Here is a 72,089-nt window from a genome sequence, read left to right on the forward strand (position 1 = left end):
GATTCCATATGTGTTATTTCGTAGTTTTGATGTCTTCACTATTATTCTACAATGTAGAAGATAGTAAAAATAAAGAAAAACCATTGAATGAGTTTTTGTGTCTGAACTTTTGACTGGCACTGTACATGGGACAATATTTTGACATTTCAACAGCTACAAATTTCCATGGCTTAAAAACCTGAAACCAATTGTAAAAATGTATATATAAAAAATACTGAAAGCATTTAATGAGAAAACTAATAGGTTGTTAACATGAAAATATTGTTTAATATTAATATTGTTTACATTGTTTAATTTATTGACGGTGCCTAAATCCCCATAGAGATATCCAACATCGAACTAACTTTACCACGGTCGCACACTCGCTGAAGCTAATTCGCAAAGGTTTTCTAGCTTGCTAATTATTTCCAGCCACAAAGTTATCTCAACCTGGTCTCAGAGAATATCTAATTATTCTGTACGTCAATCCGGGACACTCCATTTAGTATGATATGTTAGGTTTAGTATGGTATGTATTAATTTGTGGATGTCCATCACCCATTTTGTATGATATGGTACGAATTAAAATTCGTATTATATGTTACAAATTTGCAAAACATAGAGGTCTTGTGTTTGTGGTTGCTCGGCCAGGCACATATCCCTTTGTAGAAACACTAATGTGATGGCTGGTCAATCTTCTTCTCTGTGTGACAACAATACATCAATCTACAGGAGAAATGGAATAACTCAACTCCTTCCCACCTCCACCAAAGTTGGTGACATTACACAAAAAGATGTAAGTGTGTCTGTATGTGTGTGTGTGTGTGTTTCTGTCTGTCTGTGTTTAGTGTATGGATGTGTTCAGAAGATGTTTAATTATTTTTTGTGATTCTTGTGATTAAAGTACATACAGTGCCTAGTGAAAGTCTACACATCCCTTTGACATTCTTCCCATTTTGCTGCCTTAAAATGTTGTGTAAGGTTGGTAGAATCTTATTCAACATTATTCACAGCTGTAATGCCTGCCAAAGGTGCTTCCACCAAGTATTAACTCTGGGGTGTGAAGATATTCGCATCCAATACATCATAATTTTATATTTCTTAGTAAATTGAAACATTTTCTAGAATTTTTATTTCACTGAAAATGTGGAGTAGGTTGTGTAAATCAGTAGGAAATAAATAAAATGTAATCTCTTTTTAGATTACATTTTAAGGCAGCAAAATGTGAAGACTGTTCAAGGGGTGTGTAGACTTTCACTAACAACTGTATTCTCTCCATTATCAAAGCCAAGGACTGAAGCTGTGGGAGGAAGACAGTGATATTGACAGTGAGCCAGACAAACAGACTCGGGGGCAGAACAGAACAGACAATCTAAAGGGAGACTGTTCTTTAATCTCACTGTGCTGTACTTCACCATGCCAACTAAGCGTCCCAAATGGCACCCTATTCCCTATGGGTCCTGGTCAAAAGTAGTGTACTAAATAGGGAATAGGGTGCCATTTGGTACGCAAACCAATTATTCATGCTCCTGGTATTTTTACCCAGTGGAGATGTTATTTCTGAGACAGATCTTTACCTAAATAACCTCTGACACTCCTGAATAAGACATCAAAATATGGAGCAGGAAATGATGGAGCACAGGAAAGGTCTTCAATATCCTTATTTTTAGCATGTAGCGAGTTCCCGACAGACCTTTAAATCGGTATTTTGAGAACTGATAAGAATGAGTAATGTCCATAGGTCCAGAGTATCTTCTAGCCTGATTTCCAGTCTGCTCACGCTATCACTGCCAACTCCATGTCACTCATTGTCATGCCAACCATGTATCTTCAGTCAGAGCATTTACATCAGTCTCTAATAGTGACATTGACTAAGTGGTGTACAGATGAAGGGTCTTAATTTGAGCCAGTTTGCTACAGCAGGATAATAATCCTGCATCAACAGGAAATGTGAATCACAGTATTATGTGGATTATAATTAATCAACATTTTTGTAGGGGTTGATCATTTTTTCATAATGGAAAAATTAAGTCTGAAACTTAAAGTGAGAATTATTTCAGAAACCTTTTTAAATCTCAAATACACTACAAGTTAAATGTTTTCTTCATTGCAGGAAAGTTCTCTGTATATGAGAGTAATACGCTCTTGTGTGGTGCATCGATTCGTTCACACAGTATGACATCTTTGTTAAGAGCATACGATCTGTGACCATGATATTAGAATGTATTGTAATCATCTTCTGAAGAGGTGTAGATTGAGCTCCGTCCCGGTCACTCGTCCCTTTCCTCTTACTGTAATGAGGCTATTTATATTCATTGTTGTAGTGTGATTGGGCGACTTATCCTCTGTTGAGCCAGTGGAAGGAGTGTAGTGTTTAATACACACACACACACACACACACACACACACACACACACACACACACACACACACACACACACACACACACACACACACACACACACACACACACACACACACACACACACACACACACACACACACACACTTACGGACTCTTTATGCTGCTAAATGAAAAGGTTGGAGCGTTTGGATCAGGTTAGGATCTGAGTGGGCGAACGCAGTGAGGAATTCATTACCAGAGGATAGAGATCGCTCCACGCAGGTCGGTTCAGGCGTGCACCTCAAGTAGGGAATATCCAATTCCCCTGATCGATTCTCCTCCTTTTGTGGCATTGGTGGAGAAATTAGAGCTTGGTGGGTGGGTGGGTGGGTGTAACTATCATACATCCGTTGGTCTGAACCCTCTACTCATAGGAGTGCTAAATCCCACTGAGGCCTGTATTGTCTGCGTGCCAAATAGCACCCCATTCCACTTTATAGTGCAATATTTTTAAACAGAGCCCTATGGGCCATTTGGGATGCAACCATGGACTAATCATCCCAAAGCCTACGCTGCTCTCTGTCCCTGAGCTCTGGTGACCCTCTCCACTCTTTCTTTTCTCTCAGTCCTCCATTGCTCTCTCCCTCTCGACTTCTTCCTCTCCATTTGTTCGGATGAGTAAAAGGTTGTGTCCATTTCAAAGCTTCTGTCCTTAAAGTCTGCCGTTGGACTTTATCATGGAGACTTCATTGTGAGGGAAGTCTTGTGACTAATGTATGTCCTATTCTATATAATAATCATAATTCCTTTCAGCTACAATGGGCTACAAGTCAATTGAAAGAGTGTGTGTCTGTATGTCTGTTTAGCCATGCTGCTTGTCTCTGCCCGTCTGAAGGGGGTGGACACTTCCTCCACTGTTTCACTCCCCATCCTCCACTCCTAAACACCAGCCAATCACCACCAAGGACAAGCCTCTGTCGGCATCTCAAATGAGACCCTGTTCCTTATGGGCCCTGGTAAAAAGTAGTGCACTCCACTATCTAGGGAATAGAGTGCCATTTGGGACGAAGATTGTGTTTTCTCTCTGGTATCAGAAAAGTCCATTATCCACTCACTCTGTTCAAAGGAGTTAAAGGAACTGTTATGGAAAGTGTTTTCTCGCCAGCAGCTAAGATTAGGCCATCAACAGCCTGTTGAATGTAAAAACAAAGGTATTATGTAAACTAATGAGTAACAGATTACTATAACATACTGCCCCAATTATGAATAATAACAAAATAGTGTGATTGCATTTTAACTGTATTCTTAGCTAAGTAGATGTTCCCTTTGATGGAAACTAGAATATAGACAAAGGAAGTTGCAGGTACACCACATATTATCATCTTAAATATATTTTATTTGTTTAAAACTAAGAGAGGGGGTATGTAGTGTATTCAGATGGATTGATTGTATACATGCACAATTCTTTAGAGTGTGTGTGTGATGATGGAAAGATGAACGTGTGTGTGTGTGTGTGTGTGTGTGTGTGTGTGTGTGTGTGTGTGTGTGTGTGTGTGTGTGTGTGTGTGTGTGTGTGTGTGTGTGTGTTTGTGTGTGTGTTTGACCAGTTTGAACACTGTTGCTATAAAACACACTAAAATCACAGTAATTCCAGTAAAGATTGTGTTTGAAAAAACAGAAATAGTGACACACCATCCATCATAGTTTTTTCCCCTTCCATATCATTGTCTTTCAGTATATTCAGTCACATTTCATTTTCTGTCTCCATAGTTTGATGTGTGGTCAAAGAGAAGTTAGACTCTGGGAATGCGTCCCAAATGACACCCTATTCCCTACATAGTGCATTACTTTTGACCAGAGCCCCCTATGGGCCCTGGTCTATTGTAGTGCACTATATAGGGAATAGGGTTCCATTGGGATGCATGCAAAGTCTGGTCATGATGACCTCAGCGGTCAGCATTCATCCTGCGTAATTTGGCCGGCAGGTTGTCCTCTGGTCGGCCCCCTCCTGAGGGCAGAGGGGTGTGGATGCGTGCGGGGACAGGGACTGGGGTGGGGGGCAGCTGCAGGTCTCCAGTGGACTGGGTCATGGGTTCAAAGCCCACCTTCAAGGCCTTGAGTTGCAGCCGATCTGCAACCTCTGGGCCGGGGGAGGAGCTGAGACGCTGCAGCTTGAGAGGCAGGTCTCCAGTACTGCAGGCCTTCTCAGAGTGCTGGGAGCTCAGCATCAGAACCTTCCTCTGTAGGTCCTCCTTCCCAGACGAGCTCATCCTCTGAAGCTTACTGGGCAGCCTGGACTGCCCCGCCCGCTCTTCCCGGTCCGTAGTGTTAATGCAGTCCACAGAGAATACCCGGGCACGTCGGGCGGCACCGTGGCTCTCGCCCAGTGTGGGGGTGGAGAGGGGTGAAGGCAGGGAGGACTTCTCGTCGTGCTCCTTGACACTGTACGGTGGGGTGTTGACCTCGAAAGTGCTGTGGAACTGGGAGTAGTCCACCCTGAAGAATCCCTCCTCCAGAGACATGACGGGCAGGAAGCGGTGGCCCCACAACACCTCATCCTCCGTGTACGACGTCCGCGCCTGACACGTCATACCTGAGAGAGAGGTAGAAAGAGAGAGAGAATTAAAAAGTGAAACTCAGCCTCTAGCATTGACTAGGCAGCACAAACACAGGTGTTAAATAGCCCTGTAATAACTGTCATTTTTGATAAATATGATGAAAATACTGTGGAGTTCAGTTACCATCAAACAATAAGACGTAAAAGAAAGGAGAAAATGAAGCAGCAAACAACCCCCTCCTGCTTATCTAATCCTCTGTTCCATCCCCCTTGTTCTTTCTCTTCCACTCTCATCATGTGTGGAAACAATTCAGGCTTTGAATTGTTGCCTGACAGCATGAGAAAAGAGCAATTTTCCTGACACAGACCTGCTTTGGCACAGACCTCCCTCACTCTAGCCATAAAGGGGAGATTTAAATACTGATGTGTCCGTAAAATCAAGCCGGAAGACGTTTGCCGTTTCTCTGACGGCTTGTAGAAATGGCCACGGCACTGTTACTCATCGAACCATTTCCACTAATAGGTTTGGCTGAGGCTGTCCCTGAGACAAAACAGCAGAGATATTTCACTCACTGTTTACCTCCCTCTGCCTCTGCAGAGTGTGGGGCCATTGGCTCAAATAAGCTTGATGGAAACAGCTGACTAAAGGACATATTGGCTGCAATACTTTTCTTTTCTATTTTTATATCTAGCTCTGTCTCAATGAAACCTCATCCTACCAGATTCTACAGCTGTTCTTTTGTATCCATGGCAATCACTAGAGGCCAAAGGTGACTCATCCCTTTGATCAGTGTTGTAATGCATTTAATGATAATTACCTGTTGTTTATTTCTGCTCGGGCTAATAAGGAATCTCCTAACATCACCTTTACCAGATCCATACCTTGATGCTGCAGGAGACATGGGTCCTCGCCTAACTTCACTCCTATCAATGGTACTAATAGCCTTATTCATATAAATTACTTGAATCTAGACTACCATAAACAAAACATGAGCAGTAACATTGGAACAGAAATTGCAGCATCCATGCAGCAATAAAAAGAAAACATGTAGCACCTGTAGCCGAGGAAAGCTTAGTCTGGTATTTCTGTCTGCATGATGTCCTATAGTCCTATATGAAAAGGTCCCTATACCAGTGGTTGGTTACATTACATCCTGGTCCTATTTAAAAATGTCTCTAGGAGTCAGTCAGATAATGACCGGAGCATCATCCTGAGCACAGCCTTCTCTGGGTGCCTCATTAATAAATGCATTGGCGACATCGTCCCAAAAGTGACTGTACATACATATCATGGATTACAGACAACATCCGCCTAGAGCTTCCGCTTTCAAGGAGCAGGACATTAACCCAGACTCTAATAAAAAATCCCATTACGCCCTACGACAAACCATTCACCAGGCGAATTGTCAATACAAGACTAAAATCGCATCCTATTACATCGGCTCTGATGCTTGACGGATGTGACAGGGCTTGCAAACTATCACATATTATGAAGGGAAACTCAGCCACGAGCTGCCCAGTGACACGAGCATACCAGACGAGCTAAATGTCTTCTATGCTCGCTTCGAGGCAAGCAACACTGAACCATGCGTGAGAGAACCAGCTGTTCTGGAGGACTGTGTGATCAAACTCTCCTTAGCCGATGTGAGAAAGACCTTTAAAGAGGTTAACATTCACAGGGCCAGATGGATTACCAGGACGCATACTCCGTGCATGCGCTGACCAGCTGGCAAGTGTCTTCACTGACATTTTCAACCTCTCCCTGACTCAGTCTGGAATACCTACATGTTTCAAGTAGATAACCATAGTCCCTGTGCCCAAGAACACCCAGGTAAACTTTAGAAATGACTATCGCCCCGTAGCACTCACATCTGTAGCCATGAAATGCTTTGAAAGGCTGGTCAGGGCTCACATCAACATTATCATCCCAGACCCACTCCAATTCACATACTGTCCCAACAGATCCACAGATGATGCAATCTCTATTAAACTCCACACCGCCCTTTCCCACTTGGACAAAAGGAACACCTACAGTTGAAGTCCAAAGTTTATATACATTAAGGTTGGAGTCATTAAAACTCATTTTTCAACCACTCCACAAATTTCTTGTAAACAAACTATAGTTTTGGAAAGTCGGTTAGGACATCTACTGTGTGCATGACACAAGTCATTTTTCCAACAATTGTTTACAGACAGATTATTTCACTTATAATTCACTGTATCGCAATTCCAGTGGGTCAGAAGTTGACATACACTAAGTTGACTGTGCCTTTAAACAGCTTGGCAAATTCCAGAAAATTATGTCATGGCTTTAGAAGTTTCTGATAGGCCAATTGACATTATTTGAGTCAATTGGAGGTGTACCTGTGGATGTATTTTAAGGCCTACCTTCAAGCTCAGTGCCTCTTTGCCTGACATCATGGGAAAATCTAAAGAAATCGGCCAAGACCTCAGAAATTTAATTGTAAACCTCCACAAGTCATTCTTGGGAGCAATTCCCAAACACATGAAGGTACCACATTCATCTGTACAAACAATAGTATGCAAGTTTAAACACCCTGGGACCACGCAGCCGTCATACCGCTCAGGAATGAGACGAGTTCTGTCTCCTAGAGATGAACATACTTTGGTGCGAAAAGTGCAAATCAATCACAGAACAACAGCAAAGGACCTTGTGAAGATGCTGGAGGAAACATGTACAAAAGTATCTATATCCACAGTAAAATGAGTCCTATATCAACATAACCTGAAAGGCCGCTCAGCAAGGAAGAAGCCACTGCTCCAAAACCTCCATAAAAAAGCCAGACTACGATTTGCAACTGCACATGGGGACAAAGATCGTTATTTTTAGAGAAATGTCCTCTGGTCTGATGAAACAAAAATAGAACTGTTTGGCCATAATGACAATCGTTATGTTTGGAGGAAAAAGGGGGAGGCCTGCAAGCCAAAGAACACCATCCCAACTGTGAAGCATGGGGGTGGCAGAATCATGTTGTGGGGGTGCTTTGCTGCAGGAGGGACTGGTGCAGTTCACAAAATAGATGGCATCATGAGGCAGGAAAATTATGTGGATATATTGAAGCAACATCTCAAGACATCAGTCAGGAAGTTAAAGCTTGGTCGCAAATAGGTCTTCCAAATGGACAATGACCCAAGCATACTTCCAAAGTTGTGGCAAAATGGCTTAAGGACTACAAAGTCAAGGTCTTGGAGTGGCCATCACAAAGCCCTGACCTCAATCCTATAGAAAATGTATGTGCAGAACTGAAAAAGTGTGTGCGAGCAAGGAGGCCTACAAACCTTATTCAAATACTAATTGAGTGTATGTAAACTTCTGACCCAATGGGAATGCGATGAAAAAAATAATCAGGTGTGCTAAGCTTGTAGCGTCATACCCAAGAAGACTGCCAAAGATGCTTCAACAAAGTGCTGACTAAAGTGTCTGAATACTTATGTAAATGTGATTTTAATAAATTAGAAAACATTTCTAAAAACGTGCTTTTTGTTTTGTCATTATGTGGTATTCTGTGTAGAACAATTTAATCAATTTTAGAATAAGGCTGTAACCAAGCAAAATGTGGAAAAAGTCAAGCGGTCTGAATACTTTCCCAAGGCACTGTACGTGTATAGGACATAGCTATTACCTTGTACCCTTGCACATCGACTCGGTACTGGTACTCCCTGATCTTATCTTTAACTCTGCATTGTTGGAAAAGGACCCGTCAGTAAGCATTTCACTGTTAGTCTACACCTGTTATCTACGAAGCATGTGACAAATACAATTGTATTCAATTTTTTTATTTGATTTGACAGGCCAGGTTTTTATTTGACCTCAGCTCTTGTAAAATTATTTCCTTGACAATTATATCTGTATCGAGGGCCCTCACTTATCAAAAAGCACCTATGAGCCCTGTATTACTCTATTAAACAGAGCTGGCTGACTGCAGAAAGAGAAACTGATCCTCTCCCTGACATTTGACTGACACAGTAATATCACTACCAAGGGGTTATCACAACCTAAGCCTAAGGTTATACCCAAACCCTTGACTATCCTCAACCCAAAGCTGAAATTAATTAAAGTTATTTTATAACCCTGCATATAGAATTTGGTGATAATAAGCTCTAATTTGCCCATTGATGGTGGTGCAGCAGGAAATTATGTGGCGTCAGGGCCCAGCGTTCCTGCCGGTTCGCCCCATCATCATCCAAGTGTCCTGAGTTACACTAACAGTCTGTTTTGTGGGTCTTGAATGAAAATCAAAGCGGCTGAGCAAGTGAGCAAACAGCTGGTGGACAGAGAGAGGGACGCGTCCCTGGAGAGAGCTTTATGTAAAGCCTCCTCTGGCACTACTCAAGTGGTGCATTTCCATAATACAATGCCTTCTTCTCCTAGCCTCTTTTTAATCCTACTACTGGCTCTCTTCATCTAACACACACACACCTGTCAGAAAGCTGTGACAACTAGGCCGACATAACATACATCTCTATTGGAACAGGAGCTGATGCACAATCATAGTGGTAGTAGAGAGACCTCATAACCATCCAATCAAACACCAGAAAGATGCAAAGGCTGTCAGTTGGTGACAGAAGGTTTCTCAAATGGCAGGACAATGCTCTGTCTGTCTCTCAGTGGATGATATGGATTTATTTCTCTGGGGAGTAAGGGATGTCTGTACACTGTGCACGGAACCACAGGTGACTCCAAGGCCAACTCATTCATACAGAGCAGACCCCCTCATCTGCCCCCTGCTTTGCTCCTCAGCTCAGAGAACCACAGTCCTGCTGAGAGAGAGAGAGAGAGAGAGAGAGAGAGAGAGAGAGAGAGAGAGAGAGAGAGAGAGAGAGAGAGAGAGAGAGAGAGAGAGAGAGAGAAGGGGCTAAAAGGGGCTAAACGGTTGGCTGCAGCCTGCCTTAATGACATTATCAACAGAGCACAGACTGTGCTGCCTGCCTGCTCATCCCTCCCTCCTCCTCTAAACCTATTCAGCTTCATGCTTCTGCCCAGGACAATGAGAAGGGAGGAGAGGAGAAGAACAGAGGAGAGATGAAAGGAAAAAGAAAAGGGAGCAGAGAAATAAATAAATAAATGATGCCAGAGAAGACAAAGACTTTGTTATTTATGTATGAGTATTAGGATGAGGAATCATATTGTTCAATGTAGAAGACAGAAAATCACTTTTGTTGCCGTAGGCAACCCAGCACACCTGCAGCCTGCCTGTAGCTGTTGTGTTCAGCGTCTCTTACTGTTTCAGAATTATCCCAGAAATAACCCTGCATTCTGCCCAGTGAGAAATATAGAAAAACTTCAGCTGAACCCCCAGCTTATTTATCTAAGTGACATTCGCATCTATGACCCTATCTATTATACAAGGGTTAGGGATAAAAACCATCCCGCAGTAATAAAATGTGGTTCATAATTCAATCAGGAAGCCATTCCCTGGTGCTGTCCTCAGTACCCAACGTCCACCTCTCCACTGTTTACCACTGAATGCTTACTAAGATCTGCTACATTCTTACAGGGCTTTGGAGATTCAGAGATATGTGTTAGTCTGACTCTATCTCCAGAATCTGGATGGAAATATTGCATGGGGATATGTGACAGGTTGAAATTAAGAAGTAAGACTGATTAGCATATAAGAATACAGTTTAATTTCAGTTCAGATAATGGAGGAGAGAGAGAGGAATAACAGAATTGCAAGCTAAAGGGTGGAGATAGGGAAAGAGCAACCCACCGAATGGAAAGAGATAACAGTTGGGGTGGAGAAGAAAAGGACTAATTAAAGGCCTAGTGTAGTCAAAATTCAGTTTTTTTCCTGTGTTTTATATCATATTGTACAACAGCTGATGAAACTACCACTGTAAATACATGACATTTTTTTATCAGTGTTATTTCCTGATAGTTGCTGGTTAACCCTCCTGTTGTGTTTGTTTCATGTTAATTAATTCTGTGTTCCCGGTCCAAAATTACTGCCATTATAGCTGATTATAAATCCATAATAATACATATATTATCACCTAATGTTGTGTTAGATATTTTTATCAACTTAAGTTCTATTGAACATTACAAGTTTTGAACTTCTATTTGCTATTTATGGCCTGTAGGCCTCATTGACCTGAGCTCATACAACTCGTTTTTGAGTAAGAAAATCATAATGTTATCACAGACTACTTTGTGTCAAAGTTTAACAAAGACTCTCTCCTACTCACCAGTGTCATGATCAAAGATGTGATCAAGAGCCTCACATACATATATCGTTTGTTCATTGTGCTGCCACAGAATGAATTGTGAGCAAGGCCTCAAAAAAGCTTTATATACCAGAGCTGCGAGAAAAGTTCTATATATTATTGAAACAATGTTGCGATTGTTTGTGAGAAGGCCAACAGGTGTGGTTCCCGTGGGGGAAAGATTCTATTGGAGAAAGGTTCCCGTGGGGGTTGCCATGGAAGCCAAGAAAGGGAGTGAGGTGTGCGTGTGTGTGCGCAAACCCACACGCATGTGGGGGTCTGGGAGAGGAAGTGTGTCCATGTGATGAATGAGCATGTGCCTGAACTCAATATTATACACTAATTGTAGTCTCACCCATTAATTTCTAATGACCGGTCATTTTTGACCGGGAACACCACAGGTGTACATAAGTTAAATAACATTTTATGGAAATCATCCAAAAGTATTTTGTGTGTTCAGATGCCCTGTGTGGACAAAGTCATGGAACCTTATGACAATCAGATTAAATGAACTACATTTTTCAGAGAGAAAACTTGTAAATCGGTCCAATTCGACCGGAACACAGCAGGAGGGTTAAAATACAATCTACACAGGACCTTCTAATCAGCAGGTTTGAATGGGCGGGAGTTTTGGCTTTCCATCGTGAAACTTGCTTGAGAAACAGTTTTTTGCCCCCAATTTTTTTTTGCCAATTTGAATGGAAATCTATTACAGGAAGGTACTTAATTGTTACCCAGAAATAAAATGGCAGCATTGGGCCTTCGAAAAGGAGCAGCCTCTTTAGGAAGAAGAGAGTAAGGGGTTAAAAGGAGGAGAAAGGGTAGTGAAAGAATAATCAATTAATAACGAGGAGAGAAGGGTAGGAAGAAGAGAGTAAAGGGTTAACAGGAGGAGAGTGGGTAGTGGTTCTTCACCTGTGGTCTCCACAATGCCCTCCAGGATGACAACAATCTCAAACTGCTCATTCATGAGGGAGCGCTGGGACAGGTCAAAGAAAGGGCTCTTAGGATTGATCTCGTGGCAGATGGTGAGAGGTGACACTAGGAAGAGCTGGTCCGCACCCGTCCCAAAACCCACATCCAGCTCACACTGGTCCAAGGGTAGGAACTCTCCCTCCGGGGTCTGACGAGACTGGGGCAGAGGGAGGGAGAGAGAGGGAGGGGGAGGAGAGAAAGGAGAAATAGGGGGGAGAGAGAGAGAGAGTTTTTTTTTACTTTAAACTATAGACTTGCATTTTTCCACTCTACCATGGCCTCTGTTGGAGTCACTCTGCAGTGCTACCAAGATGATTGTAGATAACAGTGTGACTGGAGCAGAGTAGCCTGGAGCCTATCAATTTTCTCTACACCACCACATGCTGTTTGTCTTGTTGTTCATTTCCTATTTTCTTCCCTTCAGGAGGTGGGTGAGTGGACTGCACATAAACCAAAGCAAAGTAGGCAGGCAAAAGTAATATAGGAACATTTCAGGACATGGGGGTCCATATATCGATATATATGATAGAACATTCATGTTTCAGGTGCCATGGCCTTCAGCACAATGTACCTATTTTCTCTTATCGCCCAGCATACCATCCCATCCCCCTTACCTTATCTACAACCCAGGGAACCACTACACATCTGTGCAAGATGGCAACCGGCAAGTTCGGCATGGTGGCAGCACTTTTACTTTATGTGTTTGTTTTAAATGTTACTGGAAATAATTGCATCTGCTATTTAGATGAAAGAATAGTAAATTCTCAGCAACTTCTCAGTCATGCAAACACTTTTGATGGCATCCAGCACTTTGGATTTGGAAGGAAAGTTATATACCAAACTTTCATAGCACCTTGGCACAAACCAAAACGATCATCAAAATCCAGTCTGAAATCGCAAATTAATGGTGGAGATCTTATAAAAACTCTATGCCTTCTCTTATCGGGTGATATCCATCAATACCCTGGACATCACTTTATCACGAACCCCATCAAACGGCCTATGCACCCAAGCTCCTCTTGCGAACGGTGGATAAAGAGTAACAGCAAAGCTTTGGTATGTTTGGAATGTGCGCAGTGGATTCATTTAAAATGCAGCGATTCTAGCTTTGGGCAAGGGGTCAATGAAGCTTACCGTTGCTGTCGGTGTGCTGTACCCGCGGGGTGTGTGAGCATTGAAGGTGGAGTGGGACCAGAGGACTTACCGAGGGTGGAGAGTGCACCGGAGGAGGGGAGGTCCACAGCGGAGCGGAGGCAACCAGAGGCGAGTGACGGGGGACACAGTGGTGAGGACGATGGAGTAGCACCTGGGGAGGGGTGCTCCATGGCGACAGAGAGGCCACCGGAGGCAGGGCAGTGGGAAGATGGCAGCGCAGTGGGAGGTGAGTTACAAGTGGATCAGGAATTCAATGAGGCCTTTGGGAAGAAGGGCTTACATTTTGTGCACTTAAATGTCCGAAGCCTACTACCGAAGATCGATGAGATACACCTGTTGGTTTGCAAATCAGAGGTGGGTGTCTTATGTTTTACTGAGACATGGTTGGATTCATCTGTTTGTGACTCAGAAATTGAGATAGGTAATTACTCTGTTGTCAGGAAGGATCGGAATCGGAACGGTGGGGGAATATGTGCGTTTGTAAGATCAGACATTGCTTTTAACGTCAGATCGGATTTATAAGCTGATCTGGAGATTGTCTGGCTGGATATCTGCCTTCCCAAAACCAATCTGAATTTGTTGGGGGTGTGTTATAGGCCACCCAAGCAGAATGCATTCTATGAAGGTCTTGAAATTGTGTTGTCAAACTGTAATGTTTCCCCGTTGAAGGAAATAATTTTGTTAGGGGATTTCAATACTGATGTCTGCAAAAAGAATAGACCAACCCACAATGTATTTATGCACTTTTGTAGATCACTTGCTCTGACCCAAATTATAAAAGATCCCACCAGGATATGTGAAACAGTGCAAAGTACAATTGACTTAATATTGGTGTCTGATAAATCTAAAATATCGCAGAGTGGAGAAATAGCCTATGGAATCACTGATCATTTTATTACATTTTGCACAAGGAGGATTTTTAAAGATATATTTAAGTGTCACAAAACCGTTAGAATCAGAGGACTCAAAAAATACTGTGTAGAAAGGTTTAGGGAGGAAGTGGGTAAAATTGACTGGTCACCTGTGCTAGATAGTGTAGGGGTAGGCAGTGCCTGGGAAGTCTTTAAATGTAGATTCCTTGATGTGGTCAATGTGATGGCTCCCATTAGACGGGTCAGGGTAAAGCAGAGATCTGGCCCTTGGTTTAATAATGAGATTCTAGAATCTATCCAAGCAAGGAATAAGGCCTTTAATAAAAAATGTAAGAACTCTCAAGAGCAGCATGATTTTGTCCTATATAAACATCACAGAAAGGAAGCACAGAGCAGGATGGATGAAGCTAAGAGGGGTCACTTCGCTGAAAAAATCATTGAAAACAAAAATGACCCTAAAAAGCTTTGGAAATCATTTAAGGAACTAGGCTGTAGTAGTACTACCAAAAACTAATTAAACAGTATTGGACTGAACATCAAAGGGGAGATGGTATATGAAAAAGCAGAGGTTGCCAATGAATTCTACTCTTTTTTACTTCTGTTGCCAGCAAGCTGGTTAGCAAGCTGCCCACCAGTTCTGGTTTGTGTGGAAGCAACCAAGTCAAGAAGTATTATGTAGAGTTAGGGGTTCAGTCAAACTCTTTTTCTTTTGCAAAGGTAGCAACAGCCAAAATAGTCAGTATGCTGGCGGAGCTTAAATGCTCCAAAGCCACAGGCCTGGATAATATTCCTGCAAGGTTTCTAATAGATTCTGCTGAGCAAATTGGCCCTTGTATTACACATATCGTTAATCTCTCTCTTGAACAAGAAACCCACAGACATGAAACAAGCTAAAGTTATACCTCTGTATAAGGGGATAAAGTCTGACCCTGGGAATTATGGGCCTGTATCTATCCTCTGTGTAACTTCAAAGAATTGTACATGAGCAAATGTATGAATATGTTAACTTCTTTGGGATAGGGGGAGGTATTTTGACGTCCGGAAAAGTAAACTGCCTGCTACTCAGGCCCAGAAGCTAGGATATTTATATAATTGGTAGATTTGGATTGAAAACACTCTAAGGTTTCTAACACTGTTAAAATAATGTCTGTGAGTATAACAGAACTGAAATGGCAGGCAAAACCCCGAGGACAAACCATCCCAAAAATAAATAAATTCATCCTACCACTGATTTCAATGGCTGGCACATTTATAATAGGGTGAAATCGTGCCCGATTGCAGTTCCTAGGGCTTCCACTAGATGTCAACAGTCTTTAGAAAGAGTTTCAGGCTGGTTTTTGGAAAAATGACCCAGAAATTGTAGTTTTTCTAGGTGGCTCTTGTCTGTAGTGTTTCCAAGCGCGTGACTGAGAGTGCGTTCTTTGGTATTTTTCTCCGGTAAAGTCAATAACGATTCTCCATCTTAAATTTGATCGTTTATTTGCGTATTACAGTACCTAAGGGTTGATTATAAACGTTGATTGACTTGTTTGGATAAGTTTATTGGTAATGTTTGGGATTCATTTTGTATGCATTTTGAAGGAGGGAAACCGAGTGGATTATTGACTGAAGCGCGCCAGCTAAACTGAGTTTTTATGGATATAAAGAAGGACATTATCGAACAAAATGACCATTTGTAATGTAACTGAGACCTTTTGGAGTGCCAACAGAAGAAGATCTTCAAAGGTAAGGCATTTTTTATATCGCTATTTCTGACTTTCGTGTCGCAACTCCCTGGTTGAAAATAATTTGTTATGCATTTGTGTGCTGGGCGCTGTCCTCAGATAATCGCATGGTTTGCTTTTGCCGTAAAGCCTTTTTGAAATCGGACACCTTGGCTGGATTAACAACAAGTTAAGCTTTATTTTGATGTATTGCACTTGTGATTTCATGAAAGTTTAATATTTGTAGTAATTTAATTTGAATTTGGCGCTCTGCAATTTCACCGGAAATTGTCGATAGCGTCCCACTAATCCGCAAGAAGTTAACAAATAGGGTCTAATGAATGATTTTCAGTCAGGTTTTAGAAAAACATACTCCACTGATTCATGTCTATTTTACTTGACTGACTTCATCAGGAAATGCTTGACCTACAGAAGGCCTTTGATACAGTTAACCACTGTCTCCTAATCTCCAAACTGGAGGCACTGGGGTTAAGCAGTATCCCTCTAGGCTGGGTAAAGTCCTATTTATCAGGAAGGGAGCAAGTAGTAGAGGTTAATGGTTCACTGTCTCAGGCAAAACCAATGAGTTGTGCCGTTCCGCAGGGGAGCGTGCTTGGGCCTCTGCTGTTTTTACTGTATATTAACGATATGAAAGATGCTTGTTCTTGCCGTCTAAGTATACTTAGCACAGAGCTTACTAACATTAGCAAATGGCTTGGAGATAATAAGCTATCTCTGCACTTAGGGAAAACTGAAGCAATTATTTTTGGATCCAGACCTAAATTGTGTAGGTCGTCTGAAATCAGAGTGGAGTTAGGGGGTGAGGTGCCGACTACTAAAACCTCTGTTAGCTACTTGGGATGTATCATTGATGGAAGCTTGAGAGGTGTGAGCATGGCCAATAAGGTGCTAGGGAAGGTTAATGCCAGGACTAAGTTTTTGGCTAGAAAGTCCAAGCTGCTTGATAAGGACTCCATGAAAGTGCTATCTACTGCCCTCATTCAGTGCCATTTTGACTATGCTAGTACTTCCTGGTTTGGGGGCTTATCTAAACTTATGAAGGGGAAGCTCCAGATAGCCCAGAATAAGCTGATCAGGGTAGTATTGAAGGTGAGTCCACGTACTCACATAGGCAGGAGCTGCTTTCAGGAACTAAACTGGCTGCCTGTTGAGGCTAGGGTGTCCCAGATTAGACTAGGTTTGGTTTACAGGTGTATTTATGGTCCTGTGCCCAGATATCTAAGTGATTACTTTCCTCGTGTTAGGGATGCACACAATCACAGCACCAGATCAGGTGTTGCTGATGTGTGCTTATACAGGTTCAGGAGTAATGCTGGGAAAGGTACTTTCTTGTATACTGGAGCCTCAGAATGGAATGAGTTGCCTCTGCCTATAAAAACAACGTCCTCTCTGGACAGCTTTAAAAATAAAAGAAAAATATGTTTGATGTCCTCTGTGCCCATATGAATAACCCCTATGATGTAACTGGAATGATGAGATAGATGTTCTTCTTCTCTGTTTTTGTTTTATTACTTCACCGCCATACGGTTTTTGATCTTATCTAGCCATCCTGTCTCATGAGGACCACAATGGAAATAAGTCCCAGACTTTATTGTGTGTTATCCTCAATGATTTTATTCATGTGCATGTATGGCTTTTAAGTTTTATGTGTGCTTGTTTTTTAAAATGGTCGAATTGATAACCTAAACTAAACAAGGAAACAGCCACCGCTCTAAAAAGGTGAGACACACACACACACACACACACACACACACACACACACACACACACACACACACACACACACACACACACACACACACACACACACACACACACACACACACACACACACACATACATACATGCACACACTCTGTCTCTCTCTCCTGCCCCGTACCACGTGGGAATGCCTTACGTGGGAACGCCAGAAGGCATTCCTTCATCTGAATATTCAAGGCTGAAGGTCGAGAGAGGCAAAGGTCGAGTCATGCGTCCTCCGAAACATGACCCGCCAAACTCCGCTTCTTAACACCCGCCCACTTAACCCGCAAGCCAGCTGCACCAATGTGTCAGAGGAAACACCGTTCAAATGACAACCAAAGTCAGCCTGCAGGCGCCTGGCCCGCCACAAGGAGTTGCTAGAGCACGATGAGTCAAGTAAAGCCCCCCCGGCCAAACCCTCCCCTAACCCGGACAACGCTGGGCCAGTTGTGCGCCGCCCTATGGGACTTCCAGTCACGGCTGGCTGTGACACAGCCTGAGATAGAACCCGGGTTGGTAGCAAGCCTAGTCCGTCATATTCATTTGCAGTGGGCCTGTCGAGGGTTAGATGAGGAGGTGGTGAGAAAACCCTGTTTAGACAGACCCAGCCTACGGCTTGCTAACTGGTGCGGAAGCATTTCATTGCCCAGCTGGGCTCTCAGCTGTCTGAGAGCCCAGCTGAGTGTGGAGTTGCAGAATTGTTTTTATTCCCACTGTTTTGGAGTGTTGAAGAACATAATCTTAATTTTCTTTTATGTTTTTCATTTTTTTTTAGTTTTTTTCTCTCTCTGTACAGTAAGTCTCCAAAAAAGATTCTTACTTCAGTTTTCTCATCTCTGTTTCTTATCTCTTCCTGATAATTGGGATGATGTGTCAGCCTCACCGCCTACACACACCTCACCTCTAACTTTTTTAGCGCACACACACACACACACACACACACACACACACACACACACACACACACACACACACACACACACACACACACACACACACACACACACACACACACACACACACACACACACACACACACACACACACACACACACACACACACAGAGTCCCACTCCTCCACTCAACACACTGCTGTTGCTGTTTTAGGATCCTCTTATCCTGCCTCCTACCTGCTATATGAAACTCAAGAGCATTTACAGTACTTCCAGACCAAACCATAGAACCTGTAGTGGGCAGTAATATTTGACATGTACAGTATATTATATATACCTCACTTCTAGTCCTTGGGCCCATGACATCAGGAGTGTCTTACATGGGAGCATTGACAATGTGCTTTGACATGCCAATATCCCTAAGTACAAATTCATTCAACTAAGCTCAATAAAACATAATTATTTGTTAATGGCAGAAAGATTACATCAGTTATTATTTAGCCTTCATTTAACTAGGCAATTCAGTTAAGAACAAATTCTTATTTTCAATGACGGCCTAGGAGCAGTGGGTTAACTGCCTGTTCAGGGGCAGAACGACAGATTTGTACCTTGTCAGCTCGGGGACTTGAACTTGCAAGCTTTCGGTTACTAGTCAAACACTCTAACCACTAGGCTACCCTGCCGCCCATGGACAGCCTACCCCGGCCAAACCCTAACCCGGACGACGCTGGACGATTCGTGCGCCAGCCTATGGGACTCTCAATCACGGCCGGTTGTGATACAGCCTGGAATCAAACCAGGATCTGAAATGATGCCTCTAGCACTGAGATGCAGTGCCGTGCCACTCGGGAGCCCCAATCAGTTCTCAACATTTGATGAAACATTAATACAGTCAAGAGTTACTAGTCACTTTTTGGCTTTGTATGTTGTCAGATTGGTTGGTCTGGTCAATGGTATCCTCGAAGTTTATCAAGCATGAATCAGATAGATATAAAAAGGAATGAAAGGCCATTAAATGCATACAGTGCATTTGGAAAGTATTCAGACCCCTTGACCATTTCCCCATTTTGTTATGTTACAGGCTTATTTTAAAATGCATTAAATAACATTTTTCCTCATGAATCTCCCAACAATACCCCACAATTACATAACGAAAACAGGTTTTTAGAATTCCCCAAGAACACAGTGGCCTCCATCATTCTTAAATGGAAGAAGTTTGGAACCACCAAGCCTTTTCCTAGAGCTGGCCGTCCTTCCAAACTGAGTAATCGGGGGAGAAGGGCCTTGATCAGGGAGGTGACCAAGAACCTGATGGTCACTCTAACAGAGCTCCAATGTTCCTCTGTGGAGATGGGAGAACCTTCCAGAAGGACCTCCATCTCTGCAGCATTCCACCAATCAGGCCTTTATGCTAGAGTGGCCAGATAGAAGCCACTCTTCAGTAAAAGGCACGACAGCCCGCTTGGAGTTTGCGAAAGGGCACCTAAAGGACTCTCAGACCATGAGAAACAAGATTTTCTGATCTGATGAAACCAAGATTGAACTTTTTGGCCTTAATGCCAAGTGTCACGTCTGGAGGAAACATGGCACCATCCCTACGGTGGAGCATGGTGGTGGCAGCATCATGCTGTGGGGATGTTTTTCAGCGGCAGGGAGAGGGAGACTAGTCAGGATCGAGGGAAAGATGAATGGAGCAAAGTACAGAGAGATCCTTGATGAAAACCTTCTTTAGAGCAGTCAGGACCTCAGATTTGGGCGAAGGTTTACCTTCCAACAGGACAACGACCCTAAGCAAACAGCCAAGACAACATAGGAGTGGCTTCGGGACAAGTCTCTGAATGTTCTTGAGTGGCCCAGCCAGAGCCCAGACTTGAAACCGATCCAGACGTGACTCTCAGTGTTTTATTTTTTATACATTTGCAACATTTCTAAAAACCTGTTTTTGCTTTGTCATTATGGGGTATTGTGTGTAGATTGATGAGGGGGAAAAAAGATTTAATCCTTTAGAATATGGCTGTAACATAACAAAATGTGGAAAGAGTCAATGGGTCTGAGTACTTTCCGAATGCACTGTAATTAAAGTTACACTATTATAAGTGTCAAATTGTACTTTTCTTTGAGAAAGACAGAACAATCAACTGAAAAAGCTTCTCCCCCGGACCTCCCGCTGCGGTCTAAGGCATTGCATCGCAGTGCTTGAGGCGTCACTACCGACCCGGGTTCTATCCCAAGCTGTGTCACAACCGGCCGTGACTGGGGGTCCCATAGGGCGGCGCACAATTAGCCCAGTGTCATCCGGGTTAGGGGAGGGTTTGGCAGGGGGGGCTTTACTTGGCTCATCGCACTCTAGCGACTCCTTGTGGCGGGCTGGGCGCCTGCAGGCTGACTTCGGTTGTCAGTTGAACGGTGTTTCCTCCGACATATTGGTGCAGCTGGCTTGTGGGTTAAGAAGCGGAGTGTTTCATGTTTCGGAGGACGCATGACTCGATCTTTGCCACTCCCGAGCCCGTTGGGGAGATGCAGCGATGAGACAAGATCGTAATTGTTTTTGGCGAAATTGGGGAGAAAAAGGGCGGTTAAAATAAATAAAAAACTCTCCCCTCTTGGAGGAAGTTTGCCATAAAAATATGAAAACCATTTACCTGCATCTTTAAACATTGATTAAATGGTATGTGACTAACTCAGTGTTCTGTCTCTGGAGACAGAGCTGTCGTATGTAACAAAATGTATTTCCAATCTGACAAAATCACATTCAAATATTAATTTAAAAACTATGCTATCTTTAGCAAGTCACCTATCAAAATTCAAAATACAACTTGGGAGATCCAAAGCTCACCCACTGCTTGTGCAAATCAAATATGAATAATTTTATTTGTAAACCCAATCTTGAACAGTGAACAGGAAGATTTGACCATGCGCCTACATCAACATTAATCTGATCCCTTGCATAACCACATAAACCATTTTGTCATGCATTGTGTGTGACAACAAAGGGAGAACAGTTAAATGTAATGTGGTCACCAGTTTCAGGATAACCTAAAACCAGACATGTTAGCTGGGTGTTAGTAAGCCTGTCAGTATAATTCTTGAGCAAAATATTGGGTTATTCTCCAGACAGGACAGAAACAGTAAGACATGGAACATACACGGAACATACAGTTGACGTCAGAAGTTTACATACACTTAGGTAGCAGTCATTAAAACTCGTTTTTCAACCACTCCACAAATGTCTTGTTAACAAACTATAGTTTTGGCAAGTCGGTTAGGAAATCTACTGTGTGCATGACACAAGTAATTTTCCAACAATTGTTTACAGAGAGATTATTTCACTTATAATTCACTGTATCACAATTCCAGTGGGTCAGAAGTGTACATACACTAAGTTGACTGTGCCTTTTAACAGCTTGGAAAATTCCAGAAAATTATGTCATGGCTTTAGAAGATTCTGATAGGCTAATTGACATCATTTGAGTCCATTGGAGGTGTACCTGTGAATGTATTTCAAGGCCTACCTTCAAACTCAGTGCCTCTTTGCTTGACATCATGGGAAAATCAAAAGAAATCAGCCAAGACCTCATAAAAAAATGTTTAGACAAGCCTGGTTCATCCTTGGGAGCAATTTCCAAATGCCTGAAGGTACCATGTTCATCTGTACCAACAATAGTACGCAAATAGAAACACCTTGGGACCACGCAGCCGTCATACCGCTCAGGAATGAGACGCATTCTGTCTCCTAGAGATGAACGTACTTTGGTGAGAAAAGTGCAAATCAATCCCAGAACCACAGCAAAGGACCTTCTGAAGATGCTGGAGGAAACAGGTTCAAAAGTATCTATATCCACAGTAAAACGAGTCCTATTTAACATAACCTGAAAGGCCGCTCAGCAAGGATGAAGCCACTGCTCCAAAATCGCCATAAAAAAGCCAGACCACGGTTTGCAACTGCACATGGGGATAAAGATCGTACTTTTTGGAGAAATGTCCTCTGGTCTGATGAAACAAAAATAGAACTGTTTGGCCATAATGACCATCGTTATGTTTGGAGGAAAAAGGGGGATGCTTGCAAGCCGAAGAACACCATCCCAACCGTGAAGCACGAGGGTGGCAGCATCATGTTGTGGGGGTGCTTTGCTGTAGGAGGGACTGGTGCACTTCACAAAATAGATGGCATAGTGAAGGAGGAAAATTATGTGGATATATTGAAGCAACATCTCAAGACACCAGTCAGGAAGTTAAAGCTTGGTCGCAAATGGGTCTTCCAAATGGACAATGACCCCAAGCATACTTCCAAAGTTGTGGCAAAATGGCTTAAGGACAACAAAGTCAAGGTATTGGAGTGGCCATCACAAAGCCCTGACCTCAATCCTATAGAAAATGTGTGTGCAGAACTGGAAAAGCGTGTGCGAGCAAGGAGGCCTACAAACCTGACTCAGTTACACCAGCTCTGTCAGGAGGAATGGGCCAAAATTTACCCAACATATTGTGGGAAGCTTGTGGAAGGCTACCCGAAAGATTTGACCCAAGTTAAACAATGTAAAGGCAATGCTACCAAATACTAATTGAGTGTATGTAAACTTCTGACCCACTGGGAATGTGATGAAAGAAATAAAAGCTGAAATAAATCATTCTCTCTACTATTATTCTTTCATTTCACATTCTTAAAATAAAGTGGTGATCCTAACTGACCTAAAACAGGGAATTTTTACTAGGATTAAATGTCAGGAATTGTGGAAAACTGAGTTTAAATGTATTTGGCTAAGGATTATGTAAACTTCCGACTTCAACTGTATAATGTAGACAAACGTAGGCCTATATGGAACAAAGTGAAGGAGTCGCCTGGGCCAAGGACTATCAGAGTCAGTTAAAAAGTGGGATAATCATAATCTGCCATTAAAAATGCAATAAAATCCACTGTTTCACATTGAGAGCTGAGTATGTTATGGAAAACCAACCAGCCGAACGTGATTCCCTTTTATCGTGCACATAAAAGGGACGTCGAGCCGAAGCTAAGAAATTCATCCAAGTAATCAGCTTTCCATAATGTCAGTGATTAGCTAAAATGATAGAAAAAGAATCAACATCCACATAATCATAAAAAATTCAAATCTGAAATCGAATCAGTCGGACATGTTGTATTTACTGTGTAAGGGGAAAGAGTCAATCATCATTGTAACACGCAGATAAATGTAAACATAGGAAACATAGGAAACTCCTATCCAATACCTTAGACCATCCTGTGTAGCCTATCAGCAAACAACCACCCAGCCAGCCACTGGCTATCGGAGGGTGGGACAAACTCATCGTCACATATCAGATGGACTTGGCCATTTGCACAATACACATATGAATAGAAATCCCACTCAGAAATCTAACACAACTGACTACCATACAAGATTTAAAGGGTTAAATACTATAAACATATGTTTGAGACTACATTGTAGCAGTCTACCGGCTATGTTAGAATTACAGTTAGTCTGAGCATCTGAGCTCCAGGCAACTGCATTTTGAGTTTAAAACGTTGGGGTAGAGTCTGCTGCCGTTTCTCAAACAAGTCAGGATATTTATAAAAGAGGGTTTGCTGAATAATTTGCTCTATAATTACATGCTCACACCATACATTGAGAGAATGTCTATACCTTGTAATTTACTAAAGTTGAAACCTGTCCTATGCGCAACCAAGACAATCGCACCATAATAAACTATCCACGTTTCCAAAAAACACTGCGGTCTGTCCAATGATCACGTTGTTGGTTAAAACGTGCTATTCATGTTGAAAAACAAGGAACGCTTAACTAATTAGAGTTTCAATGAATCGGAAAAATGTCTGAGCTCTGTAGCTTGACCTGTCTGGTTGTTTTAGAGAGGCCGGGATTTGGCTACCACCAGGTAGGCTACAGACAAGTGCTATTCAAGTCTGAAACATTTGCTCTGTGTCTAGTTTAAGCCGCATAAAGAAAGGGGGATTCCCAATTCCAAGGTTCCAACACCTCGATGCTAGATAACCCATCCTATACCTTGGTTGAAATGCCTGGGGGGGGGATCCCTCCCCAGATCCCAACAAGTTTTCACAACATCTCCTGTTTAGTATGCTGTTTATGTATAACATAGTTAGATGCAACGGAACATGCCTGGTTAGGACATCTTGTCCTAGATTAAATATTAGTGGCCCATGTAATAATTCCTACAGGACCCCCCCCCCTAATGCTTCTTGACTCAGGTGAGTTGCATGTTAGCATTGTCCGTAGTATGTCATTTTCACATGATGGGGTTTCATGGCCAGAATATATATTTTTTTTTTTACCTTTATTTAACCAGGTAGGCTAGTTGAGAACAAGTTCTCATTTGCAACTGCGACCTGGCCAAGATAAAGCAAAGCAGTTCGACACAAACAACAACACAGAGTTACACATGGAATAAACAAACATACAATCAATAATACAGTACAAAAATCTATATACAGCATGTGCAAATGAGATAGGATAAGAGAGGTAAGGCAATAAATAGGCCGTGGTGGCGAAGTAATTAGCAATTAAACACTGGAATGCTCTACTGGGGTGCAAAGGAGCAAGATAAATAAATAAATACAGTATGGGGATGAGGTAGATTGGATGGGCTATTTACAGATGAGCTATGTACAGGTGCAGTGATCTGTGAGCTGCTCTGACAGCTGGTGCTTAAAGCTAGTGAGGGAGGTAAGAGTCTCCAGCTTTAGTGATTTTTGCAGTTCATTCCAGTCATTGGCAGCAGAGAACTGGAAGGAGAGGCGGCCGAAGGAAGAATTGGCTTTGGGGGTGACCAGCGAGATATACCTGCTGGAGCGCGTGCTACGGGTGGGTGCTGCTATGGTGACCAGTGAGCTGAGATAAGGCGGGGCTTTACCTAACTTGAAGATGATCTGGAGCCAGTGGGTTTGGCGACGAGTATGAAGCGAGGGCCAGCCAATGAGAACGTACAGGTCGCAGTGGTGGGTAGTATATGGGGCTTTGGTGACAAAACGGATGGCACTGTGGTAGACTGCATCCAATTTGTTGAGTAGAGTGTTGGAGAATATTTTGTAAATGACATCGCCAAAGTCGAGGATCGGTAGGATAGTCAGTTTTACGAGGGTATGTTTGGCAGCATGAGTGAAGGATGCTTTGTTGCGGAATAGGAAGCCGATTCTAGATTTAATTTTGGATTGGAGATGTTTGATGTGAGTCTGGAAGGAGAGTTTACAGTCTAACCAGACACCTAGGTATTTGTAGTTGTCCACATATTCTAAGTCAGAACCGTCCAGAGTAGTGATGGTGGATGGGTGGTCGGGTGCAGGCAGCGATCGGTTGAAGAGCATGCATTTAGTTTTACTTGCATTTAAGAGCAGTTGGAGGCCACAGAAGGAGAGTTGTATGGCATTGAAGCTCATCTGGAGGTTAGTTAACACAGTGTCCAAGGAAGGGCCAGAGGTATACAGAATGGTGTCTATATGAATAGAAAATATGAATAGAAATGTTTCCACAGTTGCGCTGCATACTGTTCAAAAGGTTATCTTGTGCCCTGCCTACAAGCCATGAACCTAGTCCAGTTTGCATGAGATGGACTCCGAAGAGCAAGCAAGTTTGCTTTTCACTTGGAGTTAAGAGCAAAAGTAATTGCCATACATCTCGCATTTCAAGAATATACGTGTTTTACTGAGTCTTCACCCGTTCTCACCATGGTGGGAATGGTCCAATATCGTTTAAGTGAGAGATGGCCTCACTCATGTTAACCTGCACAAAATGACACTATGCGTCTGCATTGTTTGTAAATGTCCTAATGACTGAAATATGAGCTGCTACTGCCTTAAATGGACTTGCTAGTCTATGAGGAGTGCGACATCAGCTAGGAGTTTGAATATGCCGGCAGTATAACGTGCGTTTTGGAGTGTGGCTGCACTCTCCACAGTCATCGGTAAAGCCAACACCACTATCGGTATCTGAAACGTCACAAGTGCCTGAATGCTCCAGTGTCTTGACACTCTTTTTCTAGCACTTTACATTGCGGCTTCAAACGCATCAGCTCTCACTCTAACTAATGTTTTTACGTATCTCGTCGAAAAATAATTCCAAAATGCCTATATTTCACTTCAATTTCCTATTTTGGTGTTTGCTAAGCAAATGCTCACTAACTTCTAGAATTAGGCTGCTTTTTTATGCATACCAATTGCTTGCCAGTAATCAATGTCACATCCTGACCAGCAGAGGGAGCAATTGGATTAGTTTTGGTCAGGATGTGGCAGGGTTTTTGTGTGTGTGAATGGTTGTGTTGGTGATTAGGACTCCCAATTGAAGGCAGGTGTGTTGAGTTGCCTTTGATTGGGAGTCCTATATAGGACTGTGTGTTTTTCTTTTGGGTTGTGGGTAATTGTTCTTGCCATAGTGGTTGCACCTGACAGGACTGTGTTGGCTGTCAGTTTTCATGTTTTGTTAAATTGTAAAGTGTTCGTGTGATTAAATATGACGAACCCTAACTCCGCCGTATTTTGGTCCATTTCTGAAGACAGCTGTTACAATCAAGTATTTAATCGCTTGTCAAAATAATATTAAGATGATTCTTATCTTTCTTGATCAGCTTTCGAGCCAACTCATGAATACGAGATTCCCTTAACTCAAAAAGGTCTATAGCTTGCACTTTATCCATTGTGTAGGCTACGTGTTCATAATATACTGAACAAAAATATAAACTCAACATGTAAAGTGTTGGTCCCATGCTGAAATAAAAGATCCCAGAAATGTTCCATACTCACAAAAAGCGTATTTCTCTCAAATTGTGTGCACAAATTTGTTTACAGCCCTGTTAGTGAGCATTTCTACTTTGCCAAGATAATCCATCCACCTGACAGGTGTGGCATATAAAGAAGCGGATTAAACAGCATGATCATTCCACAGGTGCACCTTTGCTGGGGACAATAAAAGACCACTCTAAAAAGTTACAGTTTTGTCACACAACACAATGCCACAGATGTCTCATGTTTTGAGGGAGCTTCCAATTGGCATGCTGACAGCAGGAATGTCTAACAGAGCTGTTGTCTGAGAAGATCAAGACCATATTATGGCAAGAACAGCTCAAATAAATCAAGAGTAATGACAGTCCATCATTACTTTCTATCATTACACTCCATCATTACTTTAAGACAACAAGTGCTCAGTCAATCCGGGAAAATTTCAAGAACTTTCAAAGTTTCTTCAAGTGCTGTCACAAAAACCATCAAGCGCTATGATGAAACTGGCTGTCATGAGGACCGCCACAGGAAAGGAAGACCCAGAGTTACATCTGCTGCAGATGATAAGTTCATTAGAATTACCATTCTCAGAAATTGCAGCCCAAATAAATGCTTCACAGAGTTCAAGTAACAGACACATCTCAACATCAACTGTTCAGAGGAGACTGCGTGAATCAAGCCTTCATGGTCAAATTTCTGCAAAGAAACCACTCCTAAAGGACAGCACTAAGAAGAAGAGACTTGCTTGGGCCAAGAAACACGAGCAATGGACATTAGATTGGTGGAAATCTGTCCCTTCGTCTAATGAGTGCAAATTTAAGATTTTTGGTTCCAACCGCTGTGTCTTTGTGAGACGCAGAGTAGGTGAATGGATGATCTCTGCATGTGTGAGAGGCACACTTAACCAGCATGGCTACCACAGCATTCTGCAGCGATACGCCATCCCATCTGATTTGCACTTAGTGGGACTATCATTTGTTTTTCAACAGGACAATGACGCAACACACCTCCAGACTGTGTAAGGGCTATTTGACCAAGAATGAGAGCGATGGAGTGCTGCATCAGATGACCTAACACCCACAATCATCCGACCTCAACTGAATTGAGATGGTTTGGGATGAGTTGGACCGCAGAGTGAAGGAAAAGCAGCCAACAAGTGCTCAGCATATGTGGGAACTCCTGCAAGACTGTTAGAAAAGCATTCCAGGTGAAGCTGGTTGAGAGAATGCCAAAAGTGTGCAAAGCTGTCATCAAGGCAAAGGGTGGCTACTTTGAAGAATCTCAAATATGAACTATATTTTAGATTTGTTTAACCATTTTTTGGTTACTACATGATTATATATGTGTTATTTCTTTATTTTGATGTCTTCACTATTATTCTACAATGTAGAATAATAGTAAAAATAAAGAAAAACCCTTGAATGAGTAGGTGTGTCCAAACTTCTGACTGGTACTGCATGAACAAAGATATGCCCATTAGGCCAGATACCTAAAAACCTAGGAAATGAGAATGGATCATACAATCCTTCCTCCATGGACGGGATAGAGGATAAGAGAAGAAAGGCATTTAATTCAATTTATAACATCTGAAGATGTAACCTTCTCAACCCAAAACCAAGCACCATTGGCCAATGAAACGATACCAAGTTAGCCATGTAATCTGACCACTAAGTACCAATCTCCACAGGATGTCACAGCAGCTTGTGTGGGGGGTGAGACCAATGTAAGTAAGACAGAATACATGAGAAGACCAAAAAATTCCCTTTGCATAAGAGTAATTCAGAGTTCACCCTGTACAGATACAAGAATCCACAAAGATCATACATCCATATAGATAGAGGAGGCTTCTCAATCCTGTGTGTAAAGGTAGCCTAGCGATTAAGGGCGTTGGACCAGTAACCAAGAGGTCGTTGGCTCGAAACCCAGAGCCGATTAAATAAAAAAAATCTGTTGATGTGCCCTTGAGCAAGGCACTTAACCCTAATTTCTCCTGTAAGTTGCTCTGTATAAGACTCTCTGCTAAATGACAAAAATGCCAAGCCTGGTCTGATACTGACCTCCCCATGACATTGGCCTGTGGTCTAGTCCTCTGAGGTGCCAAACAGGGAATGATGCATCAGTAAACATCCTCTGGGATGCCAGGAAATATCACCACTGTCTTACTACACACTGAATCTCAATGAGCGGCACAGTGGGGTTTGTGTTATGATAAACTCATCTCTCTCTGTGTTTAGAGGGGATATTGTTCATGTCTATTGTCAGGTGTTTACAGCCCAGTGAATACTGGACATGTGTTGGCCATTGTCCTTCTGTGTGTGGTTTAGCCCAAATTGGTTCTGGGCACTACTGCTTTTACTTGCTGTCTGTGTCGGTTAAAAAGACGGATGACTGTATCGCAAACGTTGACAAGCAAATCTTCCTGTGCCTGTGGCACTCTCCTCCACTCTCTTTGTAAAGTGGAAGAAGCTGTTGGTGCACAGTCTTTCTCTCTACATCTCTGTCTCTGTTCAAACAAACACGCTAACCTTCCCACTGACATAACCAGACAGACAGGTCATTTTAACTTATCAATTCTAGATGCTTTTGAGAAGAAGGCAGCACCAAACTTCTGATATGATACATAATGTTCTGAGAACCATATGTTTCGTAGAGCTTGGTGAGGGCCTGGTTGTCCTAGAGTGTATGGTTATTTTGCATACAACTTTCCCACAACTTTCTGGGAATGGTGCACGATAGTTGTTTGGCTTGGAACATTCTCAGCACATTTAAAGAACTTGACCAAAAAACATTATTTTCTTTGTATTTCATTACTTTAATAGAACGTTTCCTAAAAGTTCAAACATGGTTACATTTCATTTCAATTTTGAAATGTTATAGCATTGTTCTTCAACTGGTTTAACATTGGACATGTTCTCAAATAGTTCAGATAACGTTAAGGAAAAAAATTATTCTGTGGGAATTTCAGTACTTCAGTATCATGTTTCCTACATGTTTCCTCGTGGTTCTATTTAAAGTCATGTTCTCAAATTATTCCGAGAATGTTAAGAAAGAGGGAGCACCCCCTATCCACATCAACGAAACAGTAGTGGAGAAGGTGGAAAGTTTTAAGTTCCTCGGTGCACACATCACAGACAAACTGAAATGGTCCACCCACACAGACAGCGTGGTGAAGAAGGCGCCACAGCGCCTCTTCAACCTCAGGAGGTTGAAGAAATTTGGCTTGTCACCGAAAACACTCACAATCTTTTACAGATGCACAATCGAGAGCATCCTGACAGGCTGTATCACCGCCTAGTATGGCAACTGCTCCACCCACAACCGTAAGGCTCTGCAGAGGGTAGTGAGGTCTGCACAACGCATCACCGGGGGCAAACTACCTGCCCTCAAGGACACCTACACCACCCGATGTCACAGGATGGCCAAATTGATCATCAAGGACAACAACCACCCGAGCCACTGCCTGTTCACCCCGTTATCATCCAGAAGGCGAGGTCAGTACAGGTGCATCAAAGATGGGACCGAGAGACTGAAAAACAGCTTCTATCTCAAGGCCATCAGACTGTTAAACAGCCATCACTAACATTGAGTGGCTGCTGCCAACATACTGACTCAAATTTCTAGCCACTTTAATAATTAAAAATTGGATGTAATAAATGTATCACTAGTCACTTTAAACAATGCCATTTTATATAATGTTTACATACCCTACATTATTCTTCTCACATGTACAGTGAGGGGAAAAGTATTTGATCCCCTGCTGATTTTGTACGTTTGCCGACTTACAAAGAAATGATCAGTCTATAATTTTAATGGTAGGTTTATTTGAACAGTGAGAGACAGAATAACAACAACAACAAAAAAACAGAAAAACGCATGTAAAAAATTGTATAAATTGATTTGCATTTTAATGAGGGAAATAAGTATTTGACCCCCTCTCAATCAGAAAGATTTCTGGCTCCCAGGTAACTTTTATACAGGTAACGACCTGAGATTAGGAGCACACTCTGAAAGGGAGTGCTCCTAATCTCAGCTTGTTACCTGTATGAAAGACACCTGTCCACAGAATCAATCAATCAATCAGATTCCAAACTCTCCACCATGGCCAAGAACAAAGAGCTCAAGGTTGTCAGGGACAAGATTGTAGACCTACACAAGGCTGGAATGGGCTACAAGACCATCGGCAAGCATTTTGGTGAGAAGATGACAACAGTTGGTGCGATTATTCGCAAATGGAAGAAACACAAAAGAACTGTCAATCTCCCTCGGCCTGGGGCTCCATGCAAGATCTCACCTCGTGGAGTTGCAATGATCATGAGAATGGTGTGGAATCAGCCCAGAACTACACGGGAGGATCTTGTCAATGATCTCAAGGCAGGTGAGACCATAGTCACCAAGAAAACAATTGGTAACACACTACGCCATGAAGGACTGAAATCCTGCAGCACCCGCAAGGTCCCCCTGCTCAAGAAAGCACATATACATGCCCGTCTGAAGTTTGCCAATGAACATTTGAACGATTCAGAGGACAACTGGGTGAAAGTGTTGTGGTCAGATGAGACCAAAATGGAGCTCTTTGGCATCAACTCAACTCGCCGTGTTTGGAGGCGGAGGAATGCTGCCTATGACCCCAAAAACAACATCCCCACCGTCAAACATGGAGGTGGAAACATTATGCTTCGGGGGTGTTTTTCTGCTAAGGGGACAGGACGACTTCACCACATCAAAGGGACGATGGACGGGGCCATGTACCGTCAAATCTTGGGTGAGAACCTCCTTCCCTCAGCCAGGGCATTGAAAATGGGTAATGGATAGGTATTCCAGCATGACAATGACCCAAATCACATGGCCAAGGCAACAAAGGAGTGGCTCAAGAAGAAGCACATTAAGGTCCTGGAGTGGCCTAGCCAGTCTCCAGACCTTAATCCCATAGAAAATCTGTGGAGGGAGCTGAAGGTTCGAGTTGCCAAACCTCAGCCCCGAAACCTTAATGACTTGGAGAAGATCTGCAAAGAGGAGTGGGACAAATCCCTCCTGAGATGTGTGCAAACCTGGTGGCCAACTACAAGAAACGTCTGACCTCTGTGATTGCCAACAAGGGTTTTGCCACCAAGTACTAAGTCATGTTTTGCAGAGGGGTCAAATACTTATTTCCCTCATTAAAATGCAAATCATTTTATAACATTTTTGACATGCGTTTTTTCTGGATTTTTTGTTGTTGTTATTCTGTCTCTCACTGTTCAAATAAACCTACCATTAAAATGATAGACTGATCATTTCTTTGTCAGTGGGCAAACGTACAAAATCAGCAGGGGATGAAATACTTTTTTCCCTCACTGTATATACTGTACTCTATACCATCTACTGCATCTTGCCTATGCCGCACGGCCATCGCTCATCCATATATTTATATGTACATATTCTTATTCATTCCTTAACACTTGTGTGTTTAAGCTAGTTCTTTTGAAATTGTTAGATTACTTGTTAGATATTACTGCACGGTTGGAACTAGAAGCGCAAGCATTTCGCTACACTCGCATTAGCATCTGCTAACCATGTGTATGTGACCAATAAAATTTGATTTGAATTGATTTAGAGAGTTTTCATCTGTATTTTTCGTAGCTGTCTACATACCACCACAGACCGATTCTGGCACTAAGACTACACTCAATGAGCTGTATAAAGCCATAAGCAAACAGGAAAAAGCTCATCCAGAGGCGACGCTCTTAGTGGCTGGGGACTCCAATGCAGGGAAACTTAAATCAGTTTTACCTCAATTTTATCAGCATGATAAACGTGCAACCAGAGGCAAAAAATCTATAGAACACCTTTACTCCACACACAGAGACGTGTACAAAGCTCTCGCTCGCCCTCCATTTGGCAAATCTGAGCATAATTCTATCCTCCTGTTTCCTGCTTACAAGCCAAAATTAAAGCAGGAAGCACCAGTGACTCAGTCAATAAAAAAGTGGTCAGATGAAGCAGTTTTGCTAGCACAGACTGGACTATGTTCCGGGATTCTTCCGATGGCATTGATGAGTACACCGAGCATGCCACCAATCTCATCGACGGGGCTGTAGTGGAGCAGGTTGAGAGCTTCAAGTTCCTTGGCGTCCACATCACCAACAAACTAACATGGTCCAAGCACACCAAGAAAGTTGTGAAGAGGGAACTTCAAAACCTATTCCCCCTCAGGAGACTGAAAAGATTTGGCATGGGTCCTCAGATCCTCAAAAGGTTCTACAGCTGCACCATCGAGAGCGTCCTGACTGGTTGCATCACTGCCTGGTATGGCAACTGCTCGGCCTCCGACTACAAGGCACTACAGTGAGTAGTGCGTATGGCCCAGTTCATCACTGGGGCCAAGCTTCCTGCCATCCAGGTCCTCTATACCAGACGGTGTCAGAGGAAGGCCCTGAAAATTGTCAATGACTCCAGCCACCCTAGTCATAGACTGTTCTCTCTGCTACTGCGGCAAGCGATACTGGAGTGCCAAGTCTAGGTCCAAGAGGTTTCTAAACAGCTTCTACCCCCAAGCCATAAGATTCCTGAACATCTAATCAAATGGCTACCCAGACTATTTGCATTGCCCCCCCCCCCCTTCTACGCTGCTGCTACTCTCTGTTATTATCTATGCATAGTCACTTTAATAACTCTACCAACATGTACATATTACCTCAATTACCTCGACTAACCAGTGCCCCCGCACATTGACTCTGTACCGGTACCCCCTGTATATAGCCTCGCTATTGTTATTTTACTGCTGCTCTTTCATTATTTGTTACTTTTATTTCTGACTTTTTTAGGTATTTTCTTAAAACTGCATTGTTGGTTAAGGGCTGGTAAATAAGCATTTGACAAATACAATTTAATTTAGTTTGATTTGATTTTGCCGATCCGCACAAGGAAAAAGGCTATTTTAAGCGTAGTGTTTAGGTTTAGGGTTTGGGTAACAATTAGGGTTACAATTAGGGTTAGAGGTTAGGTTTAGCATTAGGGTTAGGTTAAGGGGTTAAAGTTAGTGTTAGGTTAATTGTAAGAGTTAAGGAAAATAGGATTTTGAATGGGAATCAATTGTTTGGTTCCGAAAAGGACAGTAAAACAAACGTGAGTGTGTGTGCATATGTGTGTTTTTCCAGTAACGACTCTAAACAACCACCCATTTATAAACATTTCAAACAGCCTTTCAGTCCTTTTTTGTTCACCCAGAGATTTTCCTCTTTGGAGCCATGTCTTCTGAGTCTTATCTCTGCAGTGAGTGACTCATGGCTGAGGACAGGCACTACATGAAATTGATTGGGCCTAAAGAGGCCTGGTCATCCGAGGCATCTCCACACTCCATGCCTGGGCCTCTCCAAAGCCCTCATTAATCAGGGGCAGGCCGAACGGCAGGCAGGCGACGGTGAATGTGTTGTGGTCCCTAGTTCACTGGCTGCTGAGGAAATTAAAGAGGTTGGTTGGAAGCGCTTCACACAAGGAGGAGACGTAGGGGAAATGGAAATCACTGTTTTCTTGGAAATAATATAATTCACTCTGAAATTCAAATAGGCTGTTCTGTAATGCTAAACTGGAGGTTAGTTAGCTCTCTCTGTCTCATGTCTTGAACCGTGTTTTAATGTGCAGTGTAATGCTCATAGACTGTCACAGGAGCGGTTGAAAACGACTCCGGTCACAACTTCCATGGCCAAAATAGGGCTTAATGTAACAGCCCACCTACTAGTTCAATTTAAAACCTGAGAGGGATTCATATTGGAGCACCAGGAATAAGATCCTAGTCTAATGTGGCTCTGTGAGTACACTGTACTATAACCAACAGTTGTTGAGTAACATAATGGTTTACAGTCAAATGCTCTTGCTTTATTTTTGTCTCCAGGGTATGTCCGCCGACAAACCGTGTCCATCTGCGTTCCGCGTTCCACATTCCACTTCTATATCACTCATGGGTCACATGGTCTCTGGCAGTGATATAAGAAATAAAACATACTCCGCCACACACCTCAAACATACACTTCACGCGTGGCTTCCTTTATTGCCTCGGATAATGTGGGATGAGAGGCCAGGTGGTAGTGTTAACCCTTCCACTGCCTTGGATCGGATGATATAGTTGTGTGTGTGTGTGTGTGTGTGTGTGTGTGTGTGTGTGTGTGTGTGTGTGTGTGTGTGTGTGTGTGTGTGTGTGTGTGTGTGTGTGTGTGTGTGTGTGTGTGTGTGTGTGTGTGTGTGCGCGCACCCACATAAATATGTACTCTCCCCAGCAACCCTGAAGAAGCTAACAAGTATTATTAAATGGCGCCGGAGAAGAAGGCTGACTTTTTTGTGTTCCTGTCCAATTGTGTTTTTTTGTTCGTTTATTTGCGTTATTTGTAACTTATTTTTTTACTTATTTTGTACATAATGTTGCTGCTACCCTCTCTTATGACCGAAAATAACTTCTGGACATCAGAACTGCGATTACCCACCACAAACTGGCAGAATCCTTTTTTTGCTTTAACGAGTCTGACGAGCCCGACGTGAAAGACAAACTGCTTTCCCGGGAACAGGCCCAGATCCCCATCATTTGCGTCATTTGCGTGAAGAGAAGGCAGAGAAAAAGGGTCTGGAGGGCGGGCTGCCTTCTGAGAATGAGTAGGCGATCGAATAAACCCCCACTGCCTTCCATTCAACTAGCAAACATGCAATCTTTGGACAATAAAATTGATGACCTGCGCGGAATATTAAACTACCAACGGGACATTCAAAACTGTAATATCTTATGCTTCACGGAGTCTAGGCTGAAAATTGCCAACATACAGCTGGCTGGTTATACGCTGTATCGGCAGGATAGAACAGTGGCGTCTGGTACGACAAGGGGAGGCGGACAATGTATTTTAGTAAATAACAGCTGGTGCACGATATCTAAGGAAGTCTCAAGGTTTTGCTCACCTGAGGTAGAGTATCTCATGATAAGCTGTAGACCACACTATCTACCTAGAGAGTTTTCATCTGTATTTTTCTTCTGTCTACATACCACCACAGACTGATGCTGGCATTAAGACCGCACTCAATGAGCTGTATTTCGCCATAAGCAAACAGGAAAACGCTCACCCAAAGGCAGCGCTCCTAGTGGCTGGAGACTTTAATGCAGGGAAACATAAATCGGTCTTACCAAACTTCTATCAGCATGTTCAATGTGCAACCAGAGGGGAAAAAAACTCTGAACCACCTTTACTCCACACACAGAGACGCATACAAAGCTCTCGCTCGCCCTCCATTTGGCAAATCTGACCATAATTCTATCATCCTGATTCCTGCTTAAAAGCAAAAATTAAAGCAGAAAGCACCAGTGACTCGATCTATAAAAAAGTGGTCAGATGAAGCAGATGCCAAGCTACAGGACTGTTTTGCTAGCACAGACTGGAAAATGTTCCGGGATTCCTCCGATGGCATTGAGGAGTACATCATATCAGTCACTGGCTTCATCAATAAGTGCATCGATGATGTCGTCCCCACAGTGACCGTACATCCGGTTTACCAGAACGTGTACTGCGAGCATGCACTGACCAACTGGCAAGTGTCTTCAATGACATTTTCAACCTCTCCCTGTCTGAGTCTGTAATACCAACATGTTTCAAGCAGACCACCATAGTCCCTGTGCTCAAGAACACTAAGGTAACCTGCCTAAATGAATTCCGACCCGTAGCACCGACGTCTGTAGCCATGAAGTGCTTTGAAAGGCTGTTTATGGCTCACATCAACACCATTATCCCGGGAAACCCTAGACCCACTCCAATTTGAAAACCGCACCAACAGATCCACAGATGATGCAAGCTCTATTGCACTCCACACTGCCCTTTCCCACCTGGACAAAAGGAACACCTATGTGAGAATGTTATTCATTGACTACAGCTCAGCGTTCAACACCATAGTGCCCTCAAAGCTCATCACTAGGCTAAGGACCCTGGGACTAAATACATGTCTCTGCAACTGATACCTGGACTTCCTGACGGGCCGCCCCCAGGTGGTAAGGGTAGGTAACAACACATCCGCCACCTGATCCTGAACACAGGGGCCCCTCAGGGGTACGTGCTCAGTCCCCTCCTGTACTCCCTGTTCACTCATGACTGCACGGCCAGGCACGACTCCAACACCATCATTACATTTGCCGATGACACAACAGTGGTAGGCCTGATCACCGACAACGATGAGGCAGCCTATAGGGAGGAGGTCAGAGACCTGGCCGTGTGGTGCCAGGACAACAACCTTTCCCTCAACGTGATCTACACAAAAGAGATGATTGCGGACCACAGGAAAACGAAGACCGAGCACGTCCCCATTCTCATCGACGGGCCTGTAGTGGAGCAGGTTGAGAGCTTCAAGTTCCTTGGTGTCCACATCACCAACAAACTAACATGGACCAAGCACACCAAGACAGTCGTGAAGAGGGCACGACGAAACCTATTCCCCCTCAGGAGACAGGAGAAAATAGGAGAAAACAGGAGGCAGGAGAAAATATTTGGCATGGGTCCTCAGATCCTCAAAAGGTTCTACAGCTGCACCATCGAGAGCATCCTGACTGGTTGCATCACTGCCTGGTATGGCAATTTCTCAGCCTCCGACCACAAGGCACTACAGTGAGTAATGCGTATGTCCCAGTACATCACTGGGGCAAAGCTTCCTGCCATCCAGGTCCTCTATACCAGGCGGTGTCAGAGAAAGGCCTAAAAATTGTCAAAGACTCCAGCCACCCTAGTCATAGACTGTTCTCTCTGCTACCGCAGCAAGCAGTACCGGAGCGCCAAGTCTAGGTCCAAGAGGCTTCTGAACAGATTCTACCCCCCAAGCCATAAGACTCCTGAATATCTAATCAAATGGCTACCCAGACTATTTGTATTGCCCCCCCCACCCCTTTTCACCGCTTTTACTCTCTGTAGTTATCATCTGTGCATAGTCACTTTAATAACTCTACCTACATATACATATTACCTCAATTACCTCGACTAACCAGTGCCCCCGCACATTAACTCTGTACCGGTACCCAATTGTATGTAGTATCGCTATTGTTATTTTACTGCTGCTCTTTAATTACTTGTTACTTTCTTTCTTATTCTTATTTGTTTTTTAGTTTTTTTTACTGCATTGTTGGTTAGGGGCTTGTAAGTAAAATGGAAATCAATCCCAGTGCTAGTAGCTGCCTGCCTGTCTAGTCTATACCACATCTCCCACCTTGAAACAGTTTGCTACAACAGGAACATTATGCTGCAGCAACAAGAAATGTGGATTATGATGTGGATTATAATTCATGGACATTTTTGTATCATTTCTTTGTAAGAGAAAATAAATTCTGAAATATCAAAGTGTAAATTACAAATGCCTTTTTAAACCTCAAATACACTACAAATGAAGATCCTACATCTGGAATACCTGTCACCCATTCTCTCTCTCTGTCTTTCTTTCTCTCTCTCTCTCTCTTGCTCTCTCTGTATTTTCTATTACAGACTTTTCTCTTCTCTTTCTCCATTCTGCTGCGCCTCTCTCATATTTTGGTGTGAGAGTGAGGAGCGTTCCAGCAAGATGCACTCGGAGGCTTACTGAGTCTGCCTGGCCCTGCCAACACCAGCTCTGGGTTTGGACGGCTGCCGGCCCTGATTAGTCTGTTTCTGTGCCCTGCGAGATGGAGCTGGGCCCTTCTGCTGTCTGCTCCCCTCTAGTAATCAGCCACGCCACTTCAGCAGTGCTGCATTACGCGAGGCTACACCAAGCTAGCCAACACAACACTTTCCCCCAAACAACAAACAAGCAGCCAAGCTACCAGCAATCAGGCCCGCATTCGACAAGGACTGGACTGTCGCTTGGCTCAGCCAGCTCACAGTGCCAGTCAAATCTTCCAGCAAATGTCTTATGAAAGAAATCTTTGCATAGATCTATATTCACAGTTACTGCCTGCAGAATTGGCCCCGCTGCTTTTTGGATGTGGGTTCTGTGGTTGGCTGTGCAATTGGTGGGTTTGATTGAAGTGAGCGGTCCTGGCTAGAATGAGATGTGGACTGTGACTGACAGACATGGTCACAAGGAGCAGATGCCTTAACTACACCTTGTTGTAAACCCAAACAGGTGTCATGCCAATACTGCCTTCCCATCCTCTCTTCTGTCTTTTATGAGCCTCTGAATGAGCAGCTGTCACTGCCACACACACTCACATATGTACACACATTCTGTACATTCATACAGTATGTATGTATGTATGTATGTATGTATGTATGTATGTATGTATGTATGTATGTATGTATGTATGTATGTATGTATGTATGTATGTATGTATGTATGTATGAATGATGTGACTTAACTGAAGAATGAATACAGGAGTTCATCAGGACTTTGCTTTTCTCCAACCGATATGTTCTCTATTTGTTTGATTGGTGTTAAGTGGTTCTAGCACATTATGAAATATGCCAATATTACAGTGTATATTTATGAACATATGGCAAGTCAATACCTAAATGGAAGGTGGAGAGGACTATTTAAAAACCTGTACAGATTTGTGAGTAACAGTGGGTCTTGGGGGAACAGGTGGAAGAGGGGTATGATTCAACAGCACCACCATCATCCCTCTACCAGTACTGCACTGACAAAATATCCACATTCATTTACAAAATAGCATGATTCCTGTGAAGAAATGTTAAATTGTTCATGACTATAATTCATGTTAACTTTTACAACTGTTTTAATATGGTTAATCTCTGAGTAATTTGTTTCCAGATATGTTTTCCCAACACTAGGAGGCATATTAGTACATTTTTTTCGTGCCGGCTAAAGGGTCTTTGAAGTGAAAGTAGCACAGGGCTGTGCTGTGAAGCCTGTCAGCAGAGCAACAATACTAAAGACCCCAGAGCACAGTGTGGGTTGTATGAACGGTACCTCAAAGAGAGAAAGAGAGAGCAGGGGATGATATTTATTCTTTCCTTTCCCCCCCCCCTTTGTAGTCAGAGAGAAAAGGTGAGTGTGGGTTTCTTGCTTGTGCTCAAAGTGCCTGCCTGCACTTCACATATTTCATGACGCAAACTCTGTGAGTGCCATTCATAGCCTACCCACTGGGCACACGCTAGGCACACACTGGTTGAATCAAAGTTGTTTCCACGTCATTCCACTGCGCACAGACGTTGAGTGGACGTCTGTGCCCAGTGGGTACTTTCTTTCTCTCCCGTTCTCTTTTTTCCTCTCAAAATACACCCACTCTAGGGGAGCTTTATATTGTGAAGGCGCCTGGGTCTGTGCTTGAGCCCTATTCAATTATTGCACAGGATAAATCAATCAACAGACCAGCCCTCTAGTAAATGTCCAGCCATTTGGAGCACCGTGCACCCTGTCAAAGGTGTGCTGCAACCCTCCAGCTGCTGTAATGGTCTGCCTGGGAGGCTGAGCGAGAGGATGGGGTTCATCCCAGAGAAACACCCTGCTTGGGGCTATCTAGTGTGGCTGTTCTGACTGTGTGCCTAGGAGGCTGTTCTCTTTGGAGACTGCCTGGCTATGACTGAGGGGTGGGGTTCTCCCTTTCTCTCTCTCTCTCCCAGCCACACTGGGTGTACAGTATGTGTTATTAAGTTGACCCACGCTATGTTCAATGTGCTGTGCTGATGTGTTCACAGTGGTGGAACACATACTTAAACAAGGTCAAAGCACCTCACTGTGTGTGTGTGTGTGTGTGTGTGTGTGTGTGTGTGTGTGTGTGTGTGTGTGTGTGTGTGTGTGTGTGTGTGTGTGTGTGTGTGTGTGTGTGTGTGTGTGTGTGTGTATTCTCAGAAACCAATGTTTTTGCCTCTCTTTGGTTTCATATCCGAGTGTATCTACAAAGTCCTATTCAAACATCACATTGTGACGTAAACCAGACCTTACAACATGAGAGTGAAGATGAAAAGTGTATCCACATGCACTATAAATATGATTTATTCCTTTACTCCAGGGCCACTTCTGACCTGACATCATGCTTGATCGGGGTGAGCAGCATGTATACTGATGATGATTTGATTCTGTGTGTTTCATTGCTCGAGTTTTAACTGTCAAGCCCCAGCCTGAGAGCCCAGGTCTCTGTCAGAGCAGCTCACTGATACACTACCGTGTCCCGCAGTTAAACCACCTGCTCTTCTAAATGTCAGTGGTTGAAGGGTGACTGATTTTGGACACGCCGTGGCTTCGCCACCAAAGAACTCTCTCTCAGCTCCCCTTCTCTCTCTCTCTCTCAGCTCCCCCTCTCTCTTTCTCGGCCCCTCTGTCTCGCTCTCTCTCTCTCTCTCTCTCTCAACCCCTCTCTTACTCTCTCGCTCTCTGCTCCTCCCAGCTACCCTCTATCTCAGCCCCCCCCCCCCCTCTCTCTCTCTCTCAGCCCCTCTGTCTCTCTCTCAACCCCTCTCTCTCACTTTCTCCAGACCCTGTCTTGGAAACGTCTGCAACTCAGCCAAAATACAATCTCACTACTAAGGATTATGCTAATACAATTTTAAGCCTTTTTTGTTTAACAAGGCGCACACTGTGGACTAAGACCTGCTTATAATTAAGCTTAGAAAAAATATATATATATCAAAATAAGAAAAAATATATATATCTGATATGCAACTGCTATCATAGTGCAGCTAGACTCCTGTAGGTTTACCCTATTCAATGTGATTACATTTATTACATTTTCTTGTGCTGTCTGTTTGCCACTTTCAGGTTTAATTTATTGTTTGCCACCGCATTTTAGGACCCCAAATGCAGACGGAGTGATGGAGAAACACATACTGTATATGTGAAATAATGAATGCGAATATAACACATGATAATTAGTTACGCACATTAAATATGACATTAGCACACAACATCTTGGCATTTTATGCTCGAGAGTTTACACATCCCTGAAGGCTTTTAGTAGAGAATTATCACCGTGGGTCATTTTATGATTAGTTGCCTAAATAACCCTGTGGTGCAGAGCGCATCTGATGCTTGTTTACCTTACCTTTATGAGTTTGCACCTGATCTGCGCGGACACCATATGGCTGTTTCGCAGGTTGCCCACGCGGAACATGAGGCACAGTTTGCCGTCGCGCTGTGAGATCACTGAGTCCTGGCTAAACATAAGCGTCTCTGCGCGCTTCTTAGGCTGGGACATTTTAATGAACATGCAGCCGATCAGAAAGGCGTCCACGATGGACCCCAGCAGCGACTGGAACAAGAAGAGAATGATGCCCTCTGGACATTTCTCCGTTATGTAGCGGTAGCCGTAGCCGATGGTGGCCTCGGTCTCTATGAAGAATAGGAAAGCGGAGGGGAAGTTGTAAACGTTGGCAACGCAAGGGGTGTAGGACGAGTCGTGGCCATGGTTTATGTCCCCTCTGATGTAGGCGATGATCCACCACATAGAAGCCATGACCAGCCATGCTACTGTATAGGTCAGAACAAAGATAAGTAAGTTCCATCGCCACTTGAGGTCCACCAAGGTGGTGAAGAGGTCGGAGATGTATCGGCTGGTCTCCCCGCCGAGATTCCCGTGCTGCACGTTGCAACGACCGTTCTTCTCCACGAACCGCTGGCGTTTCTTTTTCACAGGTGCTGAAAAAGCGGTGGTGTCTCGGTTTGTATTCACTACCTGATAGTCCTCCCCAAATTTCCTCCGTAGCGCGGCCATAACTTTACCAGAGTGTGAAAAAAATCACTTTCAGTTTTGATCCATTACTTTGTTTTATTTGTTTCACAAAGACTTGTTATCTGCAGTGCGTAAAGAACTCCATGGCCAATAACGCGCTGCGCAAGGATCTGGGTATACTCCCCAAAACAGTGCACTCTTTACAAAAGCTTTTATCCTACTCTCACCGGCTTTAGTTGAACATTTTCCACAAAAAAATATATGATGGGTTGATGTGCCATAAGGAGGTGATGGTTGTTCGCTCGCTGTCCTTCCGCTCAAGTGAGAGTCCGCTCCGAGTAGACAGTCTCCTGAACAGACATGCCCACACTGAGAGCTAGCGAGAGACAGTGTGTGTGTGTGTGTGTGTGTGTGTGTATATATATATGTGTGTGTGCAAGAGAGAGAGGGGGTGTTATTCAATATAATTTATCAGCAGATTTTTTTAAATATTAAAATAAATACAAAATGTATATATATATGTCATTCAAAAACAGTATTCCTTGAGGAGAGGTAGGCCTGCGGATAGGATCATTACAAAAAACAACCACTTGACAAGGCTACTGTCGCCTAATGAAACTCGGGACGGTTGTATCCCATGCAGCCCTCCGCTAACCGCTCTCAAGTCAGACAATGCCACCTTGCGGACAGAAAACGCACGTACAGTCGTATGAGAGTAGCGCAGCTGTCAGTGATTTAGTGAGCCTGTACTTTTCTTTGAGGTCCTCTATTAAAACAGTCAAATAAAAACAGTGTTTATTAATTTACTCCAATTTGCTTTCCAGCAACTTTCCCGTCCATTCTATTTGTACGCTCCAAATTCAACCCCCTTGCTAATGTAGTAGCTCTCTAGTTTCCTGTGGAGAGGCTGTTATTGATTCAAACATACTCCACGCCCTTTTCAGACATGTCCCCGAGGACATCTTCAAAACGGTGGGTAGGTTCAACCTTGGCACTTACTGCTAATCAGCCCAGCACAAAAGAGTGTATTGTAGCTGTAGAAGATGGCTGAATCCCCTGCATAGGTATGCTATAATGTTAATTCCCGTTAATCCGATTCTGCACTGATTGAACTTCATAACCATCTGTATGTCATGGTTATGTCATTTTATCTACACTGAGAGTACAAAACACCCATGACATAGACCAGGTATTCACAAACTGGGGTACGCAATGTCGTCAGGTTACACCAGATTAAAATGTGATTCATGTTTTTTTTATTTTTAATAACCATAAAAAATGTAATATCCCCCAAAAAATCTTCACATTTTCAAACAGTCCATTTATATTTTCCAAAGGGGCTATACATTTGGGTGAGTTTTTTTCTCACCTGAGTAGCCTCTTTCACTGCCAAAAATTAAATGAAACCATCTCGTGTTCAGGGAATTAACAACACAATGTCAAATACAGGTGGCCTAGTCAAATAATTAACATCCAATCACATTAACCGTTACTTTCTCGCAGGAATTCCACTAACGGTCCGTATGTAGCCAAACGTAGCTGCTGCTCATTCCGTTTGCTCGAATATTGATAAATGGTTAAAGTAGTAAGGCCCGCGTCCATAGACACATATCAGCTCTACTGGTAGTACTGCTACTAGTACTGCTACTACCAGCAGTACTACACCTGCACCTGTTGACGACACAAGTTGTTCTGCTTCCACGAGCAAGTCCAATGCTAGCATCAGTAATTCTACATTTGTTGTTAGCCCAGCTAGCATGGACACTGACAGATGTGAATCTGATGCAGCCGAAGAGCTACTGCCCCCTTACCTGGGAAAGCACCGAACAACAGACAGGGACGTTGGACCATCTAAGAGGCGCAAATATGATGAGCACTACATTGATTTGGGGTTCACTTATATTGGGAGTGGTGTCTTTCCTCAGCCACAGTGTGTTATATGTGCAAAAGTACTATCTCACAACTCGATGAAACCTTCACTCTTATGCAGACATTTAGAAACAAAACATGCCAATTTTTCAAATATGCTGCAGGAGTTTTTTGAGCAAGAATTAAGATGACTGTCAAGTAGTAAGACATGTATAAAATCAACAGATACCATTAATAAGAAGGGTCTAGAAGACTCTTATATAGTGAGCTACTGAGTGGCTAGGACAGGCAAGCCCCAAACTATTGTGGATATGACTGGGACAATGCTGGGGGGAAAGGCCCAAAAAACTATCCAGACAATGCCTTCATCAAACAACACTGTTTCACGACTCATCAGTGACATGGCAGGAGATGTTTTGAAACAATTACTGCTTCGCATACTAGCCAGTGAATTCTATGCGTTACAGATGGATGAGTCAACAGACGTGGCGGGCCTGGCGCAGCTCCTGGTATATGTCCATTACGTTTATGGGGGGTCAATTAAGGAAGACATCCTCTTCTGGAAACCAGGACAACAGGAGAGGATCTTTTTTTACATACTGGACAGCTTTGTGACATCAAATGGACTTTGGTGGTCAAGATGTGTTGGTATCTGTACTGATGGCGCAAAAGCCATGACAGGGAGACATAGTGGAGCAAAGCCCCTGGACTCTAGTGTATTTTCTGCACTATGCAATGATATGGGCAGCGACCATGTAACGCTTTTACAACATACATAAGTGTGCTGGTCATCAAGGGGTAAAGTATTGACAGGTTGTTTTTAATTGAGAGATGAGCTTAAAGTTTTCTTTACTGACCATCATTTTCACTAGTCTGACTGCTTGCGTGATGAGTTTCTCACACGACTGGCCTATCTGGGTGATGTTTTTTCTCGCCTGAATGATCTGAATCTAGGATTCAGGGACTCTCCGCAACTATGTTCAATGTGTGGGACAAAATTGAGGCTATGATTAAGAAGTTGGAGCTCTTCTCTGTCTGCATTAACAAGGACAACACACAGGTCATCATTGTATGTTTTTTGTGTGCAAATGAACGAAGCACCTGAGTGAGTTGGTTGCGCAATTACGCAGGTACTTTCCAGAAATGGATGACACAAACAACTGGATTCATTATCCCTTTCATGCCCTGCCTCCAGTCCACTTACCGATATCTGAACAAGAGAGCCTCATCGAAATTGCAACAAGCGGTTCTGTGAAAATTGAATTTAATCAGAAGCCGATGCCAGATTTCTGGATTGAGCTGCGCTCAGAGTATCCTGCTTTGGCAAATTGCGCTGTTAAGACACTTTGCTGTTGAGACACTAATGCCCTTTGCAACCACATACCTATGTGATAGTGGATTCTCGGCCCTCACTAGCATGAAAACTAACTACAGGCACAGACTGCGTGTGGGAAATTATTTAAGACAGACTCTCCAATACAACCCAACATTGCAGAGTTATGTGCATCCTTTCAAGTACACCCTTCTCATTAACCTGTGGTGAGTTATTCACAATTTTCGATGAACAAATAAAGTTTTATATGTAAGATGGCTAAATAAAGAGCAAAATTATTGATTATTATTATTTGTTCCCTGGTCCTATAAGAGCTCTTTGTCACTTCTCACGAGCTGGGTTGTGACAAAAACTCACACCCATTCCTATGTATCGTATTGTCACGTCCTGACCAGTATAAGGGGTTACTGCTTATTGTAGTTTGGTCAGGACGTGGCAGGGGTGTTTGTTTTATGTGGTTCGGGGTTTGTTGGGATATGTTCTTATGTAAGAGGGGTGTTTGTTTTATGTGTTCCGGGGTTTTGGGTATTGCTCTAGGTTTTTGTATTTCTATGGTTTTTCTATGTTGTGTATTTCTTTGTTGGCCTGGTATGGCTCTCAATCAGGAACAGCTGTACATCGTTGTTGCTGATTGGGAGTCAAACTTTGGTAGCCCGTTTTTCACCTGTCTTTTGTGGGAAGTGTTTTTTTGCATAGCTGTGTTTAGCCTGCAAGACTGTTTGTCGTTCGTTCGTTTTCTTGTTTTCTTTATGTGTTCAATAAAAGTAAATATGAGCACTCAACCCGCTGCGCCTTGGTCTACTCCATATGACGGCCGTTACACGTATAGTGTGTGTGCAGTAGGCTTACAATGATGGCAAAAAACATTTGACAGAACACTGCCCCTAGAGGGGGTATGCAGCTGGAGGTTGAATGTTTGAAGGGGTACAGGACTATAAAAAGTTTGGGAACCACTGACATAGACTGACCAGGTGAATCCAGGTGAAAGTTATGATCGCTTAAATTCACTTCAGTCAGTGTAGATGAAGGGGAGGAGACAGGTTCAAGAAGGATTGTTAAGCCTTGAGACATGTATTGTGTATGTGTGCCATTCAGAAGGTGAATGGGCAAGACAAAAGGTTGACATTAAGTGCCTTTGAATTGGGTATGATAATAGGTGCAAGGCGCACCAGTTGGTGTGAACTGCAACGCTACCGGGTTATTCATACTCAACAATTTCCCCTGTATATCAAAAATGGTCCACGACCCAAAGGACATTCAGCCAATTTGACACAACTGTGGGAAGAATTGGAGTCAACATGAGACAGCATCCCTGTGGAACGCTTTCGACACCCTGTAGCGTCCATGCCTCAACAAATGAAAGCTGTTCTGAGGGGCAAAAGGGAGGGGGGGTCTTAGTGTTTTGTACAATCAGTGTATATCAAAACAATTCTACACTGTATCGCACATGGGGGTTTGTCATAGCTTTGTTTAGGCTAATTATAGGCCCAACTTATTCTGGCAGTACCTTGTGTTTATAGAGACAGAAAGAGAGTAGTGTGGTGTGGCTGATGACATACAGTAGGTGTGTTCAGCAGAGCAGTAGGATCAAATTCATTTTCTGTTGCAAGAATACAATTGTCTGTTACTGCCATTAACAGGCCCACAAGGAGATAACCAGCTGTTTCACTGTGATTAGTCACTTAGTGATAGATTCCCAGTAATCTAACAGACAGACAATGAATGGGTGTGCTGTTGTGTTCAAATGAAATGAGAATGGGTCCCCAGAAGTTAGACACTCAACAGATCTTTTCGGGACACTTTTTTTTAACCACCTATAGTGCCAGTCAAATGTATGGACACACCTACTCATTCAAGGGTTATTCTTTATTTTTACTATTTTCTTCATTGTAGAATAATAGTGAAGACATCAAAACTAAGAAATAACACATAGGGAATTATGTAGTAACCAAAAAAATTCTTCAAAGTAGCCATCCTTTGCCTTCATGACAGCTTTGCATACTCTTGGCATTCTCTCAACCAGCTTCACCTGGAATGTTCTCACATATGCTGAGCACTTGTTGGCTGCTTTTCCTTCACTCTGAGGTCCAACTCATCCCAAACCATCTCAATTGGGTTGAGGTCGGGTAATTGTGGAGGCCAGGTCATTTGATGCAGCACTCCATCACTCTCCTTCTTGGTCAAATAGCCCTTACACAGCCTGAAGGTATGTTTTGGGTCATTGTCCTGTTGAAAAACAAATGATAGTGGGACTAAACGCAAACCAGATGGAATGGCGTATCGCTGCATAATGCTGTGGTAGCCATCTGGTTAAGTGTGCCTTGAATTTTAAATAAATCACTGACAGTGTCACCAGCAAAGCATCCCCAGTCCATCACACCTCCTCCTCCATGCTTCAGGGTGGGGACCACACATGCGGAGATCATCCATTCACCTACTCTGCATCTCACAAAGACCTGCCAGTTGAAACCAAAAATCAAACATTTGGACTCATCAGACCAAAGGACATATTTCCACCGGTCTAATGTCCACTCGTGTTTCTTGGTCCAAGCAAGTCTCTTCTTCTTATTGGTGTCCTTTAGTAGTGGTTTCTTTGCAGCAATTCCACCACGAAGGCCTGATTCACTCTCCTCTGAACAGTTGATGTTGAGATGTGTGTTACTTGAACTCTGTGAAGCATTTATTTGTGCTGCAATCTGAGGTGCAGTTAACTCTAATGAACTTATCCTCTGCAGTAGAGGTAACTCTGGGTCTTCCTTTCCTCTCCTCAGGAGAGCCAGTTTCATCATAGCGCTTGATGGTTTTTGTGACTGCACTTGAAGAAATATTCAAAGTTCTTGAAATGTTCCAGATTGACTGACCTTCATGTCTTAAAGTCATTTGCTTACTCTTTGCTTACTTAAGCTGTTCTTGCCATAATATGGACTTGGTCTTTTACCAAATAGGGCTATCTTCTGTATACAACCCTACCTTGTCACAACACAACTGATTGGATCAAACACTTTAAGAAGGAAAAAATTCCACAAATTAACTTTTAACAAGGCACACCTGTTAATTCAAATCAAAGTTTATTTGTCACGTGTGCCGAATACAACAGGTGTAGTGAACAGTGAAATGCTTACTTACATGCTCTAACCAATAGTGCAAAAAAGGTATTAAATAAAAACAACAGTAAAAAGACAGGCTATATACAGTAGCGAGGCTATAAAAGTAGCGAGGCTACATACAGACACCGGTTAGTCAGGCTGATTGAGGTAGTATGTACATGTAGATATGGTTAAAGTGACTATGCATATATGATGAACAGAGAGTAGCAGTAGCGTAAAAGAGGGGTTGGTGGGTGGGACACAATGCAGATAGCCCGGTTAGCCAATGTGCGGGAGCACTGGTTGGTCGGCCCAATTGAGGTAGTAGGTACATGAGTATATAGCTAAAGTGACTATGCATATATGATAAACAGAGAGTAGCAGCAGCGCAAAAAGAGGGGTTGGGGGGTTCACAATGCAAATAGTCCGGGTAGCCATTTGATTACCTGTTCAGGAGTCTTATGGCTTGGGGGTAAAAACTGTTGAGAAGCCTTTTTGTCCTAGACCTGGCTCTGCGGTACTGCTTGCCATGCAGTAGTAGAGAGAACAGTCGATGACTTGGGTGGCTGGGGTGTTTGACAATTTTTAGGGCCTTCCTCTGACACCGCCTGGTGTAGAGGTCCTGGATGGCAGGGGGCTTTGCCCCAGTGATGTACTGGGCCGTACACATTACCCTCTGTAGTGCCTTGCGGTCAGAGGCCGAGCAATTGCCGTACCAGGCAGTGATGCAACCAGTCAGGATACTCTCGATGTTGCAGCTGTAGAACCTTTTGAGGATCTCAGGACCCATGCCAAATCTTTTTAGTTTCCTGAGGGGGAATAGGCTTTGTCGTGCCCTCTTCATGACTGTCTTGGTGTGTTTGGACCATTCTAGTTTGTTGTTGATGTGGACACCAAGGAACTTGAAGCTCTCAACCTGCTCCACTACAGCCCCGTCGATGAGAATGGGGGCGTGCTCGGTCCTCCTTCTCCTGTAGTCCACAATCATCTCCTTAGTCTTGGTTACGTTGAGGGATAGATTGTTGTTCTGGCACCACCCGGCCAGGTCTCTGACCTCCTCCTATAGGCTGTCTCGTTGTTGTCGGTGATCAGGCCTACCACTGTTGTGTCGTCTGCAAACTTAATGATGGTGTTGGAGTCGTGCCTGGCCACGCAGTCGTGGGTGAACAGGGAGTACAGGAGGGGACTGAGCACGCACCCCTGGGGAGCTTCAGTGTTGAGGATCAGCGTGGCAGATGTGTTGCTACCTACCCTCACCACCTGGGGGCGGCTCGTCAGGAAGTCCAGGATCCAGTTGCAGAGAGAGGTGTTTAGTCCAAGGATTCTTAGCTTAGTGATGAGCTTTGAGGGTACTATGGTGTTGAACGCTGAGCTGTAGTCAATGAATAGCATTCTCACGTAAGTCTTCCTTTTGTCCAGGTGGGAAAGGGCAGTGTGGAGTGCAATAGAGATTGCATCATCTGTGGATCTGTTTGGGCAGTATACAAATTGGAGTGGGTCTAAGGTTTCTGGGACAATGGTGTTGATGTGAGCCATTATCAACCTTTCAAAGCACTTCATGGCTACGGTCGTGAGTGCTACGGGTCTGTAGTCATTTAGGCAGGTTTCCTTTCTGTTCTTGGGCACAGGGACTATGGTGGTCTGCTTGAAACATGTTGGTATTACAGACTCAATCAGGGACATGTTGAAAATGTCAGTGAAGACACCTGCCAGTTGGTCAGCACATGCCCGGAGCACACATCCTGGTAATCCATCTGGCCCCGCAGCCTTGTGTATGTTGACCTGTTTAACGCCTCTTTCGGCGTGATCACACAGTCGTCCGGAACAGCTGATGCTCTCATGCATGCCTCAGAGTTGGTTGCCTCAGAGTTGCTTGCCTCGAAGCGAGCATAGAAGTGATTTAGCTCGTCTGGTAGGCTCGTGTCACTGGGCAGCTCGCGGCTGTGCTTCCCTTTGTAGTCTGTAATAGTTTGCAAGCCCTGCCACATAAGACGAGCGTCGGAGCCAGTGTAGTATAATTCAATCTTAGCCCTGTATTGACGCTTTGCCTGTTTGATGGTTCATCGCAGGGCATAGCAGGATTTCTTGTAAGCTTCCAGGTAGAGTCCCGCACCTTGAAAGCGGCAGCTCTACCCTTTAGCTCAGTGCGAATGTTGACTGTAATCCATGGCTTCTGGTTGGGGTATGTACGTACAGTCCTGTAGGGACGACGTCCTCGATGCACTTATTGATAAAGCCAGTGACTGATGTGGTGTACTCCTCAATGCCATCGGAAGAATCCCAGAACATGTTCCAGTCTGTGATAGCAAAACAGTCCTGTAGTTTAGCATCTGCTTCATCTGACCACTTTTTTTATAGACCGAGTCACTGGTGCTTCCTGCTTTAATTTTTGCCTGTAAGCAGGAATCAGGAGGATAGAGTTGTGGTCGGATTTACCAAATGGAGGGCGAGGGAGAGCTTTGTATGCATCTCTGTGTGTGGAGTACAGGTGATCTATAATTGTTTTCCCTCTGGTTGCACATTTAACATGTTGATGGAAATTTGGTAGAGCTGATTTACGTGTCCCTGCATTAAAGTCTCCGGCCACTAGGAGTGCTGCCTCTGGGTGAGTGGTTTCCTGTTTGCTTATTTCCTTATACAGCTGTCTGAGTGCGGTCTTAGTGCCAGCATCTGTCTGTGGTGGTAAATAGACAGCCACGAAAGTATAGCTGAAAACTCTCTAGGCAAGTAGTGTGGCCTGCAATTTATCACAATATAACCTACTTCAGGCGAGCAGAATATAGAGACTTCCTTAGATTTCGTGCACCAGCTGTTGTTTTACCGGGGTGTGCTGTTCTATCTTGCCGGTGCAACGTATATCCCGCTAGCTGAATATCCATGTCGTCATTCAGCCACGATTCCGTGAAACATAGGATATTACAGTTTTTGATGTCTCATTGGTAGGATATTCGTGATCGTACCTCATCTAGTTTATTGTCCAATGATTGCACGTTGGTGAGTAGTATTGACGCTTTCCCACTGGCCTTTTCCGGGTCCTGACCAGGCATCCGGCTCTTTGTCCTCTGTACCTGCGTCGCCTCCTCTTGCAAATAACGGGGATGATGGCACTGTCGGGTGTTTGCAGAATGTCTTGTGCGTCTTGCTTGTTGAAGAAAAAATCTTTGTCTAATCCGAGGTGAGTGATCGTTGTCCTGATATCCAGAAGCTATTTTTTTGCCGTAATATACGGTTGCAGAAACATTATGTACAAAATAAGTTACAAATAACACAAAAAAACCCACATAATAGGACAATTGGTTGGGCGACCGTAAAACTGTTGCAATTTCTTCTGGCGCCATTTTTAATTCCAGGTGACTACCTCATGATGCTGGCTGAGAGAATGCCAAGAGTGTGCAAAGCTGTAATCAAGGCAAAGGGTGGCTTCTTTGAAGAATCTAAAATATATTTTGATTTGTTTCCCACTTTTTTGGTTACTACATGATTACATATGTGTTATTTCATAGTTTCGATGTCTTCACTATTATTCTACATTGTAGAAAATAGTAAAACAAAGAAAAACCCTTGAATGAGTGGCTGTGTCCAAACTTTTGACTGGTACTGTATGTTGAAATAAGAGTATTGAGTCATTGTCAAATATACTGTATCAGCAACTAGCAGGAAATACAGTTTAAAATTAATGAGTTGGACCTTATTAGATTCAATGTTTATTACTTTCCTCTGAAACAGAGTATCGCAAGATTGACTGGTGTAATTTTCTTTCTTGCTCTAAATTATAGTGAGGGAAGTATCAAATAAAGAAATTATATGGATTCTTTGCAGATGTATTGTTTTCATTGATAGGCCTGTTGAAAACTGTATTAAAAGCATCCATCAGAAGTTATATAGCAGATGAATATAATGGGAAATTTTGCTTCCACCGGCTCCCAGTGTGTGTGTGTGTGTGTGTGTGTGTGTGTGTGTGTGTGTGTGTGTGTGTGTGTGTGTGTGTGTGTGTGTGTGTGTGTGTGTGTGTGTGTGTGTGTGTGTGTGTGTGTCATGAAAATTGAACTGAACTGAACCAGCCTTTATAGCCCCCTAGAGTGACGTCATTTTGAATATTGTATACAGTGGCAAGAAAAAGTATGTGAACCCTTTGGAATTACCTGGATTTCTGCATAAATTGGTCATAAACTTTGATCTGATCTTCATCTAAGTCACAACAATAGACAAACACAGTCTGTTTAAACTAATAACACACAAACAATTATACGTTTTCATGTCTCTTGAACACACCGTGTAAACATTCACAGTGCAGGTTGGCAAAAGTATGTGAACCCTTGGATTTAATAACTGGTTGACCCTCCTTTGGCAGCAATAACCTCAACCAAACGTTTTCTGTAGTTGCGGATCAGACCTGCACAACTGTCAGGAAGAATTTTGGACCATTCCTCTTTACAAAACTGTTTCAGTTCAGCAATATTCTTGGGATGTCTGGTATGAACCGCTCTCTTGGTCATGCCACAGCATCTCAATTGGGTTGAGGTGAGGACTCTGACTGGGCCACTCCAGAAGGCGTATTTTCCTCTGTTGAATGCATTCTGTTGTTGATTTACTTGAGTGTTTTGGGTCGTTGTCCTGTTGCATCACCCAACTTCTGTTGAGCTTCAATTGGCAGATAGATAGCCTTACATTCTCCTGAAAAATGTCTTGATGAACTTGGGAATTCGTTTTTCTGTCGATGATAGCAAGCTGTCCAGGTCCTAAACCATGATGCTCCCTCCGCCATACTTTACAGTTGGCATAAGTTTTTGGTGTTGGTGTGCTGTGCCTTTTTTTCTCCACACATAGTGTTGTGTGTTCCTTGCAAACAACTCAACTGTAGTTTCATCTGTCCACAGAATATTTTGCCAGTAGTGCTGTGGAAAATCCCGGTGCACTTTTGCAAACTTCAGACGTGCAGCAATGTTTTTTTTGGACAATAGTGGCTTCTTCCGTGGTGTCCTCCCATGAACACCATTCTTGTTTAGTGTTTTACGGCTTTATGCAAGTCAACAATTCGTAATCTTAAGTCTTCTGAGATCTCTTTTGTTCGAGGCATGGTTCTCATCAGGCAATGCTTCTTGTGAATAGCAAACTCAAACTTTGCGAGTGTTTCTTTATAGGGCTAGGCAGCTCTAACCAACATCTCCAATCTCGTCTCCTGACTCCAATTAGCTTTTGGAGAAGTCATTAGCCTAGGGGTGCACATACATTTTCTGGCCTACACTGTGAATGTTTAAATTATGTATTCAATATAGGCAAGAAAAATACAAGAATTTGTGTGTTATTCGTTTAAGCACACTGTGTTTATCTGTTGTTGTGACTTAGATGAAGATCAGATCAAATTTTATGACCAATTTATACAGAAATCCTGGTAATTCCAAAGGGTTCACATACGTTTTCTTGCCCCTGTAGCTACCGGTGTGTTTATGCTAGATAGAAACTTAACGTCTTGTAGTGGCTACAGTGCAATTCCCTCTTTCTGCTGTCAGCCAAGATATAAAGTTTGTGCCCATTCCATAACATGGGGCTTGTGAAAGCAGACTTTTTTTTTACACATGAAAGGATCCGGACAAGAAAATCATAATGAAATTGGTTGTAAAACCCAAACCGTGTGAGCTACAAATTAATATTTCGAAGAGGTCTTCTCACAAAACAGATTGTCCAGACCAAACTTTTGGAGCTACAAATATATGTCACCAATATCAAAAGGAGACTCTCACGAACACGAAGGTGTCTGTTGTTTTGCTCTACTACACACACAATCTTCAGGGGAGTCATCTGAAGTTAACCCAGCACTGGGCTGGAGAAATTACAAAAAGTACATAGAGGGTCAAATGTGCCAAAAATAACGTGACCAAACGTTACATTTTTTCTTATATCTCTCAGATATAGGACATACACTTCAAAACCTTCTTGCTTATTATTTATTTTTTTATTTTGTGTTTTGCCTTTTATGAATGTATTATTCAATGTGTTTATATGGCCAAATTCAATGTTTCATCAAATAATTTTTTTAGATATATTTGTTTATACCTACAGGGGTCCTAAAATTCCAAATCAAATGCTTAAATGCGAGCGAAGCATTTCCTTACACTCATAATAACATCTGCTAACCATGTGTATGTGACCAATAAAATTTGATTTGATTTGATTTTTGTGGCCATCTTAAAACAATTCCATGTTAGCTTAGTAGATAATGCGATCTATAGAGAGAGAGAGAGAATATCCTCTGTGTACAACGTAAAATACCAAATAAGACATGAATTTGGCCGATACCTGCTAATTATCAAAATCCAGAAAAGAGATGTTAAATTCTACAACCACCTAAATGGAAGCAATTCCCAAACCTTCCATAACAAAGCCATCTCCTACAGAGAAATAAACCTGGAGAACAGCCCCCTAAGCAAGCTGGTCCTGGGGCTCCGTTCACAAACACAAACAGACCCCACAGAGCCCCAGGACAGCAACACAATTAGACCCAACCAAATCATGAGAAAACAAAAATATAATTACTTGACACATTGGAAAGAATTGACAAAAAAACTAATCAAACCAAAATGCTATTTGGCCATAAACAAAGAGTACACAGTGGCAGAATACCTGACCACTGTGACTGACCCAAAATAAGGAAATATTTGACTATGTACACCCAGTGAGCATAGCCTTGCTATTGAGAAGGAAAAAAATCACAAAATGGGACAAACACCAAATTGAGACTCTGCAAACAGAATTCTGAAAAAAATATCCTCTGTGTACAACGTAAAACACCAAATAATGAATGAGTTCTATAATTGATTCAAGTATTTTTTTGCCAGATCCTAATTTGTATGTCTAATTTTATATTCCTTTTGATGGCATAAATTGAAATTGAATTGAGAGAGAGCGTCACGAGCGGAATGAACAGTTTAAGGAGTGAGTCAAACGCAGGAGACTGAGGTCCGTTGGAACAATCTTAATTTAATAAATCCACGGGTAAGTTTCACATACGGCTGGGAGCATAACAGTCAGAAAAATTGACAAAAAGAAGCTCCGTTCAAAAGGCAGACGGGGCGCAGCCCGGCAACCCTAATGCCTAGATAATAAAAGTAACACCACACGTAACAACGAACAATCCCGCACAAAATCCCAGCTAAACACAGACAGACTAAATAACCCCCCCACTAATGACAAAACACAAAATAGGTGCAAACAAAAACCAGACATAACTAATAGACACTGAAACACAGATCGGTGGCAGCTAGTAGGCCGGCGACGACGACCGCCGAGCGCCGCTCGACCGAGGAGAGGCGCCCCCTTCTGTGGATGTTGTGACAGTACCCCTCCCCTGACGCGCGGATCCCGCAGCGCGCCGACGCCGGCCTCGAGGACGACCCGGAGGGCGAGGCGCTGGGCGATCCGGGCGGAGGTTGTGGAAATTCCGCAACATGGCTGGATCCAGAATGTCCCTTGCCGGGACCCAGCACCTCTCCTCCGGACCGTACCCCTCCCAGTCCACGAGGTACTGCAGGCCCCCCACCCGACATCGGGAGTCCAAGATGGCCCGGACTGTGTACGCCGGGGCCCCTCCGATGTCCAGGGGGGACGGGGGGGCCTCCCGCACCTCAGCGTCCTGCAGCGGACCAGCTACCACCGGCCTGAGGAGAGACACATGAAACGAGGGGTTAATACGATAATATGTAGGAAGTTGTAACCTATAACACACCTCGTTTATTCTCCTCAGGACTTTGAATGGCCCCACAAATCGTGGACCCAGCTTCCGGCAGGGCAGGCGGAGGGGCAGGTTCCGGGTCGAGAGCCAGACTCTATCCCCCGGGTTAAATACGGGGGCTTCACTGTGGTGGCGGTCAGCGCTCTCCTTGTGTCGTTCTCCAGCCTTCTTTATACACTCCTGGACCGCCTGCCAGGTCTCCCTAGAGCGCTGGACCCATTCCTCCACCGCAGGAGCCTCTGTCTGGCTCTGTTGCCATGGCACCAGGACCGGCTGATACCCCAACACGACCTGGAAGGGTGACAGGTTAGTAGAGGAGTGGCGCTGAGAATTCTGGGCCATCTCGGCCCAGGGTACGAACCGCGCCCACTCCCCTGGCCGGTCCTGGCAATATGACCGCAGGAACCTGCCTACATCCTGGTTAATGCGCTCTACCTGCCCATTACTCTCGGGGTGGAAACCCGAGGTCAGGCTGACCGAGTCCCCCAGCCTCTCCATAAACGACCTCCACACCCTGGACGTGAACTGGGGACCCCGATCAGATACGATATCCTCGGGCACCCCGTAGTGCCGGAAGACGTGGGTGAATAGGGCCTCCGCGGTCTGTAGGGCCGTAGGAAGACCGGGCAACGGAATCAGACGGCAGGACTTCGAGAACCGATCCACAACAACCAGGATCGTAGTATTTCCCTGAGATGGCGGGAGATCCGTAAGGAAATCCACCGAGAGGTGAGACCAAGGTCGTTGTGGAACGGGGAGGGGCTGTAATTTCCCTCGAGGTAGGTGCCTAGGAGCCTTACACTGGGCGCACACCGAACAGGAAGAGACATAGTGTGTTACATCCTCTACCAAGGTGGGCCACCAGTACTTCCCCCTCAGGCCTCGCACTGTCCGTTCCACCCCAGGGTGACCCGAGGAGGGTAGAGTGTGGGCCCATCGGATCAAACGATCGCGAACACCCAGCGGAACAAACTTCCGACCCACGGGACATTGAGGTGGAGTGGGTTCGAGCCGACCCGCCCGCTCGATGTCCGCATCCACCTCCCACACCACCGGCGCCACCAGACAGGACGCAGGGAGTATGGGAGTGGGATCGATGGTCCGCTCCTCGGTGTCATAGAGACGTGACAGTGCGTCGGCCTTCCGGTTCCGAGAACCCGGGATGTACGAAAGGGTGAACTGAAACCTCATAAAGAACATGGCCCACCTGGCTTGACGAGGATTAAGTCTCCTCGCTGCCCGGATGTACTCCAGGTTACGGTGGTCGGTCCAGATGAGAAAAGGATGACGTGCCCCCTCAAGCCAATGTCTCCACACTGTCAAAGCCTTGACCACGGCTAACAACTCCCTGTCCCCCACATCATAGTTGCGCTCCGCCGGGCTCAGCTTCTTAGAAAAGAAAGCGCAGGGGCGGAGCTTCGGAGGAGCGCCCGAACGCTGCAAAAGCACAGCTCCCACCCCAGCCTCGGACGCGTCCACCTCCACTATGAATGGCAAAGAGGGATCCGGATGCGCCAGCACCGGAGCGTTGGTAAACAGAACCTTCAGACGACGGAAGGCTCTGTCCGCCTCTGCCGACCACCGCAATTGCACCGGACCCCCCTTCATCAGTGAGGTAATGGGAGCTGCCACCTGGCCAAAACCCCGGATAAACCTCCGGTAATAATTGGCGAACCCCAAGAACTGCTGCACCTCCTTCACAGTGGTAGGGGTCGGCCAATTACGCACAGCCGTAACGCGGTCATCTTCCATCACCACCCCTGTGGTGGAAATGCGATATCCCAGAAAAGAAACGGCTTGTTGGAAGAACTCACATTTCTCAGCCTTGACGTATAGGTCATGCTCCAGCAGCCGCCCAAGCACTTTACGCACCAGAGCCACATGCGCGGCGCGAGTGGCGGAGTAGATCAAGATGTACACCACCACCCCCTGCCCGAGCATGTCCCTGAGAACCTCGTCCACAAAAGATTGGAAGACAGCGGGAGCATTCTTTAACCAATATGGCATGACGAGGTACTCATAATGGCCCGATGTGGTACTAAATGCGGTCTTCCACTCGTCTCCATCTCGGATACGCACCAAGTTATAAGCGCTCCTGAGATCTAATTTGGTGAATAAGCGCGCCCCGTGAAATGACTCCACGGCCGTAGCAATGAGAGGTAGTGGGTAACTGAACCCACAAAAAAGAAACTCGAGGAGACGGGTGATTTAGATGGCCGAATGTATCCCTGTCTCAAGGATTCAGTGACGTATGTCTCCATTGCCACTGTCTCCTCCTGCGACAGAGGATACACGTGACTTTTAGGAAGGGCCGCGCCAGCCTGGAGGTTTATCACACAATCCCCTTGTCGATGGGGTGGTAATTGAGTCGCCTTCATTTTACTGAAGGCGATAGCCAAATCGGCATATTCAGAGGGAATGTGTACAGTGGAGACTTGGTCTGGACTCTCCACCGTGGTTGCACCGATGGAAACTCCTATACACCTACCTGAGCACTCCCTTGACCACCCCTTAAGAGCCCTCTGCCCCCACGAAATCAGAGGATTGTGAGAGGCTAGCCAGGGAAGTCCCAGCACCACCGGAAACGCCGGGGAATCAATAAGGAACAGGCTGATACGTTCCTCATGACCCCCCTGCGTTACCATGACCAGTGGCACTGTTTCCTCCCTCAATTGGCCAGACCCTAGTGGTCGACTATCTAACGCGTGCACGGGGAAGGGTTTGTCCAGTTTAACCAGGGGGATCCCTAACTTATCAGCAACACTTCGGTCCATGAAACTCCCAGCTGCGCCTGAATCGACTAGTGCCTTATACTGGGAGTGGGGGGAAAAACCAGGGAAGAAAACAGAGACATACATGTGGTCGACAGGGGGGTCTGGGTGAGGCTGGTGCGGACTCACCTGGGGGGGTCGATGGAGTGCTCTGCCTGCCCTCTGAGTTCCCGGGAGAACCTCTCCAGCACCGGTCCGCAGTGTGTCCTCTACGGCCACAGTGGGTGCAGGAGAGGCCCCCCCCTCCGGTCCTCCTAGCAGCGGTCCCTCCAAGCTCCATGGGCGTTGGAGCAGGAGGGATGGGAGGTGGAATGAATAGGCCCCGATCGGAACGTCCCCGGGCAGTTAGCAGGTTGTCCAGCCTGATGGACAAATCAATCAACTGGTCCAGAGTGATGGTATGGTCCCGGCAAGCCAGTTCCCGGCGGACGTCCTCACGTAGACTACACCTGTAGTGGTCAATCAGGGCCCGCTCATTCCACCCCGATCCGGCGGCTAGAGTCCGAAACTCCAGCGCAAAGTCCTGAGCGCTCCTCGTCTCCTGCCTCAGATTAAATAATTGCTCGCCCGCCGCCTTGCCCTCCGGGGGATGATCGAATACCGCCCGGAAGCGGCGAGCGAACTCTGGGTAGTTGTCCTTTGCTGAGTCTGGGCCCTCCCAGACGGCGTTGGCCCATTCCAGGGCTCTACCCGTGAGGCACGAGACGAGGACGCTCACCCTCTCTTCATCGGAGGGAGAGGGCCGGACGGTCGCCAGGTACAGGTCCAACTGGAGCAAAAACCCCTTGCACCCAGCGGCCGTCCCATCGAACTCCCTGGGAGCCATTATCCGTATCCCGCTTGTACTGGGTTCGGTTGGATTCGGTAGGGGCGCAGGGCGATGAATTGGTCCTGGTGCGGGATTCTGTCACGAGCGGAATGAACAGTTTAAGGAGTGAGTCAAACGCAGGAGACTTATGACAAAACACAAAACAGGTGCAAACAAAAACCAGACATAACTAATAGACACTGAAACACAGATCGGTGGCAGCTAGTAGGCCGGCGACGACGACCGCCGAGCGCCACTCGACCGAGGAGAGGCGCCCCCTTCTGTGGATGTTGTGACAGAGAGAGAAAGAAAGAAAGAAAGAAAGAAAGAAAGAAAGAAAGAAAGAAAGAAAGAAAGAAAGAAAGAAAGAAAGAAAGAAAGAAAGAAAGAAAGAGAGAAAGAGAGAGAGAGAGAGAGAGAGAGTTATAAAAACATTAGCCAGAAGTAGTCAGCCAGAGAGCAGGAGACAGTCCACCGGGCTACCAGCCAAGATCTTCTGTCTGGAGGGAGAGAGGCTAAATTCAATACAATATAATTAGAATCAAGTAGAACAAAATGCACAAACACAGAGATGGAATTAGTGGATGCATTAGGAATATTTGAAATGGTGTATACGTGTCCCAGTAACATACTCTTATCAGAGATTTAGTGGTAAAATATTAGGTGGTTGAAATCTGAAAAGTAAAGCTTCCTATATCTTTCAATGCATTTTTCCACAAAGGTTGGGTAAACTGTTGAGCATAAAAAGGTGGGTAAACTGCATTTACACGTGGTTATCCTCCATTAGACCACTGCTCTTAATCCCAATATAATATTATATTGTAGAAGAAGAGCTACCGCAGTACCACAGTAATGTAGACACACAACTAAAATGGTTAATGATGAAATACTTCAACATATTATTACTTTTAAATCGTCAACACGATCATAATTTCTGAAATATCAAGACAAAAATATCAAAGCCTTTCAAAATGTCTTAACAGCCATGTTGAGATTTCCTATACTGTTGTTTGACTGGCAGGAGTTTCCCTCAATGAGGGGCTTAGTTTTGCAAATCAAGGCCAGCCACTCAGCCTGGCCTGTCAATCATCCCTCTCTCCTTGGATTCCAATAATAGACAAAGAATGTAATGTGATATTCAGAAATTCTATTTTGTGCGGATCGTCTCTCGTGTTGGGTGGATCTGGGGGGAGGAGAGACAAAGGAACAGAGGAAAGGAGACAGAGGAAAGACATAGTAATGCAATGCCCTGAATTATAGATGAGTAAAGAGAATTGATAACCATCTATGAGCAGTTTGTCAAGTGACCCAGCAAGTTGCCTTAAATACCAGTTGAGGTAATGATGCCTGAGTCCCAAAATGGCACCCTATTCCATATTTAGTGCACTAGTGCTCTGGTCAGAAGTAATGTACTATAAAGGGAATAGGGTGTTATTTGGGACTTAGATGATGTGAGATTTATTATCCTGCTGTCCTAGTCGAACCTGTAGTGGGGTAATACTTATCATATGATATTACAGTAGATGTCAGACGTTTACATACACTTAGGTTGGAGTCATTAAAACTCTTTTCAACCACTCCACAAATGTTTTGTTAACAAACTGTAGTTTTGGCAAGTTGGATAGGACATCTACTTTGTGCATGACACAAGTCATTTTTCCAACAATTGTTTCCAGACAGATTATTTCACTTATAATTCACTGTATCACAATTCCAGTGGGCCTTTAAACAGCTTGGAAAATTCCAGAAAGTGATGTCATGGCTTTAGAAGCTTCTGATAGGCTAATTGTCATCATTTGAGTCAATGGGAGGTGTACCTGTGGATGTATTTGTCACGTCCTGGCCAGTATAAGGTTAATTGTTTTTGTAGTTTGGTCAGGACGTGGCAGAGGGTATTTGTTTTATGTGGTTCGGGGTGGTGTGTTTGTGTAAAGGGTGTTTGATTTAGTATTTCCGGGTTCTTGGTTGATGGTCTATGTGTTTGTATTCTATGGTTAGTCTGGTGTGTGTGTTTCTATGTTTGGTTAATTGGGGTTGGGACTCTCAGTTGAAGGCAGGTGTTGTCTATCTGCCTTTGATTGAGAGTCCCATATATTAGGGTGTGTTTGTGTGTGTGATTTGTGGGTGATTGTTCTATATTGAGCTTTGCTCTGCCAGACTCTTTGTTAGTTTTTTCGTTTTTCGGTTTTGTATGTTCATTTTTGAAGATAATTAAAAATCAAGATGAGCATTCACGTACCTGCTGCGTTTTGGTCCTCATTCACCGACGACAACCGTGACAGTATTTCAAGGCCTACCTTCAAACTCAGTGCCTCTTTGCTTGACATCATGGGAAAATCAAAAGAAATCAGCCAAGACCGCAGAAAAAAAATTGTAGACTTCCACAAGTCTGGTTCATCCTTGGGAGCAAATTCCAAACGCCTGAAGGTACCACGTTCATCTGTACCAACAATGGTACGCAAGTATAAATACCATGGGACCACACAGCCGTCATACCGCTCAGGAAGGAGACGCGTTCTGTCTCCCAGAAATGAACATACTTTGGTGCGAAAAGTGCAAATTAATCCCAGAACAACAGCAAAGGACCTTGTGAAGATGCTGGAGGAAATAAGTTCAAAAGTATCTATATCCCCAGTAAAATGAGTCCTATATCGACATAACCTGAAAGGCCGCTCAGCAAGGAAGAAGCCACTGCTCCAAAACCGCCATAAAAAAGGCAGACCACGGTTTGCAACTGCACATGGGGACAAAGATCGTACTTTTTGGAAAACTGTCCTCTGGTCTGATGAAACAAAAATAGAATTGTTTGGCCATAATGACCATCGTTATGTTTGGAGGAAAAAGGGGGATGCTTGCAAGCCAAAGAACACCATCCCACCCGTGCACGGGGGTGGCAGCATCATGTTGTGGGGGTGCTTTGCTGCAGGAGGGACTGGTGCACTTCACAAAATAGATGGCATCATGAAGGAGGAAAATTATGTGGATATATTGAAGTAATATCTCAAGACATCAGTCAGGAAGTTAAAGCTTGGTAGCAAATGGGTCTTCCAAATGGACAATGACCCCAAGCATACTTCCAAAGTTGTGGCAAAATGGCTTAAGGACAACAAAGTCAAGGTCTTGGAGTGGCCATCACAAAGCCCTGACCTCAATCCTATAGAAAATGTGTGTGCAGAACTGAAAAAGCGTGTGCGAGCAAGGAGTCCTACAAACCTATCTCAGTTACACCAGCTCTGTCAGGAGGAATGGGCCAAAATTCACCCAACTTATTGTGGGAAGCTTGTGGAAGGCTACCTGAAACGTTTGACCCAAGTTAAACAATTTAAAGGCAATGCTACCAAATACTAATTGAGTGTATGTAAACTTCTGACCCACTGGGAATGTGATGAAAGAAATAAAAGCTGAAATAAATCATTCTCTCTACTATTATTCTGACATTTCACATTCTTAAAATAAAGTGGTGATCCTAACTGACCTAAAACAGGGAATTTTTACTAGGATTAAATGTCAGGAATTGTGAAAAACTGAGTTTAAATGTATTTGGCTAAGGTGTATGTAGACTTCCGTCTTCAACTGTGTATATGTAAGTGATAGAACTGTGTAATTTGTATGTTAACAAAGTCTATTAAACTGAATATCTGACTCCATAAAGATGAATTAGCAATGTGCAACAGACTATTGATGAGTTACAGTAATAGAAAGGTCAAGAAAAGTCTAGGAATGCAATTCTAAAGGCAAATAGATTTAATATCATTGTAAAATGAACAATACATTGTACAATGCATAATGCTTAATTAAGTTACAAAGCATTAACAACCATTACAAGGCATTATTCTAGGCATGATCAGAGAGGGGGAGAGAGAGCGAGAGAGAGAGAAGTCATTGCCTGAAAGGCCATGCCCCCAAGAGTCCTTGGGGAGGAAAGAGAGAAGAGTGGATCTCAAAAGCGCAGATCGGGAACAAAGAAAAGGAGACAATGAATCCAAGACCCCTTTATAACATCTGAGTTGTTTGGATTCAAAATCTGAGTTGTTGACCAACAGTATTACTGTAAAGTTAACCTCCAATCAGCTATTAGATCACAGAATATAAAGACAACTGAACCTCTGCTTCATAGAGGTGTGACAGAATGGGGGATGTCAAGAGCAACACAAAGGAAATCCTTGCATACAGTGTAAAGAGTCACTTGGGTGGGCTAGGCCCCCTTACAGACTTGTTCGTCCTTGGTAGTCAAGAACAGCTTGTAGTGTACAGACTAGCTCTCTCCTCAGTCTCCTCTGCACAGAGAGAGGATTGGTTTACCTGGGGGTGCAGTGGTGGTGAAGCCTCTGACGCCTTTCTGTCCCATCCACAACCTTAACTTAACCGCTGGGCTGGAAGGAGACAGTGATGGAAAGCTGAACTTTATCTACACTCGAACTGACAATACAATGATAAAATCCCTGCAACTAAACTATTCGAAAAGAAGGTGCTATCTAGAACCTGAAAGGGTTCTTTGCCTGTCCCCATAGAAGAACCCTTTGAAGAACCCGTTTTGGTTCCAGGTATAACCTTCAGTAGTGGAAAAAGTACAGAAGTGTCATACTTGAGTAAAAGTAAAGATACCTCATTAGAAAATTACTCAAGTAAAAAAATGCTACCTGAGTTTAAGTCTAAAAGTATTTAGTTTAAAATATACTTAAGAATCAAAAGTAAATGTAATTACTAAAATATACTTAAGTATCGAAAGTAAAAGTATAAATAATTTCTAATTCCTTATATTAAGCAAACCAGACAGCAAAATGTTTTTGTTTTTTAAATTTGAGGATAGCCAGAGGCACACTCCAACATTCAGACATCATTTACAAATGAAATGTGTGTTTAGTGAGCCCACCAGATCAGAGGCAGTAGGGATGACCAGGGATATTCTCTTGACAAGTGCGTGAAGTGGACCATATTTCTGTCCTGCTAAGCATTCAAAATGTAACGAGTACTTTTGGGTGTCAAGGAAAATGTATGGAGTAACAAGTACAATATAAAAGTTGTCAAAAATATGAATAGTAAAGTAAAGTACATATACCCCAAAAAACTACTTAAGTAGTAGTTTAAAGTATTTTTACTTAACTACTTTACACCACTGATAACCCTTTTGGGTTCCATGTAGAACCCTTACAACAGAGGGTTCTACCTGGAGCCAAAAAGGGTTCCCATATGGGGACAGCCAAAGGACCCTTTTGGAACCCTTTTTTCAAAGATTGTGTGTGCATGTGCGTGTGAGAGAGAGTGTGTTGGTCCCAGAGTGTGTCTATCAGTATGTGGTAGTAGCGTATGGTAGTACTGTTAAAGAGGTGTCTTGCTATGCATACGGATGATAAAAATCAACCAAACGCCCACATTGATCACCTCAGTCTCCTGTATATCTTCAAGCAGTGGCCCTGATGAACTTTGTTTAATGGAGGGGAATGTTTAATGTATGGCCATAAATGTACATTCTCAGCATCAATTCTCTGATCGTCCCATAGATCTCTGCACAACAGCCATATGCATTGTGTCACACTGCTGAATTTGATGATTAGAGAAGTTCTAATGCATATTTAAACGCTTTGAAATGAGAAGTGATTTGACATATACAGCTGCTGTCAGCATTATGGGTTGTTATCAGGAATATATTAAAAAGACGGGAGAGGGCAGTGGGACACACATGAAAAGGCAGCCCACTGACCCTCTGCATTAAACTCATACCGTCTCCATTTCAATGATGCGCTCCTCTGAATTAATTGGGTTGTTAACACAGGCAATTAGGAGTGCAGCTGAGACCAGAGGAAAAGGGACATTGAGTCTGATGAGTGGTGGTTAGATATATACACATTCATATACACATTCATTCACATAGCCAGTAGATCTATGTGGCTCTTATTCATATCCAATTCAGAGATGCTGCATCACTTCAGAGAATGTCTCTAATGATTGTTCCTTCCTTGGCTAGTTCGAAGTTTGTTGTTAGTAGGCTATTCTTGTTCCCTCTCTCATTCTCTTTTCTTATTTTCAGGACCACTACTTGTTTTTAAGGGTTGCTCTGTTCACAGGAGACTACACTGTGACTAATTAGTCCAAAGCTATTTCAGGAATTGATTTATATTGTGCTATATATGCCACAATATTCATGCAGCACAGTATCATTGAATAGCATAGCTTTATCAATGTACACTTTTAAGAGATGGTGAGGTGTCCTATTTCTCCAGTAATTGGGACCCAGGGGGACAGTCACAGTTTTGATGAAACGTGTACACAATGAGGGAGGCAAAATATCCTCAAGGCTGGAACATCATTTTAAGAAACCATTATTCACACTGTCACACTGCACACTTTTTTTTTTACCTAGGTTTCAGGAAATAACTCATTAGATATTGTGGATGCATAGTCTACCCTAAATGTTAAATTCCCAATCTGTAATTTCAAAAGCCTGACCCTACCATTTTGTTTGGTAGAACATAGGCTAAACAACGAATAGAGTAATGCGACCTTAGATTTTGGGGTTATGATAGACAGTTGTACTAAATTCCCAAGGCATGTATATTCTTCAAGAATCAATGGGTATCCTGGAACATTGCACATTATTATTTCTGTGTCTTGCATATTTGATTTACACATAGGCAACTACAACCAATCACACACCCTTTTATAAACTGATAACAGCGTTTTCATAAAATTCCATTTTTGTATTCTAATTTTAATCTGATTATTAGTCTGGTTTAGGTAGTTAAAAGGCATTAGGCCTATCAATTATGCTAACACACATACAATTTATGAAATGGCACAGCACATTCAGTTATCCAAATTACACTTATATTTCTGTTGAATTTGGTGTACGTAGGCAACAGTGCTGTTCAAAATGTTAACGCATATGTCCCCGCACTGCGTGTTAATTCCCGGTCCAGTGCTCCCCTGCCCCGGATCAAGCGTCCGTCTGTGACTCTTCGCAGGACCCGTCCGCTATACCCATAATTCACCGCGCTGAGACAAAATGAAGGAATACAGCCACTGCGGGAGAACAATGTTTGGGCTCTAAAGATTGGAACGGACGACCAAAGGTGAAATAAACCAACCGAAAGAGCTATTGGTGGTCATGTACTGGTAAGACAAAAGGAAATATATATTTTGGGCGAGTTTAAATATGTGAAACTCCGGCAAGAGTGTGGGACAGACAACAAAGCGCAAAGCTAGATAGCATACCGTTGCTGGAGCCGAGCATCAATTGTTCGCTTGAGTTGCATGGGCCATTTGTTATGGGTACGTCGCACGTATGCTCAGTTATGGTTTATTTCAGTCCTCACCCAATGCCTGTTAGAGGTTCAAGTAGTTTATATCAACTGGTTTAATTAGTTAGCCAGGTATTATGTATTTCATAACCGAAAAATGAAAAATGAAGCGCTCAAAATATGTTGACGAATGACGACACACCGTGTTGTCTGAAATTTCTTGCGCGTGCATACACCGACTCGCAAGTTTGTCAATCAAAATTATGTTTTAAATAATTCCGTAACTTGGAATCGATGTAGGACTACGTTAGGCGTGAACGGCAGATCCTCATGTTTGGTGTAATATTAAATTCAGTACATGGTCTAATTTATTTTACCGAGTATTACTGTTATGCTGATGTCCATATTAGCAAATTATTGCATGATCCTGCATCACAAAAGGCCTGGCAGGCTGGTTAGCCATATGGCTAATTGCTTGGTGGCTAGCCAGACGTTAGCAGTAGCTAGCTAGCGGTCTTTCTAGCCCAAGTGAATGACACTCGATGAATAAATCACAGCTTAGCACTAGGAACCGATTTGCCGCCTACGTCATGACTTTTGTTTTACCACTGAATTCATTTTAATTTTCAACTAACGCTTTCTTACAATGCATACCATTTTACTGTAGCATGGTACATATGCATCTGTTAGCTAGCTGTTAGTTTTATTTGGTATCAGCATGCTAGCAAGTTTCATCCAATGCAATAGAGCTAGGCTAGCTGTGCTGGTGGAGACAATGAAGTTCAGAGACACGATTAAGTTATACGTGAAATCTGAAACTATTCAAATTCACTGTGTTTTGTGAATGAAAACACACTATTGTAAAGTCATTCAACTGAATACAAGAAATTGGCTAGGTAATGGTAGTCTGGACAATGTTAAATTATGAAATTGCTGCTTATATTTTGTTATAGCTATTTCACCGAGTTAAGCTATCAGTGCCACTGATGTTTTGCTCAAGGTGATGCACTAGTTTTTGGATGATGTTGTTCTCTTTATTCCAAAAACTCCATTTTGATTTTGCCTTTTGGAATCCTCAGTCATTCCTCGTGGCATTGTAAAATAGCACAGCAGCTGAGACATGACTAACCTCAGTCATCTGAAATGTCATGTTATGATGGTAGCTAGCTAGCTAGCTTAGAAAAGTGTTAATTTTGTGAGATCAACCTAATCTTCCTGTAGCTATAAGTTTCTTGATAGTATTTCAGTGGCTAGTACTGGCTACTCTTGCTTGGATCTTTAACTTTAAAGCCCTTGTTTGATGGTGTCCTATGATGATGACGACCTGTAGTCTCAGAATAAAATACAGAAATGGACTTTCCCACTACCTGTAGAACCTAACTGGGCTCTCGCCTTTTTTTAGTTAATAAGCCTAGTCCTCAAATAGGATGACAGATTAACACGCAGCTTCAGGTTCATTCCGCTCTCTCATAGGATGTCAGGGTTTAACATATTATAGGCTATACCTTTTACCCAGGTTAATTTAGCTACATCTGAGGTTCACTGAAGACTTTCTAAAAATAGCCTTCTACTTCACCCTGTTGTTTTTAGGATGCCATAATTCACACAAGTCAGACTCCAGACCGTGGCTGTTTGTTGTTGACCCACACACCCTCATTAATAATCTGGCTAAGCACTTGGTGGGGAGATCAGAGGGCATGAAACTGATTCCTCAGGGACGGCCCATTGTAACAAGGCTGCTCTTCCAGTCGCTCTCTGTCTGGACAGTTAATTTATTTCATGTGAGTTGGTGTCACATGTAAACCAAAAACAAACCATCATATCACTGATGGGAAGGCCACCCAGATGTTAATGTTTCCTTTCCACTCATCCAGGAGTGCTGCGCTGCAGCTTCACCCTGTTCACATCTCAACTGTGTCTGTGCGACAAACACATTTTTAGAGCAGAATACACATTTCCGTTCGCTGTAACATATGGACTATAAAGTTGCCTTGTACTTCAGCTCCTGCTCTTTCTTCCCCAGGATGGTTCCGGTTGGCTCCCATTAGTTGAACCTGCCCACCACCACCACCAAGTTCATCATGAGCATCATTCAAGACAAACTAGGTAATGACTTCCTGCGCTCCAATGGGAGCATGGACTCCAACTTCTCCCCTGGCATGATCATGTTCAGTCACCTGCCCCCTGTGACCAGCTTCACCCGGCTGGCCACCCAGTCTGTTATGCAGGACCTGCCAGGCCCCCACGAGATGATCCTGAAGAAGGAGCGGGACTCTCCAGACTGCAGCATGGCCGGGGTGGGCGGCCTGGTGGAGTATGGAGGGGTGGGGGACTATGTCCATGCCATGGACATCAAGCAGGAGAAGATGACAGAACATGACTACCGTCAGCCGCTGTATCCTGGAGGCCCGGGGAAGAGCACAGAGCTCCTGGAGGTGTCCATGGGCAACCACCAGAACCTGCTGGTGCATGACCTTAGCCTAGGCAACGTAAGGCCTTCTGACACATCGATACTTATAGGGCTGGTTTCCCACACACACATTAAGCCTAGTTGTGGATTAAAAAGCCTTCTCAACAGAGATTCTCCATTGAAATAGCTTTTTAGTCCAGGACTAAACTTAATCTGTTTTCTGGGAAACCAGACTAATGTTCTTTAAACCAGAGAATTCAAGGCAAGGCACCACACAATAGGGATCTTATTTGTATCACCATTAACTTTTGCCGGTTGTATGTAGACAAATGACTTTTTGGTATTACACATTTTCATGAATTTTATTTAAATATGCAAATTGGGCAATATCATTAAATATGCACATGATTGCATATCACGCAAATCCATTTTTCTGGACACTGGATGAAGTCAGCCTAAATATTTTGGTTTCATTTTAAGACACTCCATGACCGGACTTGTCCAGAGCAGATTGTGGGTAAATACTTTTTTCATCTTTCTATCTGTAAAATAAGGCATAGATGTACGTAAAAAGCTTTTTTGGCAAGTGTTTCCCAACAAGATCCTACCTAGAAGAATAAATGTACAAGATATCCTCAATTTCCTTTGGGCAAGTCTGGTGACTAAGCATAACCATACAGAATTTGGTGAAGACAGATGCTTCTGAAGCTGAGGAAGAGGAGTTGCTTGATGTGTGGGAAGGGTCTGACTTTCGGTAAATGGCAGTTAAAGAAAAGTACAGTGAAATTAGGCTGTCAAATGCCTATTTAGACCCAATCACCATCTCTCCAAAGTAAGTTACTAAATAGACCAGTTTGTAGCATTCTCTATGAAATGTGCTTTTAAATTGTGTAATTCAATGTAGTGAGCTTTGAAATGATTGTATGTGCATTTTAAAGTGGTTAAAATTACTGATGTTGACGACTAGTATGATATACTAAAGAAAATATACATTTTCATCTAAATTCAGCAAAAAAAGAAATGTCCTCTCACTGTCAACTGCGTTTATTTTCAGCAAACTTAACGTGTAAATATTTGTATGAACATAAGACTCAACAACAGACATAAGGGGGGGTCAAAAGTAACAGTATCTGGTGTAGCCACCAGCTGCATTAAGTACTGCAGTGCATCTCCTCATGGACTGCACCAGATTTGCCAGTTCTTGCTGTGAGATGTTAGCCCACTCTACCACCAAGGCGCCTGCAATTTCCCTGAGGGGGGGAATGGCCCTAGCCCTCATCATCCGATCCAACAGGTCCCAGACGTGCTCTGTGGGATTGAGATCCGGGCTCTTCGCTGGCCATGGCAGAACACTGACATTTCTGTCTTGCAGGAAATCATGCACAGATCGAGCAGTATGGCTGGTGGCATTGTCATGCTGGAGGGTCATGTCAGGATGAGCCTGCAGGAAGGGTACCACATGAGGGAGGAGGATGTCTTCCCTGTAACGCACAGCGTTGTGATTGCCTGCAATGACAACAAGCTCAGTCCGATGATGCTGTGACACACCGCCCCAGACCATGACAGACCCTCCACCTCCAAATCGATCCCGCTCCAGAGTACAGGCCTCGGTATAACGCTCATTCCTTTGACGATAAATGCGAATCTGACCATCTCTTCTGGTGAGACAAAACCGCGACTCGTCAGTGAAGAGCACTTTTTGACAGTCCTGTCTGGTCCAGTGACGGCGGGTTTGTGCCCGTAGGTGACGTTGTTGCCGGTGATGTCTGGTGAGGACCTGCCTTACAACAGGCCTACAAGCCCTCAGTCCAGCCTCTCTCAGCCTATTGCGCACAGTCTGAGCGCTGATGGAGGTATTGTGCGTTCCTGGTGTAACTCGGGCAGTTGTTGCCATCCTGTACCTGTCCCGCAGGTGTGATGTTCGGATGTACCGATCCTGTGCAGGTGTTGTTTCACGTGGTCTGCCACTGCAAGGATGATCAGTGGCCATCCTGTCTCCCTGTAGCGCTGTCTTTGGAGTCTCACTGTACGGACATTGCAATTTATTGCCCT

At 43.7% G+C, this 72,089-nt stretch overlaps 2 protein-coding genes across 2 annotated transcripts in view; one reads left to right on the top strand and one right to left on the bottom strand.

Moving 5' to 3' along the window:
- Nucleotides 1–3,698: 3,698 nt before the first annotated feature.
- Nucleotides 3,699–43,228, bottom strand: LOC106607518 (G protein-activated inward rectifier potassium channel 1). The gene is made up of 3 exons (XM_014204547.2): nucleotides 42,167–43,228; nucleotides 12,021–12,237; nucleotides 3,699–4,916 (listed from the first exon to the last, which is right to left on the bottom strand). The coding sequence occupies exons 1-3, from the start codon at nucleotides 42,833–42,835 to the stop codon at nucleotides 4,270–4,272; spliced, it is 1,533 nt and encodes a 510-aa protein (XP_014060022.1). The 5' UTR covers nucleotides 42,836–43,228; the 3' UTR covers nucleotides 3,699–4,269.
- A 24,096-nt stretch (nucleotides 43,229–67,324) lies between these two features.
- The window catches only part of LOC106607517 (zinc finger protein 281), a 12,103-nt gene continuing 7,338 nt past the window's right edge, over nucleotides 67,325–72,089 (top strand). Inside the window, exons 1-2 of the mRNA XM_014204546.2 lie at nucleotides 67,325–67,502; nucleotides 69,651–70,116. Coding sequence (XP_014060021.2) covers nucleotides 69,709–70,116 — 408 coding nt within the window. The 5' untranslated portion in view covers nucleotides 67,325–67,502; nucleotides 69,651–69,708. The remainder of the gene's footprint in view (nucleotides 67,503–69,650; nucleotides 70,117–72,089) is intronic.

The sequence above is a fragment of the Salmo salar genome, chromosome ssa06 (assembly GCF_905237065.1).
Source record: "Salmo salar chromosome ssa06, Ssal_v3.1, whole genome shotgun sequence".
NCBI lineage: Eukaryota > Metazoa > Chordata > Actinopteri > Salmoniformes > Salmonidae > Salmo > Salmo salar.

What these genes read in the sequence shown, in the direction of transcription:
- LOC106607518 (XM_014204547.2), bottom strand. Translation starts at nt 42,835, where the DNA reads ATGGCCGCGCTACGGAGGAAATTTGGGGAGGACTATCAGGTAGTGAAT. An exon ending in TCAGGTGCAAACTCATAAAG is followed by an intron (nt 12,238 to 42,166) that starts GTAAGGTAAACA and finishes CCTCTGCCCCAG; the next exon opens with TCTCGTCAGACCCCGGAGGG. An exon ending in GGGCATTGTGGAGACCACAG is followed by an intron (nt 4,917 to 12,020) that starts GTGAAGAACCAC and finishes CCTCTCTCTCAG; the next exon opens with GTATGACGTGTCAGGCGCGG.